This window comes from Balaenoptera borealis (genome assembly GCF_965194805.1).
Source record: "Balaenoptera borealis genome assembly, chromosome: 17".
Taxonomy (NCBI): Eukaryota; Metazoa; Chordata; class Mammalia; order Artiodactyla; family Balaenopteridae; genus Balaenoptera; species Balaenoptera borealis.
The window spans coordinates 76,525,733-76,597,821 of NC_138876.1; the positions used below are offsets into that span (position 1 = coordinate 76,525,733).

General features: G+C 35.9%; 1 long non-coding RNA gene across 1 annotated transcript; it reads left to right on the plus strand.

Moving 5' to 3' along the window:
* Nucleotides 1-8,064: 8,064 nt before the first annotated feature.
* Nucleotides 8,065-26,149, plus strand: LOC309615290. Its single transcript, XR_014236705.1, has 2 exons — nt 8,065-15,586; nt 15,903-26,149. It is a non-coding gene; the product is annotated as an uncharacterized lncRNA (long non-coding RNA).
* Nucleotides 26,150-72,089: the final 45,940 nt, after the last annotated feature.

Here is a 72,089-nt window from a genome sequence, read left to right on the forward strand (position 1 = left end):
GCCTCACAAGAGCATGGTGTACAGCTATGCTGCCAGTGGGTGCTCAATAAAGATTAATGGATGGCCATGCAAAAAAAAAAAAAAAAAAAAAAAAAAAGAATAAATAAATAAATAAATAAAATAATAGCAACCACTGATCAATCTCCTGAAAGTTTGCCTGGCACTCTAAGAGTTATCTTCTTATTCTTATCTTCTTATTCTTATATATTATTCTTATTCTTATATTCTATATTCATCATATAAAATCTATGATAATTACAACAACCTTATATGATGAGTACTATTGTGTCCACATTAGAGTTTAGGAAACTGAAGGTCAGAGATATTATGTGACTTGTCTGAGTTCCTACACTTACCTAGGTGTTGTACCAAGAATTTGAATATAAAAATTCATCTTCTTTCCTCTCATATTAATTACCGTCTGTCACACATAATTTGTATATAAGTCAATACAGGGGACTTAGTTTTGTGGAAATATGGTATCCACATTCTTGAAAGTACTTAAGTAATATCTGTGGTCTGTTTCTAGGGGCATTATCATAGCATTCTAAGAGAAAACTTTTGAAAGATTATTATTTTTAAATTAGTTACTGTATATATACTAAAGCTCTAAGATTAAAAAACAAAGACCAGCCTTTTAAAATTTGTTAATAATATAATAATCTGTATATTTAGTAAAAGGCAAATAAGATATAATAATATAAGAAAGTGATTATCATATATAAAAGCGTAAATTGAATCAAAGATTTTAAATTTTCATGATGATCTTTAGGGAATTATCATATTTTAAGAGAGTATGGAAGTTTGAAGTATATATTTGTATGCAAGACTAAATATCAGTCTAGAACATCATTTCATTCGTTGATGCAGGTAACAAATACTATATATTTTGTATAAAATCAATTTAATTGTATGATGAACATCATGAGAAAATTATACTTTGCAGAAACACTTTAAGACAATTATAGCTCAATTTTGCTTCTCTAGAATGACAAATGGCAGAACTGTCCCCCACACTCCCCTGCCAATAACATCCTTAAGTCAGAAAGGGCCAGAAGATTAGATTACAAATTCTAATATTTCTTGCTACAGTAATATTTTAATGTCATTACAAAAGAATAACATTCGGCCCTCTGGTAATTATTAAATTAAGCCCTAAATGTTTTATAGCATGTATGAACTCAGAATAGAATCTGCAGTACGAGGAAAATCTGGAAGGCTATCTCTTCTAACACTTCATCAGCACTACTCCCATTATCTGATAAAGAAATTGACCAACCTCGACTTGAACATGTCCAAGTGTATAGAACTCATTACCTATTATGGGATCCCATTTCCACAATGTTCAGTTGTAATTCTTACAGGGTACTTCTTTGAACTGAATTCTCTCAAAGTTGTATTCATTTGTCTTAGTCCTACCCTCTGAGGTTAAACTAACAAACAATAATCCTTTTACCATATGGAACTACTTTTATTTGAAGACAGCCATCAAATCTCTTTGCATCATCTTATCCCAGATTCTTCAACTATTTTGATCTGGAGACCCTCACCATCTTAGTGACTCTCCCCTGAGAAAATTCCACTTACTAAATGTCTCTGAATGATAGAAAGTAAAGCCATGTTATTGCTCATTATTTCAGGAGATCCTTAGGGTGAATAGATTTAACATCCATAATTCTGACTATTTTAGAGCAAATTTAAAGGCCCATGACATGAAGTAATCAGTAATTTTGCCAACTGAAAAATTTGAATTGCACAGGTTCTAAGACTGTTGTACAGATGCAAATCACTTAATGGATAAGAGTGAGTGAGAGAACCTAATCAGCCAACATTCATATATCTGTATAGCTTTTTGATTCTATAATCCTCAATGCGCTTATACAGGGTAACTTTTGTTACAGTGCATGTGTATGTGTGTATGTGTCAGTGAAAAGCGACCACAAAAATAAAGTCAACTGACAGTGTTGTATTGAAGGTAAAGTAACATTAAAAGGCCTAAGAATGTCATGATGATAGCCACAAGAAAAGATTTTGATAATTCATTCTTGAAATTAATCTGATATATGACATGATTGAGTCCACCATATATGTTCTACATAAATTCTTAAGACAATTAATTAAAATGTCAAAATGATTCTCCAACCAGTATAAATTTTCTCATCTAGTGATGAATAACAATTTATCAATAGGTAATTAACTTCTGGGCTGATGATATATCCAACAAATGCAAAACTCCATGCTGAAATGTGATTTGGGAGTCAAGAGAATTGAACATTTCTGCATATAATAAACTTATGGATTCAAGACAGGTCCTTCATAAATATCAAAGGTCTACAGAACTTCTTAGGACATCAGCTAGGATAACACTAGAGATTTTGTAGTCAAACACATGCTGTTAACTGAAAGTAAAGGATGTAGCATAACAATTTTGCATAAAAAGCCTCAGTGTTGGACTCTATAGTAGGTTGGATGATGGTCACCCAAAGATATCAGGTCAGAATGTATAAACTCTTAGAACTCAGTGATAAAAGATAAATAGAGCAATTAAAATGGGCAAAAGATAAAAATAGACACTTCTCCAAGGAAGAGGTACAAATGACTGATAAACACATGAATGATGCATGGCATCATTAGTCATCAGTTGACAAAGATGTGGAGAAATAGGAATCCTCATACTCTGACCCTGCTGGTGGAAATCTAAAATGGAGCAACTGATTTGGAAAACAGACTGACAGTTCCTCAAATGATTAAACATAGGATTACCACATGACCCAGTAACTTCACCCAAATGAAAACATATGTCCACACAAAAACTTGTACATGAATGTTTAATAGCAGCATTATCTATAATAGCCCAAAGGTATAAATAACCCAAATGTTCACTAACAGATGAGTGGATAAACAAAATGTGGCATTTTATACAACATAGCATGAAGCCATAGAAAAGAATGAAGTATTGATACATGCTACAACTGGGATCAGTCTTGGAAACATTATGCTTAGTGAAAGAAGCCAGTCACAAAAGTCCACATGTTATACGATCACATTCATATGAAAGTCCAAAATAGGAAAATTTTTAGAGAAAGAGTAGGTAAGTGTTTGCTCAGGGTTAGGGTGAGGGTAAGTAGGTAATAAGGGCTGTTACTAAATGATACAGTGTTTCTTTTTGAGGCCACAAAAATGTACTAAAACTGACTGTGGTGACGGTTGCACATATCTGTGATTGATTATGCTAAAAATCACTGAATCATACACTTTTAATGGATTAATTTTATGGTATAGGAATTACATCTCAAAAAGTCTGATTAAAAAATGAGATTAGAGAAGGTAGACAGCAAAGGAAGAAGAACTACAATCCTGCAGCCTGTGGAACAAAAACCACATTCACAGAAAGACAGACAAGATGAAAAGGCAGAGGGCTATGTACCAGATGAAGGAACAAGATAAAACCCCAGAAAAACAACTAAATGAAGTGGAGATAGGCAACCTTCCAGAAAAAGAATTCAGAATAATGATAGTGAAGATGATCCAGGACCTCGGAAAAAGAATGGAGGCAAAGATCAAGAAGATGCAAGGAATGTTTAACAAAGACCTGGAAGAATTAAAGAACAAATAGAGATGAACAATACAATAACTGAAATGAAAACTACACTAGAGGGAATCAATAGCAGAATAACTGAGGTAGAAGAACGGATAAGTGACTTGGAAGACAGAATGGTGGAATTCACTGCTGTGGAACAGAATGAAGAAAAAGAATGAAAAGAAATGAAGACAGCCTGAGACCACTGTGACAACATTAAATGCAACAACATTCGCATTATAGGGGTCCCAGAAGGAGAAGAGAGAAAGAAAGGACCAGATAAAATATTTGAAGAGATTATAGTCGAAAACTTCCCTAACTTGGGAAAGGAAATAGCCACCCAAGTCCAGGAAGCGCAGCAAGTCCCATAGAGGATAAACCCAAGGAGAAACATGCTGAGACACATAGTAATCAAATTGGCAAAAATTAAAGACAAAGAAAAATTATTGAAAGCAGCAAGGGAAAAATGACAAATAACATACAAGGGAACCCCCATAAGGTTAACAGCTGATTTCTCAGCAGAAACTCTACAAGCCAGAAGGGAGTGGCATGATATACTTAAAGTGATGAAAGGGAGGAACCTACAACCAAGATTACTTCTACCCAGCAAGGATCTCATTCAGATTTGATGGAGAAATCAAAAGCTTCACAGACAAGCAAAAGCTAAGAGAATTCAGCACCACCTAACCAGCTTTACAAAAAAATGCTAAAGGAACTTCTCTAAGTGGGAAACACAAGAGAAGAAAAGGACCTACAAAAACAAACCCAAAACAATTAGGAAAATGGTCATAGGAACATACATATCGATAATTACCTTAAACGTGAATGGATTAAATGCTCCAACCAAAAGACACAGGTTTGCTGAATGGATACAAAAACAAGACCCATATATATGCTGTCTACAAGAGACCCACTTCAGACCTAGGGACACATACAGACTGAAAATGAGGGGATGGAAAAGACATTCCATGCAAATGGAAATCAAAAGAAAGCTGAAGTAGCTATACTCATATCAGATAAAATAGACTTTAAAATAAAAAATGTTACAAGAGACAAGGAAGGACACTACATAATGATCAAGGAATCAATCCAAGAAGAAGATATAACAATTATAAATATATATGCACCAAACATAGGAGCACCTCAATACATAAGGCAACTGCTAACAGTTATAAAAGAGGAAATCGACAGTAACACAATAACAGTGGGGGACGTGAACACCTCACTTACACCAATGGACAGATCATCCAAAATGAAAATAAATAAGGAAACATAAGCTTTAAATGACACAATAGACCAGATAGATTTAATTGATTTTTATAGGACATTCCATCCAAAAACAGCAGATTACACTTTCTTCTCAAGTGTGCATGGAACTTTCTCCAGGATAGATCATATCTTGGGTCACAAATCAAGCCTCAGTAAATTTAAGAAAACTGAAATCATATCAAGCATCTTTTCTGACCACAACGTTATGAGATTAGAAATGAATTACAGGGAAAAAAACAAAAAAACCCACAAACACGTGGAGGCTAAACGATACATTACTAAATAACCAAGAGATCACTGAAGAAATCAAAGAGGAAATCAAAAAATACCTAGAGACAAATGGCAATGAAAACACAATGATCCAAAACCTATGGGATGCAGCAAAACCAGTTCTAAGTGGAAAGTTTATAGCTATACAAGCCTACCTCAAGAAACAAGAAAAATCTCAAATAAACAATCTAACCTTACATCTAAAGGAACTAGAGAAAGAAGAACAAACAAAGCCCAAAGTTAGCAGAAGGAAAGAAATCATAAAAATCAGAGCAGAAATAAATGAAATAGAAACAAAGACAACAATAGCAAAGATCAATAAAACTAAAAGCTGGTTCCTTGAGAAGATAAACAAAATTGATTAACCATTAGCCAGACTCATCAAGAAAAAGAGGGAGAGGACTCAAATCAATAAAATTAGAAATGAAAAAGGAGAAGTTCCAACAGACACCGCAGAAATACAAAGCATCCAAAGAGACTATTACAAGCAACTCTATGCCAATAAAATGGACAACCTGGAAGAAATGGACAAATTCTTAGAAAGGTATAAGCTTCCAAGACTGAACCAGGAAGAAATAGAAAATATGAACAGACCAATCACAAGGAATGAAATTGAAACTCTGATTTAAAATCTTCCAATAAACAAAAGTCCAGGACCAGATAGCTTAACAGGTGAATTCTATCAAACATTTAGAGAAGAGCTAACACCTGTCCTTCTCAAACTCTTCCAAAAAGTTGCAGAGGAAGGAACACTCCCAAACTCATTCTATGAGACCACCATCACCCTGATACCAAAACCAGACAAAGATACTACAAAAAAAGAAAATTATAGACCAATATCACTGATGAATATAGATGCAAAAATCCTCAACACAATACTAGCAAACAGAATCTAACAACACATTAAAAGGATCATACACCATGATCAAGTGGGATTTATCCCAGGGATACAAGGATTCTTCAATATATGAAAATCAATCAATGTGATACACCATATTAAAAAATTGAAGAATAAAAACCATATGATCATCTCAATAGATGCAGAAAAAGCTTTTGACAAAATTCAACACCCATTTATGATAAAAACTCTCCAGAAAGTGGACATAGAGGGAACCTACCTCAACATAATAAAGGCCATATATGACAAACCCACAGCAAACATCATTCTCAATGGTGAAAAACTGAAAGCATTTCCTCTAAGATCAGGAACAAGACAAGGATGTCCACTCTCACCACTATTATTCAACATAGTTTTGGAAGTCCTAGCCATGGCAATCAGAGAAGAAAAAGAAATAAAAGGAATACAAATTGGAAAAGAGGAAGTAAAACTGTCACTGTTTGCAGATGACATGATACTATACACAGAGAATCCTAAAAATGCCACCAGAAAACTACTAGAGCTAATCAACGAATTTGGTAAAGTTGCAGGCTACAAAATTTATGCACAGAAATCTCTTGCATTCCTATACACTAATGATGAAAAATCTGAAAGAGAAATTAAGGAAACACTCCCACTTACCACTGCAACAAAAAGAATAATATACCTAGGAATAAACCTACCTAGGGAGACAAAAGACCTGTATGCAGAAAACTATAAGACACTGATGAAAGAAATTAAAGATGATACCAACAGATGGAGAGATATACCATGTTCTTGGATTGGAAGAATCAACATTGTGAAAATGACTATACTACCCAAAGCAATCTACAGATTCAATGCAATCCCTATCAAATTACCAATGGCATTTTTTACAGAACTAGAACAAAAAATCTTAAAATTTGTATGGAGACAAAACAGACCCCAAATAGCCTAAGCAGTCTTGAGGGAAAAAAACGGAGCTGGAGGAATCAGACTCCCTGACTTCAGACTATACTACAAAGCTACAGTAATCAAGACAGTATGGTACTGGCACAAAAACAGAAACATAGATCAATGGAACAAGATAGAAAGCCCAGAGATAAACCCACGCACCTATGGTCAACTAATCTATGACAAAGGAGGCAAAGATATACAATGGAGAAAAGACAGCCTCTTCAATAAGTGGTGCTGGGAAAACTGGACAGCTACATGTAAAAGAATTAAATTAGAACATTCCCTAACACCATACACAAAAATAAACTCAAAATGGATTTGAGACCTAAATGTAAGACCGGACACTATAAAACTCTTAGAGGAAAACATAGGAAGAACACTCTTTGACATAAATCACAGCAAGATCTTTTTCGATCCTCCTCCTAGAGTAATGGAAATAAAAACAAAAATAAACAAATGGGACCTAATGAAACTTCAAAGCTTTTGCACAGCAAAGGAAACCATAAACAAGATGAAAAGACAACCCTCAGAATGGGAGAAAATATTTGCAAAGGAATCAATGGACAAAGGATTAATCTCCAAAATATATAAACAGCTTATGCAGCTCAATATTAAAGAAACAAACAACCCAATCGAAAAATGGGCAAAAGACCTAAATAGACATTTCTCCAAAGAAGACATACAGATGGCCAAGAAGCACATGAAAAGCTGCTCAACATCACTAATTATTAGATAAATGCATATCAAAACTACAATGAGGTATCACCTCACACCAGTTAGAATGGGCATCATCAGAAAATCTACAAACAACAAATGCTGGAGAGTGTGTGGAGAAAAGGGAACCCTCTTACACTGTTGGTGAGAATGTAAATTGATACAGCCAGTATGGAGAACAGTATGGAGGTTCCTTAAAAAACTAAAAATAGAGTTACCATATGATCCAGCAATCCCACTACTGGGCATATACCCAAAGAAACCATAATTCAAAAAGACAGATGCACCCTAATGTTCATTGCAGCACTATTTACAATAGCCAGGTCATGGACACAACCTAAACGCCCATCGACAGACGAATGGATAAAGAAGATGTGGTACATATATACAATGGAATACTACTCAGCCATAAAAAGGGACTAAATTGAGTCATTTGTTGAGACGTGGATGTAACTAGAGACTGTCATACAGAGTGAAGTAAGTCAGAAAGAGAAAAAAAAATACCGTATATTAACGCATATATGTGGAACCCAGAAAAATGGTACAGATGAACTGGTTTGCAGGGCAGAAGTTGAGACACAGATGTAGAGAACAAACGTATGGACACCAAGGGGGGAAAACCGTGGGGGTGGGGGGTGGGGATGGTGGTGTGCTGAATTGGGCAATTGGGATTGACATGTATACACTGATGTGTATAAAATTGATGAGTAATAAGAACTTGCTGTATAAAAAAATAAATAAAATTCAAAAGTTAAAAAATAAATTAAAAAAAAAAGAAATTAATCTCTTTATGGTGAAAGAGAAAAATACCCAAGATGCATTGCTAAATTTTTAAAAAGTTGTCAGAGTGGAAAAAAATCAGTAGTGCAGGATGGAGTGATATTCCAGATCCTACTAACAAAAATAAGGACATAATTAGGTAGAAGAGCTGAAGGATTACCTCTGGCTAGAGGGATGTCAATGTTTCCTCACAGTATTCAAATTCCTTTTATAGTTTCAGTCTGAAATTTTGTGCTTAAAATCTGAGAGATAGTTTTATTTATATCTCTGGTCACTACTGTACCATTTTTAACTCCTAGTAGTCCTAATTTTAATTTCAAAGAACATTTTCTTGTTCTGAGTTTTTCCTTTTTTCATAGAAGTCTGTTCTTATATTATGGCTGTAAAGTCTTTGACTCTTTGGGTCCATGGATGGCTATGTCAATTGCTTATTTTACCTTAGCATATTGACAGCAGTCAGGGGTACCTCAAATCAGAAGGCCCTTACTCTGACATGTTCAATTATTATAAAGTCACAATAGAATTCTAGCTATTTCTAGGCAGATAGGTTCATTTACATTAAAGGGTGATCCTTCAGTTTTCTTCTCATGGTGCAAACTTCAAGCTCACAATCAGGCTACATTTATGGGGCCTTGGTTGGACTGACACATCATGGATGTTGTCAAATGATGACACCGTTTTTTCGCCTCCCTGGGTAGTGCCCCTTGTGCATACCTACTGACTGTTTTTGGAGGGTCTTCATGGAGCCTCCAGTAAAATAGCCCTGGATATCACTTTTTAAACTAATTCTCTGTTCATTCTGGCTTGTGTTATTTCTGCTTTGTTTCATCTGTCACCATGCACACATCTGTTCTTTGTCTTCCAGAACTGTATTAATAACTTCAGTCCACTGTTGGCCTTCATTCCTATTTGCTATTGTGGGTTTATTCACATTTATACATCTCTATTTTCATTTCAGTGGTGTTTTATAAGAGCCAGGGATATGAGTGTTCTCAGGCCACCATCTTGAACCAAGAAATACCAGAACCAAGAAAAATGTTAAATGGTATTTTTATGAACAAAATCCTGAATAGTAAAGCCATACCCAGAAGAGAAGAAATGTAATTAAGTGGAAAATGCCACCTGGAAGAAGTAGATTTTTACTAAATTTGGCAAAATATTAAGAGCAGGGCTTAGTCAAAATTACAACCACCATCCCCACTACAAAACCAGATGAAGTCAGGGGAAGTTGTAAGGTATAAGGTGACACTAGAACACATAGGAAAGGAAGGTCTAGCTGGGAGAAGGGTTAAAAAAAAGACCCTAGTGACATGAGGCTATGAGTGCTACATTTTTTAAATAAAATACAAAACAATGAGGCTCTGTACATTCTTGTAAAGGAGGCTGACAGGAAGAATGCAAGGTTTAGGGAATATTATCAGACCAGTTGTCTCAGTAGCACGCTGGATCAAAGACAGACTAGAGCAAGCGTGTTGCTGTGGTCCAGGAGTGACGGTCTTAGGAATGAGCAGAGGACTGTGGCTGTGACGACAGAAAGGCAGGAAGTGAACAGGCCCCTTGCTGCTTGATTTAGCTCCATTTACTATATTTTACTTTTAAAAAGGAAACAACAAAACAACTACAAGAAAACCAAACAGGATCTGAAACAAAATGTCATCTGTGAAATCAGAGTTGTAGATAAAACAGGTGGAGATTACATTATTTTTCTACTTTTCTATATTTTAAAAAAATCAGGGGTTCCCTGGTGGTGCAGTGTTTAGGAGTCCACCTGCCAATGCAGGGGACACAGGTTCGAGCCCTGGTCCAGGAAGATCCCACATGCCGCGGAGCAACTAAGCCTGTGTGCCACAACTACTGAGCCTGCGCTCTAGAGCCCACGAGCCACAACTACTGAAGCCTGCGAGCTACAACTACTGAAGCCCGCGAGCCACAACTACTGAAGCCTGCATGCCTAGAGCCCATGCTCCGCAGCAAGAGAAGCCACCGCGATGAGAAGACCATGCACCACAACGAAGAGTAGCACCAGCTCGCTGCAACTAGAGAAAGCCTACACACAGCAACAAAGACCCAAGTCAGCCAAAAATAAAAATAAATAAAATTTTTAAAAATCATTAAAACAAAGTGAAAGAAATAAAGAATAAAGGGAAATCATAAGAATTGTAATTGGTAGGCGTTGTACCTACAAATTCACAGCATGGGCTTAGATCCCAGCTCTACAACTCACTTGCTCAGGTAAAACTGACGATTGACTTAAATTCTGAGTCACAGATACTAATCTTTAAAAGGAGGTTGCGGGCTTCCCTGGTGGCGCAGTGGTTGAGAATCTGCCTGCTAATGCAGGGGACACGGGTTCCAGCCCTGGTCTGGGAAGATCCCACATGCCACAACTAGGCCCGTGAGCCACAACTGCTGAGCCTGCGTGTCTGGAGCCTATGCTCCGCAACAAGAGAGGCCACGATAGTGAGAGGCCCACGCACCGCAATGAAGAGTGGCCCCCGCTCGCTGCAACTAGAGAAAGCCCTCGCACAGAAACGAAGACCAAACACAGCCAAAATAAATAAATTAATTAATTAAATTAAATTAAAAAAAAAAAAAAGGAGGTTGCTAGTAATAGTGCCAACCTAATAGAATTCTCAGGAAAATAAACTATGATGATGCATGGAAAACCAAGGTTGCTTATTGCCATTACACAGGTCTTGCAATTTTTATTTTTTAAGACATGGAATCTTCCAGAGAAATGAGGCCTATCTCAAACTATGCATACTATTACTGAAAAATCAACAGTGTTTTGCCACAGTAATTTGTATTAATAAAAAATAGAAGAAAAAATAGCTTAAGTAATTCTAATTTTAAAAATTACTCACTGAATCTTGCTTCTTATGCCAATTAAAAAATAATTTGTCTATGACTAAATTTCCTTATTAATTCAACAAATATGCTTTAATTACGGAATGCATTATAGTTTTACATTTTGAATATTTCCAAGTGATCTAAAATTATTGTTTCTAGATCTCCAATACATATAGCCACTAGCAGATGTCCACATAGCTAATTCTGCTCAGTGATATACTGACCTGAGAACTTCTTGTATAATACATATGAGTTTTGAGAACAAAATTTCCATCTGGAATTGAAAAACTCTGAGGCAAAACCAAGAATACCAGAGTTACTCAGATATAGGAGGTACTATCTGTGGTGATCCATTTTCACAATATTATTTAAATCAATTTTTGTTTCATGTCTAGAAGATACAATATCACCAGAATACATCTCAGTCTGCTCATTCTTTACTCATGTGAAAGACTGTTTGGAAGGATTGTCAGTGGAAATTGCTATGGGAAACAGTATGAAGGTTCCTCAACAAGTGAAAAATAGAACTACCACCTGATCCAGCAATTCCACTTCTGGGTATTTACCCAAAGGAAAAGAAAACACTAACTCAAAAAGATATATGCACCCCCATGTTCACTGTAGTATTATTTACAATAGCTGAGATATGAAAGCCACCCAAGTGTCCACCGAAGATGAGTGGATAAAGAAAATATGGTATATGTACAGTGGAATATTATTCAGCCATGGAAAAAGAATGAAATCTCGCCATTTGCAGAAACATGGATGGACCTCAGGGCATTATCCTGAGTGAAATAAGTCAGACAGAGAAAGACAGATACCCAATTACCACATGATCTCACTTATAGTAGAATCTAAAAAACAAAACCAAAAATAAATAACAACAGCAACAAAAAACAAGCTCATAGACACAGGGAAGAGATTGGTGGTTGAAAGAGGTGAGGGAATGGGGGTGAATGAAATATGTGAACAGAGTAGAAAACAAACAAACAAACATATAGTTAGGAGCAAAAAAATCAAAAATAAAAAAGTAATAATTGTCAGTAGTGGCCTGGTTTTCATATCCTTGTTTTAATGGCTAAGGAAAGCTCAGTGGTTGTTACTGTGTTTCATCATAAGTTGAAGGGAAGAAATGACAGGAAACAAGAGTAAATTTTCTCTTATACTTAGATAGTGTAGTATTCTCTCAAAGAGTTGCCAAACCAAACTCTTACATAGAATGTCAGTTTTCAAAACATTAAAATTTGTAAAATTCAGGGGTTTTTCCTTGGTTGATTCAAAATACTCATCAAGATTTTTCAGAGACTCACAATCATGATTATAATCATCAAGTATTATATCACTGTTAATTTACTGGCAAAAGAGAGTTCTAGAGTTTAAAATGTCATTTAACTGATATTTGCCATAGTTTTCTTTAAAACTTTAGAATCAAAGTAATAAAGCAATCAGGGCCAAGTCTCTTTTTATCCATAGGTTAACAAATTAAATCTTTTAAAAGAAAAAGAATTTTGCAAGGAAATTATAGGAAATACTCTAGCATATCTAGATTTCATTTTTTAAGTCCAGCAACTCATCATATACATGAATATCAGTGTAGGCTAGTTAATAGCAGTTCTTCTACAAAATACATATTTCAAGTGTAATTTCGGTATTTGTGTGAAAGTGTGATTGAGCATTCATTAATGGAACCTATTTGCAACATAGAGACTGCTTTGGAACAGGCTCTTGATTGGATCCTTTGTATCAGGGCTTCATCTGAGTTGCTAGATCTGGGTCAGTGTTATCTTCTGCTTATCACACTTTGTTGTAAAGTGTTCTGCAATTTATTTTGACTTGGTGCCTTTTTCCTATCTTATTTCCATTTTATGCTCTATTATGAAAATGGGTGATAAACATATAATGAATTTATGTAAGAATCAAGGGGCTAACCTCGTGTTGGTGGTGATGGATCACAACTTAACAAACACCTGGAAGTACTAACCAAATAATGGATTATCTCAGTGATATTTAGGTTTTACAGCCATGCACTTATAACTTTTTAAAAACCACTATTATCAAACATTCCCGGAGGAAAAATCATTTTCTTATTGTGAGTCTGCTGCTCTCTAGTTCAAATCAGTTCTTTTCATTAAAGTTGCTTTTGTGGCTCAAGTATTTAATAACTTGAGATTTCTCAAACGTGATTCTTGAGTTATACCAGAGCAAACTGTGTTCAGCAGTAAAATACAGCATGTGACTCAGCTCCACGGAGCATTCCTCCCCAAAACACTTTTTCACACAAACACCACACTTATACCAATCTGCATGCCCCTACAACAGCTTAAATGTTTCTGCTCTCCTAAAGGGAAAAATTAAAAAAAAAAAAAAAAAAAAAACAACTTTAGAGAAAAAGAGCTTAATATGAAATCTGTGTAAAGTTTATGATGGAGAGCTGCTCTGCGGCTCCTCAACATTCCTCATCCAAAAGCCAGTGGTATCACATCAGAATGAATGCTGACAGGGCTATAAAATGGTTTCCACCCATCATTAATTTCACCCTAGCCAAGTGCAAATAAGGGTTGGTTCTATGAAACATGCAGGAATCTTGAGTATCCTAATCTGCACTTGATAAATAGTAATTCATTTTTCATGATGAAATATTGAGACTTATTCCTACCCGTAATCTCTTTCTGATCGTTTTTTGTTTATGTAATTCTTTCACCAGTAAGTAGGAGAGAATATCAGTAATGCAAATAGTGCATTCTTTTTTTCTTTATCTTTTTCTGCGATTTCAACTTTGGGAAGTAGGTACGATTATTCCTATTTTATAGTTAAGCATGCCACAGCTTTTGGAGAGCTTAGATGTCTCCAAGAAGAAGAGTTTTATAGGGTCAACATTTCAGCTGGCTGCCACTCATGAAAATCCATGGGTTTTTCCTATAGCATAGGAATTGCTCAGATTTAATTTCTCATGCTGTAGTTATTTTTAGAATAAATTTTAAATGTCTAATATAATATCAGCATTTTGAGTATTAATCTTGACGAACATGGGGTGTTTTTAGTAGTCAGAGATGCTGCCTTTGGTGAGTATGGTGTGAGTGGTGTTGGAGCCTTATGAATGGAATGATGCTTCCTTGGCTACCTCCTAACTCCCTTTTCTTTGTTTCTTTTTTCCATTTCAACTTTCTCCACATACCCCTTAACATCTGGACCTGTGGAGCAATGAAATTTAATCACCGACAAGCATTTATATACTTACAAGTGTCCTCAGAAATCATAAAGTGATGATGTTTGAAAAGAACCATCTTCCCATTGATATGAAATTTTAAATAACCTATTAAAGTTAGACTTTTTTCTGCCACTATTTATTTCAGATAGGAAGCTCCCATACTCATGTTATTTCTCTCTTCAAAGTTCAAATGTATTAATAAAATGAATACACTAAATCCTTTAGTTTATCTTTGGATAGATGCTTGGAATTGTTTTTCTAATCTTTAGACACACTAGATCATGTGGAAAGGAAAGGGAAAAGAGATTAACTCTTACTGAGTCGGTGTAGCAGACACTGTGCCACTTACTTAACACACAATATTTTACTTAATCCTTAAAACTATCCTTCAGGAAAGATGTTAATATCCCCATTTTCATAGATGAAGAACCTCAAGTGTAGGTCGGCTAAGTTACTGGTCCAGATTAACAGTGATGAGATATGGTTGTGAACAGGGCTGTCGAAGCTTTCCACGACATAACCGTATTATTGGGCTATGGTGGGTAAGGGACTAAGGCTTTATTTTCTTTTTTTCCATTACACTATCTTTGAAGATACCTTTTCCTTTGAATATGATCATTTTCAATACCTGGTAACATATTACAGAGGATCTCTGTGATTTTTGACAAAATTTAAACTGATGATTCCAGAGTTGATACTCGGATAACAAAAGTTTTTTTTCCACTTAACATTAAATTCATTAATAACAATACCACAAAATTACTTCTGCCTGAAACCTCTTAAAACAGGAACTAATCAAAGCAAACACATTTAACAGCTAATGATGATTTTAATTTAGCTGTAAATGTCTCAAAGGCTAGTAATTAGAGAGCAGTTATATGCTTTCTGTTTTGCAAAATAAATTGTTGTTGCATGTTTTGCCACAATTTTCTCTATTTAATTTTGCTAAAATGGTGTTCTCTGTGCAAAATTTTAAAATAGATCTAATGGCTAATTTAGATAATCATATTACAATCAATTTTCTGTTTAAAATAATGTCTTATGAAGATGTTTCAAGCAATAAAGCTGGCCACAAATGTGCTATTAAACAGCAACAAAAAAGGCCAAGTAGGGCTTCCCTGGTGGCGCAGTGGTTGGGAGTCTGCCTGCCAGTGCAGGGGACACGGGTTCGAGCTCTGGTCTGGGAAGATCCCACATGCCGTGGAGCAACTGGGCCCGTGAGCCACGACTACTGAGCCTGCGCATCTGGAGCCTGTGCTCCGCAACAAGAGAGGCCGCGATAGTGAGAGGCCCGCGCACCGCGATGAAGAGTGGCCCCCGCTTGCCGCAACTAGAGAAGGCCCTCGCACAGAAGCGAAGACCCAACACAGCCATAAATAAATAAATAAATAAATTAATTAATTAAAAAAAAAAAAAAGGCCAAGTAAATAAACTCTTTATAGCTCTTGATTACATGGTCCTACTCACTTTAGATTTAATGAAGAGTTACTTGTTTAGCAATAGGGATATGAGTCATATATCCTGACAATATTATGGCTCTAAACAATAAAGGTTAACCTAAAATTGCATATTTTCCCCATGATCATCAGTATTTTCTCTTTACCAGTTAGATCAGTAGCTCCAAATTTGCAAAACTAAATTAGAGATCAATGATGTTAAGTTACCCTCTTGTATGTCTACATGGCTGATCTAGAGGTTTCAACAGAAGGGGGACTGGCAAGGAGTTTGCCCTACTGGATGCAAAAAATGCCAAATACAGAATTGCAAATAGTGCTAACAACCATTCATGAAGACAAAATTCATTTTAGGAGGGAGACCATCAAAAGGGTGGGGTATAGGTGCTATAATTTTATACCCCAGAATGAGAAAAATAAAAGCATCCATAAGTGGGATTGAGAGTAAATTGATAGCTGAAAGAGGAAAGGGCTAAATTGGGGGTATTGAATTATAGTAGCTGTTATTTCTTCCACACACCCCAATAAAAATTGTTGTTTCATTTTGGTTTTTGGGTTTTGGGTTTTTTGCTTAATATATAAATATTAGACAATTATTTTTAAAGAATCAAATAGTGTATATTATATAAAGAAAAAAAATAAAGGCTACTTGGGATCTCCTACCCTGGGGTAAAGATAACCAACATTAGCTTTTTAATGACTATCCATTTGCGCTTTGCATTATAAATATATACACAAATAAATAGATTTTTATATATCTAAGAGGGCCACCTCCATTGTATTCTAGGGGGATGGTATTGTGCAGTGTGCAGATACCATAAATGGAGTCATAATACACATGCTGTTACTGTTATTTTAGATTTTGGGGGGAAGAAATAAGGCCTTCCCTTATATCAGAACCACAATTTCCATCTCCTGCAAAGGACATTAGAACATGAAATTTAATTATATCTAATAATATAGATATTTAATCATATCTAATTTGGGGTCTAATGTTTTGGAAAAGTTAGATATCACATACATTTTCTTGACCTTTGTGTTCATTTTGTTTTGCTCATTATCTTGTTATCCTGTCATATGTGTTTTATTTACTCTTCATACTATATGTTATACTTTACAAAAAATGAGAATGCAAAACATTCATGATACCAATTAAAAGGAGGAATAAAGCTGAAGTGATATAAGAACTTACGGAGCAAAATATAAAATGTTATTGAAGGACATTAAAGAGAACCCACATCGGTGAAGAGCCCACCAGGTCAATGGATTGCAACACTCAATATTGAAAAGATTTACTTGTCCCACACATAATCTTTAAATTTGAAGTAATTCTAACCAAAATCACAAGAGGGTTTTTCCAGGTTGTAAAGTTTATCTGGAAAAATAAAATTTCAAGTATAGCCAAAATCATTCTGAAAAAGACCAAATATATTTTGGTCCTGAAAATGTTTCTTCCATAAAGACCTACTTTTGTTACTTTTCAAACGAAGTCAGAAATTACTTAAAGTCCTTTACCGCTCATAGGATGTAAGAATACCTTCATTTTCTTTCTTCAAAAGACCTCTAAAGCAGGAAAATATAAAACTTCTTTCAGCACCCCATTTCAACTGTTATTGACTTTCATTTTTGGAAGTTATTTTTGAGGTCTAAACTAAATCTCTTATCCTTAAGCTCGTTTCTTATTTTGTCACCATTCCTTGTGCCATGAGGCTTCAAATTCTTAAAGACTCTTATTAAGTCTTCATCATTTTTTTCTCTCCATGGGGGGAAAAAATAGTGGCTCCACAAATGTTCCCTTATTTTCATCCTTCTGCTGTTTTCCAAAATTTTCTTCCTTTCGGTTATATTTCTCTCAAACCTGATTGGGGCAGGAAGGCTGCAAGGGCGGGGAGCTGGGAGACAGGTGTAGAGGGCAGGGGATATACGGCAGTTATAGCGGAAACATTTGTTTTGAGGCGTGTTTCCTCACTTTTACTGATCCTGCTGTTTAAACAGCCGTATAGCAAAGAGTGTTATAATAAACAATACTCTTGTTTTACGAGTTTGCTAAGCTCAAGCTAATAGCCTCTTTATGTAATGCAATGTATGACTAGCATTATATGATTTCCAGTATATTTTCACATATATTATTTTATTTCATTCTCTCAACTCTTCTTTGAATGATGACTAGTATTATCATTCTCACTGAGGACGACACTCAGAGTGTTACGTGATTAGCCCAAGGTCACTAGAGCAGAACAAGCACCAGAAGCCAAGTCTTCTGAGGGGTTAGCAGATAATATTTCTTCTTCACATATTCAAGTATTCATTTGATCTATCAAAATTCCAGCATCACAAAATAATTTGGACAACCTCCTGGCATTTAGGTGATACATTAAACGTTTAGGTTATCAGCTGATTTTTCCTGCAAAAGAGTATTTTCCCTGCCATCGCCATTTGTAGTAAATAAAATAGCGCACCCCCCCAAGATATCCACATCCTAATTCCCCCAAACCTGTGAATATATTACAAGGGGAAATTAAGGTGGCAGATGGAATGACAGTTGCTAAACAGCCAACCTTAAAATAAGATTACCCTGGATCATCCAGTGAGTCCAAGGTAATCCCAAGAGTCCTTTCAACGTGCAAGAGGGGACAGAAGAGTCAGAGTTTTGTGATCTGTGAAGACTAAACCAGGCATTGCTTGCCTTGAAGATGGAAGGGGCCATGAGGCCAGGAAAGCATGAGGCCTTAAAACGCTGAAAAAGGCAAGACAATGGATGCCCAAAGAGAGGTTGGTTCCCTGACACCAAATACATGGTGTCTTTTCCAACACCAGTTCTCCAGTTTTCCAACACTAACTAGGGGTCCAGCATTTCAATTCAATTCTGGCACCAACTCCCAGGGTTAGCACAGACCCCAAAGACAGAGGGCTCGGTCCCACAGGCTGCCCCACTTCAGACTCCAGCTGCGATGGAGTGTCCAGGCTGCCCACGTTCCTGCCTGGATGACTAAATTCAGGGGTTCATGACCCCTCCTCAGGTGCAATAATTTGCTAGATCAACTCACAAAACTCAGGAAAACGCTACTTACTATTATCACTTTATTATAAAGGATACAACTCAAGAAGAGCCAAACGAAAGAGATCCTTAGGGCGTGGGATGGGGAGGGGGTCCTTCAGAGCTTCCAAGTCCTCTCCAGACAGGCCACTCTCCCAGAACCTAGATGTGCTCACCAACCCGGAAACACTCCAAACCCCATTGCTTTGGGGTTCTAAATAGAGGTTTCATTGGGCAAGGGTGCTTGATTAAATCACTGGCCATGAGCAACTAAATTCGATCTCCATCTTCTCAGATTGGGGTGTGGTGGGACTAAAATCCCAACTGTAATCCTTGCTTGGTCTTTCCTGTGACCAACTTCCATCCCAAAGCTATTTTGGAGATCCTCAGGTGTCATCTCATTAGCATATGAAAGACACTCTTAACACTCAGGAGGTTTCAAGGGTTTTAAGGGCTCTGTGCCAGGAACCAGGAGCAAAGCCTAAATATTTTTTATTATACCACCCTCCCCTAAAGCCTCCAAAAAGAAACACAGCCCTGCCACCAACACACCTTGATTTTAGCCCATCGAGACCCATTTTGGACTTCTGAGCTCCAGACCAATCTGTGTTATTTTAAGCCACTAGATTTGTGGCAATTTGTTAGAGCAGCAACAGGAGACGAATACATTATTTTGTAAACACTTACAACAGACTATCACACTCATGTAGGGAGGCAGAATTTCAAATATTAAAAACATAGGAACAGCTTTGATTTTTGTTTGTTTTATTTTTTAGTTATTGTATTTATAAAAGATTTTATTTTTCACAGTATTTTTTTTTTGTCTTGTATAGCTGTTTATATCAATGCAATGCAAAGTGACAGGATACCGACATTTGAAGGAAAGTACACTTTTTTCAGATCAGATATCAGTTGTCAACCTGGATAGAGTGGATTGTTCCTCAGAGTTTACAGCCCAGTTCACAAAAATTTTACATGCTTACAATTCAGTTCAGGTGTGAAAAATCTGTTGAAATATGTTGCATATGGAGCACACAATGAGAATTCTTGTGGACATAGCCTGAAGAGATTGGGTTTAAATGTGAATGGATACATGTAAATATGAAATAAAAATGAGAGACTGGAAAAATACTCATTGCAGTAAATGAAGCCGGTAAGTAATTTACGTCACTAAGTATTCTCAAACACACAAAATGAATATGTATTTTGTATTGTTTATTCACAATTCAGAATTCAGTGTGCTCTCTTTAGATGGGGCTGAATATATATAATAGCCAGAAATCAAGAAACTCAATGTTAATTCATTAAACACTATTTTCTGTTGATTGAATTAGAAAACTTTGACTTAACTGTGGGAACCTATAAACTGCACATAGAGGGAAAAAAGAATCCTCTCCATATTATTATACATAGAGACTGATCATCATTCTGTTAAAATGCATTTTGAAAGTACTTGTATCTCTTTCAGCCTGAAAATACAAAGTTTTCAATTATTGTTTTGATGAAAGGGGCATAGATGCTTCTAAGGTAAATGGAGACATAAAGAACTTAGGTTCATACAACAAATTGATAATCTGGGATTTTTAAAAAATGACATAAAAAAATAGAGTTTTTAATCTCATCTAAAGAATCATGGACTTTAAAAAATGAATAAAACAGTTAGGCTTAAATTATATCACTTTCCAAAGCAAAACATGACATTGAACTATTCTTTTCTTGTTAGGCATAATTTATTATTTTTGTTGATATTGCTATTACTATTTATATATATATGTTAAAAATAATAATTCCTAAATTATTAAAAATATAGAATTACTCACATTTTAAAAAAGACTTTAGGATTTACGTGTTTTTGTCTAGATTACTTGATCTTCATAGTTATTATTTAAGATAAGAGAAATCAGTTTTTCTTTGTAATTATTTTAAAATTAGAAAATAAATGCTTGAGCTCTGATTTACTCCTTTTTATTTTAAATCCAGAGGCTTAGCTCAGGGCCTGGTATATTTAGAGTCCCCCCAAAATGGTTTTTAAACTATTTTCACCTTATAATTTCTGTGTTTTTTTCATAATAAATCAAAATAATGTCAACGATTATCTAATTAACAGTTCAAATTATGTTGAAACCTAACTCAAAGCTAGGCAATGCTAGGCAATTCTAGGCAATGCTAGTCACGAACAATTTCACACCTCCTCTGGTAAAAGCTTACAGGGCCTCTGTATGTGGTTGGCATTTTATGTCCCCACACACATATCCCCGTGTCAGGGTGAAGAGGAGATGTTATTCAGCCCAGCTTGGCTTGGCAAGCAACATTGGCCAGGAAGAGGAGCTGCCTTCTTATAATTCTTCCTCCCAGAAGGGGTGCCTTTTTGCAATTCATAAATGGCATAAAGGCATCATATGTGCCCTGGCTTTGGACAACAAGAATCTCCTGTTGAGTTCTTTATCTTACTCATCTGAAACCATAGTTACTAGAATTATCTATTGACTATACTAAAAACATATGCTAGTAACTATATAGTTTTATATCTATATAACTAAAATTATATAGTTATGATATAGTTTTATATCTGCATAACTAAAATTATTTTCTCCCAGACATGAATAAATGTTTTCTGAAAATTTCCAATAGGATTGGCTCAAAAAGTTTCTCTCTAAATAATCTGGCACAAAGATCACATTTTTCCACAACAATGTTATAGGGAAATGGGGCCAACAGGGACTAAAATGGACAAACAACCCATCAAATGGTATGCCCCTCTCTCTGAGTGTCATAAAGTTATAAATAAGCCATAACCTGACATTTGTAAGGTCAAATTTACAGAAGCTAGTAGAACCACACCAGCTTCATGGATGGAAAGCTGGAGTTCATTAATGCAAAAGAGGCCTAAGTGATGAACAATCAGACTCTGACTGAGCAGGTCAGCCAGAACTTCTCCTCGGTGAAGGGCTGGAGACACCAGACATGTTCCATTCATTTTTTGTGTGTTGAAAGCAGCAAGATGTTTGGGAAATCAAGATATCCAAACTATGAAAATATTATTAATCTTGGAATTAATCTTGGCTTTTCTCAGTGCCTGCTTGTGGAAGGAGAGAGAGCTCTCTCTCTCACTTCCTCTTCTTATAAGGGTACTAATCCCATCATGAGGGTCCCACCCTCATAACCTCATCTAAACCTGATCACCTCTCAAAGGCCCCACTTCCAAATACTGTCATGGTGGGGATTAGGACTTCAACATATGAATTTTTGGAGGACACAAACCTTGGGTTCATAACACGAAAAAGCCACACTGGCAATCCACTGGTCATCTCCAACCCAAATGACTGACCAGTCCACATCACAGGTGGTATGATGGGTAAACAATAGAATGAAAAAAAAACCCTGGGCATGGAGGAGAGAGAATAAGGGTTCTCCCCAGGAGTGGAGTGAGGGACATAGTCCTACAGGAGCACTGAATATAAAACCACCTGACTCTGACAGGGGAAATCAGAGACTTCCCAAAGGAGCAGGCTTTTAAGATAAGACTTGCTGTAAATTTAACAAATAAGCATAAATGGTTTCCAAGAAGATTAGAGAAGGAAAACATTGCCAGCATAAGGAAGAATGGGCACAAAACTACACAAGTGGAAAAAAATATGGAGGGTCCAAGAATATGCCATGGGTGGACAAGGCTCTGTTTGCAGGGTGAGATCCCAAGAGATGAACCAACTGTGAGGCAGGGGTCAGAGCATGAATGAGTTTGTAAAGTGAGTCAAGAATCTGGACTTAATCTTACAAGTAGTTTTCAAAAACTGTACCAAGAATTCCTGGAGTTCCATAGAGGTTTTTGAGGTCCCCCAAACACTTTATTCATTCAAGTAGCACTTAAATTGCATTTTTAAACACTTTTTAAAATCTGTAACCAAAAATTACATTAAAAAATATTATCTGCCACAATTTAACCCCCCAAGGACCATCAGTATAATAACTACAACCAACTTACCTCATTATAGGGTATAGATTTGACTCTTTCTGTGCAATTATTATAACTTCTGATGAAAAAAATCATTGATTAGGAAGTTTGCAAGTGCTGTACTGATCATCTTTAAAATATTCTATCCTAAGCATATCTACTCAGTTAATATTAGGAAATGCTAAGATGTGTTAAAGCTACTTTTAGAACTTATATGTCTTTATTTTGTACACATTTTATATTTACAAATGCTACATTTTTTATGTTTTGTGAAGTAAAATGGTTACCCGTAAAACTAGATATGCATTTCTGCCTAAAACTAGGAAATATAAAATAATTGAAGAGCTATCTGGTATGTTGGCTCATTTCAAGAAGAAATGACAAATCAACTTTGCTGTCACCTGATCGTTTAACTGGTGTTGATCATGGTGACAATACAAAATGAAATCAATTTACTCTAGTTTTACACAAAATCACTCACAGGCAAAAATACTATGATCCTATTTATTTGTTCTTGAGGTTTATCTTTAGTTGTAATTAAATATCCTAAACTCCACCATGTTTTATGCAGTGAATTTTCCAAAAGAGTTTCCATGATTCATGCTAAGTATTAATATCATTCTGTATACAACAGAGTGTGAATGAAAATAAAGCCTTAAACTTCTGTCTGCAAGAACTGAATATTATTTTAAAAGACATGATTTAGGTTTAAATTTGTTGATATTCAAATACTTGAGTGTGTCGCGTGTTGGAAAACCTACATTATCAGGAAGGAGCTTATTAAACTTTCTGTTGTTTACACTGCAAAAATGTCATATGAGTCAGCTACTGGAAAATGCAATCTGCTAATTCAGTCAAGACAAAAGTATCCATTGTTTTTGCTTTATGTGATATCTTCACATAGGCTTATTATTTTGTGGCATGCTTGATACATACTCAATTGTAGAGGAAACTATAATATGGGACTGTACTTGGAATTCCTCAGACCTATTGAAGATTAATGGTATTTTCATTGCTTAGATATCTCAATTTCCAAAGAACAAAATGACATATAGTGATATTTTAGTATAAAGAAAATATATTTTACATATGTAGTTGCAACTGAATAATATGACAGACAGCTGTTAACCTCCAAAGTTTATAAACGACCAAACTAGCTGGAATTCATGAATTACTAAGTGTCTCAGTCTGCTCAGGCTGCTATAACAAAATATCACAGACTCGGGGGATTCAAAAACAGACAATTATTTCTCACAGTTCTGGATGCTGGAAAATAGTGCCAGCAGATTCACTTCCTAGATGGCAGATGGCCACCATGTAGCTGTGTGCTCACGTGGCCTTTCCTCAGTGAGTGCATGTGGAGGGAGACAGAGAGATCCCTTCCTCTTCTTAGAAGGGCACTAATCCTATATGAATTTCCTGCCTTTATAACCCAATCAAAACCTGATTATGTTACCAAACTCAAAAGCCAGTAATTGAGAGGCAAGTGTCAGTAGAAAGGAAAGATGCTTTAGAAAAGTCTACAGTCTGGGGAGAAGGTGGACTCATGTCCCAAGACCAACTCTGAAGATTCTGCTCAGCCATAATAGTTTTTATAGGGAAAAAAGGAACAAATCTCAGTGGATCGTCAAGGCAGGAGGTTGAATTCTGCATCATTCTCTGCTATGTGCAGACTGGCTGACTCTCTCTTCATATGTTATCTTACCTACATGATCTGCCTACAGGATTGCTAAGGGGGCTGTTGAGGGTAGAGAGCTAGTCATTCTTTAACTACTTAATTCTTCATTCTTACTTCTCTTAATCTAGGAAGAGAATCAACAGGTTAGGCAAGGCATGGTGTGCATTCAGGAGAGTTAGGTTAAACTGCCTAGTGATCTCATTCCTGTAGCTAGGTTCTTTTAATTAGAGGGAAACAGAAATGGGCAAATAGGAAAGGGGCAAAAGGACTGCTTTCAATCACCTCCCAAAGGCCCCACCTCCAAATACCATCACACTGGGGATTAAGGCTTCAACATATAAATCTGGGGGGGACACAAACATTCAGTCTATAACACCATAACACCATAAAACTTAGCACCCCTCTTGTTATCGCCAATCCAACTCACTGCCCAGTCCATATCACAGGTGATATGATGGGAAAACAGGATGAAAAAAACCGTTGTTTCCTAAATGTTCTCAAGTGGTCATTTTATTTTAATAGGTAATGATAATAATTAAGAAGCTGTTATCTTTCAAAACAGCCTTGGTCAATGTCACATAAGCTGTCCATTTTGTTAAAGCATGGTCTTTAATTTACATATCCTTCTATTATTTGTGATAATTGCAGTGATTTATAGGCTTTTATCACTGTTATTGGTTGACTTGAGTTAGTGTTGATATATTAATATTTCAAAGGAAACAAAAGCTAATCATCCTTGATTTTCTAAAACCAAAATACTCTTCCATTAGATAAAGCAGATTATTACCTGTAAGCCTAAATACTGAAACATCCTAACAATAAAATTGTTCTAAAATGATTTTTAAAAACAACCTTCTTTTTTTAAAAAAATTGCAATGATAACTATGGAAAAATGATTTTCTGGGGGTATGGGTTAAAATTATGAAACTGCTGCATAAGTATATTGGGACTGAACAAATAAATAAATGGGTGGTGGATGGTAGGAATCAGATTTCTCACTGTTGGAGAGGCATTTGTATAAAAGCCAAGGGAATGTGCTAGAATGAACCATGTAGTAATGCATTAGAATCAGTGGCATCAATATGAACTCATGTTGAGTTTATTACAGATGTAGATAGATGGGAAGAGAAATAATGAGAGATATTTTTGTATATACCATTCATAGTTCTGTTCACTGAGGGCCTTGAAGCAATCACACTCCTACAGTAACATGCACACCCAGTGCCCAGATCTTGTTTTCTAACCCTATCCTTCAATTAAACAAATCAGGGGGTCTTCCCTGGTGGCGCAGTGGTTGAGAATCTGCCTGCCAATGCAGGGGACACGGGTTCGAGCCCTGGTCTGGGAAGATCACACATGCCGCGGAGTGACTAGGCCCGTGAGCCACAATTGCTGAGCCTGCGTGTCTGGAGCCTGTGCTCCGCAACAAGAGAGGCCACGATAGTGAGAGCCCCGCGCACCGCGATGAAGAGTGGCCCCCGCTTGCCACAACTGGAGAAAGCCCTCGCACAGAAACGAAGACCCAACACAGCCAAGAATAAATATAAATAAATAAATAAATAAATAAATAAAATTAAAAAAAAAAAGAAAAAAAAAACAAACAAATCAGGGCTCTTTGGAGAAATGACTGATGACTGATTCTAGAGCTGGGGCAGCAAATATGCAAGATGATCCTGGAGCATCTTGACATGCCAGAAGGAAAGTAAGTGCTCAAAAAAAAAAAAAAGAAAGAAAGCCGTAAAGAATAGGGCATGTCAAGGGAACACAGGGCCAACCTGAAAATGCTCTCAATGGCCAAATATGAATAGAAGAGGGTCACCAAGTACCGGTAGAAATTATGGCAAAAAGACAGATGCAGCCTAAAGCATAAGCCAGCAGAGTGCTGACCTCCAAAGACAAAGAGAAAATCGTGTAAGTTTCTTGAGAGATGAGAAAAGAACTAACAAAGGAAAATAACAGACTGCTCTCAGATTTCTCATCTGCAACAGTGAAAATCGGAAGACAGAGTCTGAGGAAATTGTCCTTGGAATTTTGTGCCTAGCCCAGCATTTATAAATATGTAAGGAAGAAGCAAATCCACCCTCAGATATTTCAGATTCCAGAAGCACACCACTCATCACAATTGACAATTGTTCTGTTTATTTATTTATTTTTTTTTGGAGGGGCATGGGGGGCAAAGGGAGGGAATCAAAATAGTCCACCTAAATGAAAAATCTCAAAGGGTAATAATAACATATATGAAACAGGAGTGGGTAAAGGATTCTGTGGAACTTACGTCAAAATAAATTTTGATAATGTGTTTACAAACTATAAAATCTTTGTCTGCTAAAAATAAAATTTTAAATTATCTGAGAGATTCAGTTGCTGACTTCCACCAAAATGCAGAAGAAACATGAGCAGTTGAAAAACAAACAAAATTTACCACTATTCCTTTCAAGTTTCCAAATTAGTTAAATTACTTAAACCACAAGATTATAAACTGCTATGTACAAAGACCTATTAGCATTCATAACTGCTTATCTTTGTGAATCAGTCATTTTTCTATTCTGTACAACCAAAAGTCCAAAATAACTTCTTTCTAGGCTGAGACTGATACCAGACTTCACTATCTCTCATTCCTTGTTGTCAATTTAATATTATTATATATATAAAATATATAAAAATTGTTAGCATTCTTTAAAACAGTCTCACTCTTCTCATGTACTTGCCTCATAATAAGTTCATATTACAAAGTTGAATGTATAGTTTATACTCCTAAAATAGTGCTTTTCTACTTATTTTATATGTAAGTATTTTTTTCAGGGATTTTCCTATTTAAAATATTTGAAAACTCTGGCTGTAGACAAATTATTTTGAGTAGGAAAGTCACATTAACAGAACTGTGGTTTAGAAAAAATAATTCTGTGGCAGGGTGGTGAATGGCTTGAAGAGAAGGAAAATACAAGACATGAAATATTATAAGACATGCAGTATCCTAGCAAGTATTTTGATTCTCAGAGTTACATTTTGTTAAGCATTTACTGTGTACCTGGGATTGTGCCAGGTCCTTCACGCACTTTATTCATCTTCTCTTTTTTCTCACAACCAGCCAGGCAGGTGTTATCACCTTCATTTTAGTGTCCTGGAGTGGGCAAGTGACATGTTCAATCCAGGCTCTTTGCCTGGTACAGCATAGAATTGTTCTCCAGCTATTTTAGAGTGCTGTGTATGACTTAAAAAAAAAAAAAAGATTGTAATTCTTTCAGATATGTTATTTACTGCATTTGACGCCTCCATAATACTTAATATAAGAAACTAGTGAGAAATTAATATATATTTGTGGATAGATAAATGAATAAACAATGATAATCAAATCTTGCAAAATTTCCGTGGCATTTTGGTTATTTAGAACAATAAATATTAACTGATTAACGTACTTACTTTCGTAATATATATATATTTTTTCTTTTTGCTGTTGCTGTTTGAAATGAGTCCAATTGTGTTGCAAAATCCACAATCAAGATTTCAGTAGACTTGTCCTCCATATATTCATATAGTAATACTTTCTTCTTAGTAAACTGAAACTTCAAAAACAAGTTTTGGATTGAAAATTTATCTTTGTTTGAAGATAGTAAAAGTGAAAAAAAAAACCCCACACATTTGAATGCAGGAAGCCTTTAAGCAATCCTTCTCTTCTATGCTCTCCCATCCCCCATTCTTCCTGTGAAGCGTCAGAATAAACGTCCCTCTTTTGAACTAAATCACCCACTGCGCGTAGCTGGCGTCATAAGCACAGACGTATATACCTCATAACCCGAGCTCTCACACCTTATCAACATTCTCATCTAAAAGGCGAGGGTGTTGGAACCCAGGCTTTTTGTACGTGGTCCTATCAGTTAGGGGTAAAGAGAAAAAAAAGTGCATCTTGGGGAGGCTGGGGGATGGGCTGGTACAGGTTTGTTTGGGGTTCATTTCGCTTAAGCCTATTAAGGTCTAATTCATTCTATGCTCTACCTGATGGTGAGCAAAGCAGCTGAACTCTGTATTTCTTTGTAAGGCTGACATTTCCTTCGCACAATTTAAAATTAAACCTTTTATTAGTCCAGGGAGGCTGAGGTGGAAAACAATAGCAGCTCAGGGAGGGTAATTATTTCTGTTCCACTGTGTAGGATGTTTGAGCTTTTGATTAGTTGCACTCTACAGTACTTAACAGCTAACCAATCTTGCCATGATTAACAATACATGAGAAGTTTTTTTTATCCTAACAGTGTGCCACACACCCCTGAAACGTTAGCTTTATATGTTTCTTGGTGATTTCAATCTTGTTTTAAAAATACCTCTCATTTTCTGGGGTGTTTGAAAACGACCATACTATCAACAGCATGGAGTAGGAAGCAGCAGGCATGGTAAGAGGGGAATCACTATAAAATGGATGCAAAAAACTGTGGGTTGTACACCATTAAGCGTTCTCAGTGTGTTTCTAATGAGCTTATGATGGCCTTACCGAATTGCTGTTTCTACTCCAGCCCAGTAAATTACAGTATGCCCAAATTAAATCACAGGGACTCAGTAGAAGCCAGAATTCATCAGGGTTCACATTTGTGAGAATTAAAAAAATCATACTTAATCATATTTAAGTATGTCCACTGTCTCCAGAGTTTTAGGCTCACTTTCTTCCCCCAGATATTTGGGTGCTAGAGGGATACGTAGTTGGTTCACGCTCAAGGCGCATTTTTATTCCATTTCCTACTTTATGCAAGTACAATTCTTACTTCACTTCTGATCATTCCAAACTGCTTGCAGGGTAAATGCTGAGGTTGAATTCCAAGTCAATAATCTCTATGAAGCAGTAAGATTATAGTTATCACGTTTGTAGACGTTAGTTACTAAATATGTGTAGCTTTCTCTTGGACCTTAAAGTGTTCTAAAAGCTGGGATTTGGTAAATTAATATTATTAGATAGCAATAACTTACGTGATTTGGGCTAAAACTGTTCTTTAAAAGCCTTGAGGAAAAACTACGTGTGTCATCTGCTGTGTGAATGAATGGCCCTGTTGTATAGATAAAAGAAGCCACGTCACCTAGATAGGCTTTCAAGAGTAAAAAAAATAAAATGCTACTAAGGTTTGACCTGGGAGAAATAAAATTTAAGGAAACTGAGAAAATCACTACTTTTAAAAATTATTTCTCACAACTATTATGTCAGGAGATTAATACAGCATCTGTTGTCTAAGGGTTAAAGAAACATTACAAACATTAACAAATTTGGTTTCACAGTCTTTCTTTTCTAAGCTTCATTGCTACACAAGCACTTGGTTTTGGCTATACAGGAAGAAAAAAAAAAAAAAATGCCCCAAAGAGTGTTTAAGTGGAATTGACTCCTAGTTTCCATTTTCTAAAACCAGATGGCATAATCCCTGCCCATTAATGTATTAATTGGTTATCATGTTACTGGAGGAGGGTCAAATTAGGCTATTTAATTTATTGGGGGAAATAAAATTGCTCTCTCCTTCCCACAGAATCCAGCCTTCATCCCGCCCAGCCTCTCCCCATCTGGCTCAAACCACTCTCTGCTTTTCACAGAGAGCAGCTTAACAACAGGACTTTATACAGTTATAAATAAATAATCCAGGTTCTCGTTCCTAAAATGGAACGCAATGCAGAGCCGGTGGAGAAGTTGGCATGCTGTATCCTGCATGTGTGAAGCCTCATCTTTGATTAGCACAGACAGGAGATCGGAAAGCCATGAAGCACTTTTGAAACCTTGATAGGAAGTGACTCTCTCTGGATGCAGATTTATTGATACTGACAACATTGTTTTTTTCTCAATTTTTAAAAAAGTGAAAGTACCTTGTACATGGAAAAATACAGAAACCAAATGAATAATGAAAAAACAACAGCTCAGTAGAACTGAGTGTCCCAGCTCCTGAAAGAACCAGTGTGTGGGGAGAAAAGGAGAGAGAAAGAGAAAAAAAAGGAAGGGGGGGCAGCTTAGGGAGGAAGAATGGAAAGGTTAAATACAAAACGCTTTCAGTGGAGGGAGTTTTTAAAAAATAAATATCTTATATAATTTTCAAGTGTTTGCAAAAACCCGGTCCTTGGGTTCATCTATTTCTTTAAATGGAAAGCCTATGATATTCAGCAACATTAGCCTGAAACCTGCAATCTTTGGGGAAATATCATCTCACAATGACTCTACATACCTATACTGGCCAAGGAAAGAGAGTGATGTAAAAGTGAATCCCCTCCCCCCAAAAGAAAGAAAGTAAAAAAAAGAGAAAAAACGGCCCTAAAACATAGCAATATTTGCAAATGTCGAAGTTTCTTGATTTTTGTTGTTGTTAAGAAAAAAGGAGAGCATTTATCAAACCCTCCCAAATTTATTTGTGGTTAAGTCAAAAATAGAGTCAATGAACGGCAGAATTACAGGAAAATCCCAGTTCTGTTATTCAGTCGTCCTGGACATCATCAAACCCTCTCTTTCCTGACACCACAGGGAGAGCTGGAAATCACCCTCCCCTTTAGAAGTGACAACGTTTAGTCCAGGTTCAGGAGGCTGTCCTGTGTCTTCCAGAGCTGTAGCCCCAGAGGAGGACATTCACCTCTGCGGCTGAAAGGGCTCTTCTGGGCCCTGTTCGCCAGCTCCAGGCTTCTGGAACAGGCTTTCTATGCCAAAGACAAGATTTTCCTTCATCCTTTATGACTCTTCTGTCACAGTAAACACACTCAGAACAAGCAGACCTTCTACTACATCCTTTCACTGGGATAAAAACCCCAAGTTAACTTTTTCCTGGTCAGGGCAGTGCACAAGAGTTGGTCCTTGAAGGAGCCCAGGGCTGGCTTAGAACCACCCTGTTTACCACAACAAAGAAAGCCACAGTCTGGGTGGAGGGGAGGGTCAAGGGCCACTCAGGTGCTATGGAAAGGATGGTACCTCTGGTGGGGGTCTTTGATCCAAGTATGGCCATGGCCATCTGCATAGTACAATCCTTAAGGACAAAGAAACAGGTGGAAAAGATGGATATGAAAAATATGAGAGACACAGGCTATTTCCTCCTTCCTTCCCTCAACATATGTGAAATCTCCTTTGGAATTTCATGGGTGGAGATTGAGTTCCCTGCACATGGTGGGTGCTCTGTAACTATAGGTCATTGCTTCCATGACCTGCCACGGGATGTGGGGTTGTAACGGGAGGGGATATACCGTTTTTAAACCCTTCAGGTGATCAAAAATATTATTATTCATCAAGATGTTGAAAAAATATTGGAATGACAAGAGAATAACAGTGTAGAAGACAAGCAGTATCTTTTAAAAAGTGAAAATTAATGCAATGAAAAGAGCTTAGCAGTTGCCACCAAAGAAATACATTAAGAAGTGATATGAGATTTTAGAAGCTATAATATTTGTTAAATGAATCTTTCTTTGACATAATCATGATATAACCTCTATTATAGAATTCAGGGGAGTTATTTGGTGTGAAGGAGCACCTATGTGAGGTAGAGACTGTTGGTCCAGGAAACTGTTATCCAGACATGAAAGAATCAACAAGCCGGTGGACACCCCGCAAGAGAGGACCATGGCAGCCTGCCCTCATCACTCACCGCATCTTGATTGGACCCTGAGCTCACTGCCAAGGTTAACATTATTCTCGTTAGACCCTGAGCCAAGAGTCAAAGAGCCAGCCATGCCTTCACTCTTGGGTTCTACAATATTTGATTCTATCTAAACCCCTTAAGACAAAGAGAAAACATTCGCTGGGGACACAACTTAGAGGATGCAGGGAGATGTGGGCACAGATGGATGGATAACATAATGATGACAGGGGCTAAGACTAGATTTTTTTAACGGGACACCAAAAGATCCCATGTGCGTGTCCACCTCATCCTTTAACTTCCCACAACCTACGTACAATATAATGGGATCAGACCTGGCTTTGAGGGATCTGAAGGAAATGACTTTGTTTCTCTGAGTTCAGTTCTCTCATCTATAAAACCTGGGAAAATACCTGCCTCGTATGGATATTTGAAGGATTGAATAAAATAAAGGTATGCAAATATGCTATTGCTTGGCCTAAGTTTAGTGGGGTGGCCGGTAAATACCATTTACTCATCTTTCTCACCCTGAAGTAGAACCCTTATTTAGGAAAAGAAGAAGAAAACTTCCTATCTCTTCAGAATGAGGCTCTGGCACTTCTCAGAAAATGAATTTGGTAAGTGTGATTTTTTAAAAACAACTTACTGGATACCGATATCAATTTATAACAGATAAGAAAGGCGCAGTATCACTTGGGGCAGTTTAATACTCAGTTTCAAAGACAACATGAGTTTGGAACTTTAAAGAAGAGAAACTGTTGGTACCTAATTTAATCTGGTTCTCAAGTGCTTACATTTTAATTTGGACTGTTTAAACACCACTTATGAGACTATAGGGACTTTAAACCACATCACAAATCACAGAATGAAGCACTTTATTTTTCAGGCAACTTTATTAAAGTGAGGCGGTTAAATGACAAGTAAGTGGAGTAATCATGAAAACCTTTTTCGTGATTAAGATGGATGATGGTACACCTGCTTAAACAGTACGGTGAGATGGGCAGGTTATCCTTCTTAGAAAGATTTCATCTCTGGAATGTTCCTCCCTCTTCAGATAAGGCTCTGGTTTCTGATTCAGATAAAGCATGTTTTGTTTTAGGTGTGTTTTGGTGGTTGAAAACAAAAGTTTAGACATATCACAAGAAATGTCTAAGATAACTGCTCACTCAGATAACTTCTTAAAGAAGGAAACAAGCAAATATGCAAAGGTCAATTTTCTGTCTGTTTAGAAGTATCTCAGACAGAGGACCAAGTTCAATTAATTTCAATTGAGTGATTATTTGTGATGCCATTTATGTAAAAACAGAGATACAAAAGTTCTAAATTCTGTACACACACATATATACATAAATTATAAGAAGTAAAGATTATGAAAGGCATATATCAAACCCTGGTACTTTTGGAAAGCACTGGAATTTTGGTGTTGGGAAAAAGAGAAGGACTACAGGGAAATAATGGCTGGACTCAACTGCGATGAGATAGGTTTTCTATCTGAAAGCTGGGAATCAGTAAAATCGCTTTTGTTGAATTCTAGATGTGAAACAAACAAGCTAAAAAATTCAAATATTCTGGCAGGGGAGTTAAGAAGATTTCATTTTAGAAATCAAAATTATACATGAAACTGGAAAAATCAGATTCAGTTTTGCATTGTGTGCCTACTATTTTGTTAGAATGAGATTGCTTATATTATTGTAAAATATGAATAGTCTGATAAGCTAATAATTTTTGGTGGAAAACAGTATTGGTAGAGTAGAATTTGCAAAATACTAATGGGTTTGTAACAAAGTTTGCTTTTCGAATCTGTAGTAAACTAAGAACAATATAGGCAATGCAGTTTTCTTTGTTTTTCATAAATTTATTTTTTAAAGGATATTCTTTATTCTCAGAATATTTTCATCCTATATGTGTTACAAAAGCTTTCTTTTATAAAATGGATGGTGCTAGAAGATAGTAATCTATTTTTTTCCCTAATATCCTTGCTAGGTAAAATAGAAATTGAGCAAACTTTTATTAGTGCCTTTATTAGCTGTTTATGAACTTAGAATTGGTCTTGGTGGATTGATAGTTTATCATTATGAAATGTTTCTCTTCATCTCAGCAATGATTCTAGCCTAAACATCCACTTTTTATGCTTAGTATAGCTATATTAGTTCACTTATAGTGTTAACCTACTATGTCTTTTCCCATTCTTTGTCTTTCAACTTTTCTGTTTTCTTGTCTTTAAGGTGTGTCTCTAGTAACAGTATACATTTAAATTTGTTTCTGTATAACCTCTATGACAGTTTCTATCTTTTAATTAGAGTATTTATTTATTTTTTTAATTTATTTTTTAACATCTTTATTGGAGTATAATTGCTTTACAATGTGTGTTAGTTTCTGCTTTATATCAAAGTGAATCAGCTATACATATACATATATCCCCATATCTCCTCCCTCTTGCTTCTCCCTCCCACCCTCCCTATCCCACCCCTCTAGGTGGTCACAAAGCACCAAGCTGATCTCCCTGCGCTATGCAGCTGCTTCCCAATAGCTATCTATTTTACATTTGGTAGTGTATATATGTCCATGCCACTCTCTCTCTCTTCGTCCCAGCTTACCCTTCCCACTCCCCTTTACATTTGATATATTTACTGAAGTATTTGTGCTAAAATCTACATCATCCTACTTGGTTTCTAGTTTTCCATCTCTTCTCCATTCTCTTTTCCCCTCTTCTGTGCCTTCTTTTAGAAAAACATCAGGAACTTTTTGTTCAGTTTTTTCCTGTATTAACTGTTGGTTTTACGTTCTTTTATTTTTTACTTTAGTCATTACCATAGAGAACAGAACATTTATTCTTGACTTATTAAAGATTACTATAAATTAGTACTTGTATAACCTCCCAGATAATGAAAGATCTTTGAATATTTTAAATTCTTTTACCTTCTCACAGTTTTTCTGCTATCGTTTTCACATAATTTATTTCACCTGTAAACTATGGTTTGGCTTCCCCTCAAGACAGATCCTGGGACAACAATTAGAGTTCAGAGAGTTTATTTGGAAAGTGATCCCGGAAAGAAAGTGATCAAGTGGAAAGGGAGAGAAGTCATAAAGTATCTTAATGACCAGGTCACAGTTTGGAGGCTTAAATGTGTGAGGGGCTGTACTGGGTTGACTGGTGGCCCCCCAAAAGATATGTCCATGTCCTTACCCCAGGAATTGGTGCATGTGACCTTATTTGGAAAAATACTCTTTGCAGATGTAATTAATATAAAAATGTGGAGATGAGGAAATCCTTCTAGAATAGGGCAGACCCTAAATCCAATGACAAGTCCTTTAAGAAAGAGAAGAGAAGACACACAATGCGGAGGAGAACGCTCTGTGAATACGGAGGTAGAGGCTGGAACTATGCAGCCACAAGCCAAGGAACACCTGAAGAGACCAGAAGCTGGAAGAAGCGGAGTAGGGTTCTCCTCTGGAGTATTCAGAGGAAGCGTGGCCATGCTGGCACCTTGATTTAGAATGTCTAGTTTCCAGAACTGTCAGAGATTAAATTTCTGTTATTTTAAGCCACCAAGTTCATAGTAATTTGTTACAGTAGCCCTAGGAAACTAACACTTATACTGAGAAATGGAGTCCCGCTGTAACAAAAACCTAAAAATGTGGAAGCGTCTGTAAAATTGGGCAAAGGGCATAGCATGGAAGAAGCTTAAGCAGTATGATAGAAAAAGCCTAGATTGCCTTGAAAAGAATGCTGGCAGAACTAGGCATGAGCATTAAGGCATTTCTGGTAAAAGCTCAGAAGGAAATGAGGAGCATCTTTCAGGAAACTAAAGGGAAGGTAATCCGTGTTATATAGCAGTAGAAAACTTGGCTGAATTATATCGTTGGAAACAATATAATTGGAAAGTAGTCTGGAAAGTAGAACTTATCAGTGATGAAACTGGGTATTTAGCAGAACAGATTTCCAAGCCTAGTGTTGAGGGTGTGGTCTGGTTTCTTCTTGCAGCTTATAGTAGAATGTGAGAGGAAAGAGAGAAATTGCCAAGCAAAATGGACCCAGCACTTGATGATTTGGGAGGTTCTTGGTCTATTCAGACTGCAAAGGATGCTAAAATTAAGTAATTCATGGTTGAGAAAGTGTGCCCTAGAAAGAAGGTCAAGGGTGTGACTGGACTGTATTGTATACTGTTGTTCTTCTACTCATAAAACAGCTATTTGTTTGTTTGTGTTTATCCAGTTTTTATTTAGGTATTTTTGGTAGGATCATTGGTCTGAAACAAGTGACGCTCTTAGAGCCAGAAGCCAGATTATGGTTTTAAGGTAGAAATACCAATATATTGTATGGTTGCAGTAAATAATACAGCAGTAAGTGTGGGCATACTTTTTATTGAGAGTGTCAGAGGTTTTATTTCCCTGTAATTATTAATACTCTAGGTGTATATGCCAGACTTTTTATGAAGGTAGAAATAATACAGGAGTAAAAGGTCTGAAGACTCAACAGCTTATTATTATATAATCCACTTTTTTTTTTGTCTCCAAAAAACTCCACTAAAGCACTACAGACGATTATCTCTTTTAATTAATTAATTATCTCAATTAAAGCTAAAGTTTTTCAACAAATATTAATTTCTTGTTACTGTGTGCTCAGAACTACTCTAAGCTCTAGGAGCTGATGGATGGGGAATATGGCAGGGAGGAAAAAAAAAAAGATATATACTGAATAATCCCTACTACCAGTGAGTTTATAATCAAGTTGGTCAGAAATGACTATTGAGTAAAAGAAATCAGTGAAAAAATACATGTGAATTACATCACACTGATTATCCGTGCAAAAGAATAATAATATAAAAATGAATCACAGGGCAAGAGACACTATCTAACGAGGTGTTCGAGCTATTATTGTGATAAAGTTATTTGGTTATTTTGCAACCAAAATTTCTACTAAGATTTGTTAGTCTCATATATTTTATGATATCCTCAGGGGAAAAGTGCTCATTTATTCAACACACAGAGGATATTCTAGCTGAATAAGCCCTAGGAAGAAATTCTCTTTTTATGAGGTTACAATTCTGAAGCAAAGAACAGATTAGGAGCACTTACTAATACATTTATTTGTATTTTGATGTAAATATGAAATAAAATGAGTTAGTTCATGACCATTTTCACACACAAAAAAAACTGGTCAGTTTCTTGTTGTTTTGTTGTTTTGGCCAAGGATATTAAATAACTCAATCATTCTAAGTCATTTTTAAGATCACACACTTCCATTTTCATATTTATTTATGATTTTACTCTGAAGCAAACCAGCAATAATAATACATCAATGAAATGTTTTACTTTTAAATAACAGTAAGATTTAAATATAGATTTAAATGATATGTAAATTAGAGATTTAAATATAGATGCTTTATAAAAAAGAACAGGTATTTTCATGATAGAGCCATTATTTTACATATAAGATCTCAGTTTATTCTGGAATATAACTAGGTAGAAAAGTATTGTAAACATTATTTATAAATGTCTGCATTGATACAGCATTATGCTAAGTGTTATAGCAAAAAAAGTAAGGGGGGAAATCTCTCTGTATGGGAATATATATATATCTATGTGTGTAAGCATGCACATATTACAGAAAATATCACAATGCTTTAAGAACCATAATAAAATATATGGAGCGCTGCTTCAAAGTCTAGTTAATGCAGGTAACAACCTGTTATAAGATATAATGGGAGGAAAAAAAACTTTGATAGTAGCAAAAAAAATAAAATAAAGCACTGAAGGTAAGCTTAGCAAGTAATGGGCACCATCTATAAGAAGAAACTTTTTAAATGCTGAAAGATGCAAAAGAAGATTTCCATTTAAACAAATGCAAAGTTCTGCTATATTCTTGAATAGAAGAAACAACAACATAATGAGGTCAGTCCCCCAATGTTAATCTTATCAATTGGTTGGAAAAATATACATAATAATTCTAGAAAAATGACTAGGACTGCCTTTGTAAATTATTAAACCACATTATAAACCTAACTATCTAAAAACAGAATGGTATATGCTTATAACTAGATAGACCAGAATAGAAAATCCATCTAAATCCATAAGGCATTTGTTTTTCATTTGATAAAGAGAACATTTCAACTTAAGTAAGAAAATATGGATTACTAACTAAATTGGTAATTGGGGCATTAGGTTAGCCATTTGGAAAAAATAAACAAATTTGGATTTCTACCTCATACCATAAATTCCACATAGATTCAAAAATTATAAATGAAAAATTAATCATAAAGAATTAGTGGAAAAAAAACCAAGCACGTAGAGTTCTTTTATAATCTCAGAATCATGAAGCCTTTTAAGTATGGCACAAAATCCCAGAAGTCTAATAATAATATATTGATAAATTCAACTATATAATATTTCAACAATATAATATTTCTGCTTGAAGAAACAAACAAAATCAAAAGACAACTGACAAATGGGAAAAATTTGCAACTCACAACACAAAGTTAATTTTCCTAATGTGTAAAACATTAATTTCCCTGTGTGTAAAACATTTCTTCTAATTAACTAGAAAATATTTTAAAACAGTATAAAATTTGCAAAGTACATGAAAAAGCAAATCGCAGAAAATGAAATACAAATATTTGACTTCTAAACGTGTGAAAAGACACTTGATCTAAGTTATAATAAAAGAAATATAAAATTAAAATTGGAAGAAGACATAGTTTTCACTTATATGTATTGGCAAATGTTAAACAATTTGGTAACGGAGGCACTTTCATATTTCGTGCTAAAAGTATAAATTAGTACAACTATAATATATGGAAGGCAATTTAGCACTAGTTAGAAAAAAGTTTTAAAATCAGTGTTACCTTTGCCCTATTTATATTCCACTATTGGGAATATATCCTACACATGTAAAATGATCTATACTTAATATTATTCACTGAGTTACCTTTTGATATTCCAAACACTTTGAAAGAGACCTGTTTTTATCATTAAGGAAATGGTAAAGATTATTATGTCACATTTAAATAATAAAAGCATGTTAAAAAGAATTAGAACTATATATATCTTAAGAGATCAAAGATGTTTAAGATATATTTTTATGGGGAAAAAATAAATAAGAAGTATGTTTTTGACAAACTACTAGTTATGAGGTGAATTTTGTCTCCCCAAATTCATATATTAAAATTTTAAACCCAGTGCCTCAGCATGTGACTGTAGTTAGAGACAGGGCCTTTAAAGAGGTAATTAAAGTAAAATGAAGTCATATGGAGGGGCCCCAATCAAATATGACTGGTTCCTTATAAGAAGAAACTAGGACACAGACAATATATGCACAATGAGGGGTGACCATGCAAGGACACAGTAAGAAATGCAACCATCTGCAAGCCAAGGAGAGGGACCAAAGAAGAAACCAGAAGAAACCAGACCTCTCAACACCCTGGTCTTAGACTTTTACTTTCCACCCAGTCTGCGGTATTTTGTTATGGCAGCCCAAGCAGATGAATACACTCCTATTTGTTTAAAAGTAATATATATATGTACATATGTATCTGCTTGTAGATGTATAGAAAATCTCTTGAAGGATACTTAAAGTGGTTGCATTGCTTTCTCTGGGAAAAATAATTGTGTTGTCAATGAAAAGGTGAGAGAGAGACTTCTGGAAAGAGGAGTGTCCTTGAAACTAGAAGAGTTTCAGTAGCAGCCTGGCCCATTTATTAACATGGTACCTGGAGGAAAATCATTTAGTCCTATAGCACCTCAGCTAGACATCTGTAAAATAGGGTACCAGATGGCCACTAAATGACTTTCTAGTATCTGCAAATGAACATATGATTAATGTTAGATTATTTGAGAAGTTTTTAATCTGCTCTGGAAAAAAGTGACAACTAAGGAAATGTAAGTATATGAACATTCAGTATGTAACCAAAGGATTAGCATTGCGTCCTAAAGACTAACGTTCAGAAGAAGCTGAAAATAACAACATGTTTTCGTTCCATCCTGACCAAGAAAAGAACTAAGAAGTAACCTTATTGATTATGGACAGATGGTGTAAAGTTAGCAAAACAAGAAGAGAGAAAAGAAATAGGAACCTCCTATTTTATTTCTGTCCTCCCTGTCAAAGAGAATAATCTTCAGATTGGAAAGAGTGAAAAATATCTCGGGTAGGGGGAATTGAAACTCAAAGATTAGTGAACAGATTGTAAGAGAGTGCCCAGCTACTCAAAATGAATCCAATTTTCTGGACCCAGATGAATTGTTCAAAGGTACTGGAAGAACTTGTCCCAGAAAGCCCACTGCTACCATCAGTAGTCATTAAGGAAACAGTAGAGAAGAGTAAGTGTTATCCTGGTTTCAAAAAGCTTCACAAGGTATCTTCAGTAAACTATAGATGAGTCATCTTTTTCCTTCCATTAATCACTAGAAACCAGGTTGGGTACCCCCAAGGAAAAAGTCGTGGTGGACCAGCCGCAGAGTTGGTGGGTTACTTTTCTTTGTTCTTGGAGATTACATTCCTCGAATCTCTCTTATGGCCCCCGGGATGTTGTCAGGTATTCACTTACACACATGTTTCCCTAGACTATGAGCTCCTCGGGGATGAATGATGCTCTATTTTAGAGTTTGAGCTTTTCACATTCTATTCGTTTTTTGAAAGTTTAGGAGTAATATCAGCTGTAGACAAAGTACATGTGGGTTTCATGAAAGCATTTGACAAAATTCCTGTTAATGGATGTGTGGTCACAATGGAAAAAAGCTCTACAATTAGGATTGTGTAGCTTGTTATATTGCATGACCCAGGGGGCATTGGTGAATGGAAATTAACTAGAGGGAGCTCTCTGTTTACTCACTATAAACTCTTACCTTCAGCCCAGCTTTGTTTGAAATCATAGAAGTCATGGATATACTCAGAAAACTTACGAATCATAATATTTATTGAGCACTGTGCCAGGTTTATTAGGGATGAAATAGTGGGGCGGGGGGGAGGTTCAGTCCCTGCCATTGGAGCATTTGCAGCCATACAGAAGCAACAGATAAATACATTTAATAAATTAGAGGAAATGTCAGTGGAAGCTCTAAACTTTCCCCATAGAATGAATTTAGTATTGGCAATCTGGTTGAAGGTATGCCTCCGAGGCTTGTGTTGAAGCTGCATTTGCACAGCAAGGACTGATTTTATTTAGCTATATATTTGGGGATGTTTGGAGTGAGAGATATCATGGAAGATTATGGGAATGTACATTGATGGTGAAGCTTCTAGACAGTGCTGTGACAGAGAAAGTACAGAGAGCTGTGGGGTTACGTAGGAGAGTAGCTAACCTATTCTCTGTCCATCAGGCATCTGATCTCATTTAGTGGAAGTGATGTCCTACCAGAGTCATGAAGATAAGTAAGAGGAATGTGGGGAAAAAACAAGTGTTGCAGGGAGAAGGAACGGTACCTGTCAAATTCCAGAGGCAGGACCATGAGATCTTAGAATATCTAGAAATGTGCTGTGACTAGAACATCGACTGAGAATGAGGGAGTCTTACATGATTCCTGCAGAGGGCAGTCATAAAAGCCTGTTTGCAAAGGTACAGTCTCTTTATTCTTTGAATAATGGAAGCAAACGCAAGTTTTTAATGCTAAACTATAACATAATCTGTTTCATTTTTTGAAAAGACTCCTTGGGGTGGAGAACAGATTGGAGGGGCTATGTCTGGAGGTAGGGAGCCCACTTAGAAAGTTGTTACAGGAGCAGAAGATATTGGTGGCTTTCCTATTGGGTAGGGAGGAGTGGAAGGACCGTGAAATGTTAGCTTGGTAGCACGGCTAGAACTCTGGGGTTTATTACATGTGTTGCATGGGTTAAAGGAAAAGGAAAAGACTCATATATAATTTTGATGTTTCCAGCATGGGCCCCTATATGGATGGTGATAATATTCATTGAACTAGAACCCAGGAGGAAAAGCAGATTTGGAGTTTGGAGGGTACAGGAGGATTTCAGTGTGGTGAGTGATAAGCAGGGGAGAGATGACAATGAAGGTAAGAATATGGGAATCAACAGTGTATAGATCAATCATTGTTTATTATTATTATTAATTTTGTCATCCTTGCCTTTAAGAACCTGGTGAATGCTATGGGGAAAATGAACTTATGCGCAACAATGTTTATGAAATCCCTGAAGCCCCTCTTTGGATTCTAGATCAAGAACCCTCATTAAGGGAATACACAGAACCACGTAGAGAGTATGCGCATATTGAAAATGGAAGAAGGCTTGTCATGGGACCCTGAGGAGTAATGGGAATGAGCAGAGAATAATGAACTTACAAGATGACTAAGGAAGAGAAGTCAGAGGGTTAAGAGGAAAACAGGAAAGTATGTCATGGAAACCAAGTAAAACTATTTCAAGTATGAAGGACATGTTAACTGTAAAATACATCCAATGAACAAATGTGGGCATACAAATGCTAGAAGGATACAACAAATCTAATAAGAAGAAATTTAATATTATTAAATGGGAAATCCTAGGTCCAAATAGTCAACTGGAAAATCATTAAAAAGGAAAAAAATTTATTTAACTGAAATATGTGAATGTCTTTAGGATCACTATGTATCAATCAAGCGATCTTGTCTACAATCATGTCCATAGAATAGAAAGAATAAGTAATAGTTTCATTCTTAGGCCTGAGTAGCTTTGAATAATTTAAGATTTGCCTGTGTAAAGCAGTTAGATTAGAAATATTGGCATCTTGGAAAATATAAATTGAACCAAAGAGTGCAGTTTATAAGGAGGATGGCTCTGATTCAGCAATTCAGGCAAGAATTCCTAGCAATTACTTTTGTCTAGAAAGGACTGCTCCCTAAACTCGCTGTATTCCTCAATGTGGAAGGAGTTCAAACAGAAGTTAGGTGATTGAGGGTCTGCACTATGAAAGAGACTAATCAAACAGCAATAAGAGATTGGGGCTGGATGACCTTTAAGTTTTATTCTAATGTTACTATTCTTTGATTTGAAGATTTCTACAGGAAATCTAAAATATAAGCTTTAGTAAATCTAGAGAAAACTATGTTTTCTCCTGGTCACTTCGTTATTATATACACTAAATTATTATATTTTTATTGTAATATTTTCATATTGTCTATGTTTAGTCTTTCCTATACTGTAGTCATTTTACAATCCCAGCAAACTTTAAATAAGAAGTTATATTATGAGCATTCAAGTGTTGAAAAAAATGATTTTTTTAAAGTTTAACCACTTGGATGCTCTAAAATAAATGAAAGCTGCCAAAGCAAATGTTAATGATACAAAAAGGCAAATCATGAATATGTCAGATCATTACTAAAACATAAAGTAACAGAAAGATGTTTATTAAAGTAATATTAAAAAAACCTTTTACTTCCAGAATTATATGATACAAGTGACTTTCATCAAACTTTCAATACTTTGATCTGATCATGGCTTTGAAAATCTTAAGGAAAATGGGGACACAACTATTTTAACTAATAAAGAAAAAGGAAAGTTTCTATGAGAGCTTAGACAAATAACTCATTGAAAATAATAATAAAACAAAGAACTTTTTCCTGTACTTCAGACAATTTTATAACACCATTGAGAAAGGTAGCTTGAAAATGAAGAGGAACAACTTTCTAATCAAAAGAGAGAATTTGTACAAAGCAATCTGTATTTTATGTGCGATGTTATTCATACCTGGTTGTAGGAAACCCCTTCCAGTCTTGTCTCTTTTTCCCAGTGGCTAGAGAAAAGAAGGCTGTACCTGTATTGGAACCTGTCTCAGCATTGCTACCCACAAGATTTTATTCCAGCCAGGTTTTAGTGCCTTGTGACTTTGCCAAGAAATAAGGGAAAAAAGATCCCTCAGATGACTGTTTCAATGCAGTGAAGAGAAGGCAAGGCTGTGTATTTTCTACGGCCCTGTGTAATTCAGATCCAGGATTACTCACTCCTCTTAAGTGAGGATAAGCTTAAAAAATTAGTCCATTTTCCTCTACTTCAGGCCTTAGTGTCCACATCAGCCAAACCAAGCAAAGAGTTCGCCTTGAAAGAAATCCTACAGCAGACAGCAAAGCCGGACCACAAAAGACCCGTTTGTGAAGAGATTATCACCAAGGCAGCTTGCGGTTAGATACCTTATGATTTGGACAAAATAGATTTATAGGAGTCATAGTTTTTCTAAACACATTTCTTACTTTGACCATATGAAAATTGGTATCCCATCTCCTATTAAAAATGTGTGTATGGAATATCTTCAAATAAACTCATTGATATGTAAGCAAGTGACTAAATATAAATACCATTAACCATAATATCATTATCACCAAAAAACATTACTGATGTTTTGTAAATAAAAAGCATTGTGCTACACCAAGCACACAGACTGTGATCTCTAATAACACCGCCACTAAAAGGAACCGGGGCTCCACAGATCAATGGGTGATCCCAGGACTGGGACACAGAATCTTTTGATGTCAGAAATTAAAGAAGTGCTTAAAAAAATGATGCGTGCATATGAGAAAGACATAGGAACCAGATGGAAGGGGCTCCCACTGACCAAATCCAGCACAATTTGAGAACCAAAATAACTAAGAACACTAAAGAATTTTAAACCATTGGAGAAAACAGAAATCTATCAGTTCATACCAATAATTAATAGGTATATTATTGATGGATAGATGATAGATTGATGAATGGATGGATAGATAGATAGGCAGACAGACAAATAGATGATAGGAGGAAAAGTCAAATGATAAATGTGGAGGGAATGGTAGAGTTGGAAAATCAAGATTTTGCATCCCTCATAGTAAAGATTGGATCAACCAAGAATTATAAACAGATAGTCAATCTAGGAGAAACTTACAAAGGAGCATATTTAAAAGAAAATATAGTTTATTCAAAAATGTTGATATCAAAAAAAGACAAAGAAAGACAGTAATATGTTCAAGATTAACGAGAACTAAAGAGACAGGATAACTAAATGCAATAACTGATACTAAAGGGGATTCTGTAAGGAGGGAAAAACATACCATTCAGCGCGTTATTGGATCAACTGGTGAAACTGGAATACAAACAATAGATTATAAAGTGTTCTATCAAATTGATAACTCTACTGTGATTATGTAACAGAATATCTCTGTTCCTAGAAAACATGCATTGAAGCGTGTAAGGGTAAAGAGCCCTGATGTATGCAACTAATTTTCAAATGATTCAGAAAATAAAGCACACATGCACATACAGTATAAGCCAATGGAGTAAATTGTTAAGAATATTTTGAGTAAAAGTTGAATTTGAATTAAAAGCCTATGGGAGTTTTTATAAAAAACTGTTGATATTTTTGCGTTTTATACTACCCTTACTTTTGAAAATTTTCTGCAAGTTTAAAATTATTTCCAAATAAAAAAGTTTTTTTAGAAGTTCATACTAGATCTTCAAGGCTAAAGATATATAATTTACAACTGTGCCATCCTGGAGTCCAAATTCTAATTGGGATGGGCAATTCAACACGTGTACATGAAAAACTAAGACTAAGGATCATAGCTGGCAAAATAATCTCAATAAAATACTTTTCTTCTTGTCTTTTTGAGTGCAGACTGCTTTTGATGTCCCAAGGCTTCAAAATAAAATAGATATAATCTAGATGGTAGTGTAAAATAGTGTCTATTAAGTGGTTTTAGAGTTAATTTGATTGATCCTGATGTTAAAAGTTTTTTTAAAAAATCAAAACCAGAGAAATGCCTCACCTCAAAGATAGTCCCAGGTGTTCAGAATGTGGTGTTTTGTTTTTGACATTTTACCTGAGAGAATAAATGTGGAAAATTCAAGAACCATTCATTACCAAATCCAAATGTGAAGGATGGGGGATGCGAGACAGCAGAAATGAGCCCATGTACTAGGTTAAGTTGCAAGGACCAACTTTTCACACTTACTCGGTGGCCATGCTATACTTCTGAAGAATTACACATAATTCGGTGGTGGTCCACATGTGCAAGACAACCAGAGTGAATAGGCAATAGTGAACTCATGGGTTATAAGAGGAGTGTGATGAAAACACACATACAGACACACACAGACACAGAATTGTGTATCATCAGCTACAGTAAAGAGGAGCAACTTGAAAACAGCAGGTAGTCCTAAAAGCTGAGGTCTCAGACTTGGAATACTCAGAGCGAATAAGAACTAACATTACAAGGAAATCTGCAGATTACTGTCACCTTGCTGACAGTTGGAAGAGGCCTAGGTCAGGAATCAGAGCATGGCACTGGGGCACACACCTGGATGACAGAGCTGGAGGTGATGGAGGCAGCCATGCATCCCTCAGGGTTCTTCCCACCTCCTGTCATGTCCTGAAGCTGCCTGTCTCCTCCACCTCAGACACTTGGTGGTTCTCGTCACTGGGTGCCATGCTGTGTCCGTTCCCCAGCTGGCCCGAGAATGGACATTTACTTGGCCTCCGCATTCATTCTCCCTTCCACACGACACTTCATTTCCCTTCTGAACACTTACTTTTCCATCATGGTGTGGAGCCTGACGGGAATGGTCAGTCCATTCCAGGAGGGAAGCTGCACCGAGACCTGCGATCTCTTTCTGGAACGTTTTTTCCTCTCGCCACACCATGGAATCGGCTGCAAATTGTGCCTTAATTTAGGTAAACTAGATGCTCTTTCTGCAGACTTTGAACCTTAAGGAAATTATGCAAGGCTGTAAGAAAATAAATAAAGCTAAAGCAGGTTGAATTTAAGCATCCAGTGGGCTCTGCCTATGCCAGTCCGTTTCTTTTTTTTTTAATTGAAGTATAGTTGATTTACAATATTGTGCCAATCTCTGCTGTGCAGCAAAGTGACTCAGTTATACACATATAGACATTCTTTTCTTAAATATTCTTTTCCATTATGGTTCATCACAGGATATTGAATATAGTTCCTTGTGCTCTACAGTAGGACCTTGTTGTTTATCCATTCTATGTATAATAATTTGCATCTGCTAATCCCAAACTCCCAATCCTTCCCTCCCCCATCCCCCTCCCCCTTGGCAACCACAAGTCTGTTCTCTATGTCTGTGAGTCTGTTTCTGTTTTGTAGATAGGTTCATTTGCGCAGTCCCTTTCTTGAGAACCTTCCCGTCCCCTCTGCTCCTGGCCATTCAGAGCTGCCTTGACCCCCTACGGCCACATGCTCTACACTCCTGCTTCCCATCACAGTCTTGCAGTAACTGTCTTCTGGTTCAAGTTAGTGAGATTTGGTTTTTGTTATTTACAATGAAAGAAAACTAGGCTGCAAAGTCAATCACACCACACATACACACACACACACACACACACATAAACACATATACACATGTGACAGATTTGAATGGCTGCTAAACGTAACCTTCCCAAAAGGCTTTTTTTTTTTTTCCTTAAAGAGCTCCAATTGGCAGAACTGATGAAATGTGTGGAAAAGACTTTCTGATCAGTATTTGTTCTTCTCTTACTCTGGGTCATGCTAGCTTCCTCTCTGGACGATTAAAATGAATGAATGAATGAATGAATGAATGAATAGTAGGAGAGGCAACACTTTACCCATCTTAGGTTTTCAGCAGGGACTCTAATAAAAAGACAGATTAACAAGAGGAAAACAGTTTAATAACAGATGCAGCTGACATCACGTGGAAGAAACCGAATAAAAAAGAGTAACCCGCCAAAAAAGAGTAACTCAAAAAAGAGTAGCTTAAAATTCCAGCTTATATAGCACCTTCAAGGAAGAAGAATACATTTGGAGAGAAATGATAGAACAAAGAAAAGCAGTTTTAAGCTTTCAAGGGTTGCAAACTATGGGAAGGTAAGTACATGGGTGGGTGGTGGGGGACTAGGGAGAGAGGTTTGTTTGCAGATTCCTCAGCGCCGTCTCTGGCCGGACAACAGCCTGTCCCCAGAAAAAGGATGGATGGATAGGAGTAAGTATTTTATCATTGCCATTATCTCCAAAGGCATTTTAATGCCTATTTCATGCAATAACTTAATTTTGGGGGTAACAAAAATAGAGTAGGAAATATTGACTCACTTTGTAGTAAGTGGTAGGGATTTTAAGCTATCAATATTGTTCTTTACCTTAAGAACTTGCAAATTAATCACAATAATCATATCTATTAGTAATTTCTACTACTCCCCATATATGATTTACATTAGGGCTTGACATAAATTATCACATTTATTCCTTACAACTCTCCTTCAAGGTAGGGATTTTTATCTGCAATTTAAAGCCAATGAATGGAGGCTCATAAAGAATAACTAACATGCCAAAAGATTCCATAGCTAGTAAACTATGCAACAAGCCATATCCGTGCTTATCACCACATCAAAGAACTTCTTCCAGCTCATAATTTCACTTTTTAACATAAAAAGTCCCACTGCAATAGAAGAGACTAATAGAAATGCAGAATAACTTATACAAAGTTTGAAGCAGTAGTTTAACCTGAAACTCAGAGCATCAATTTCTGGTCAGTGAGAAGACTTTGTGGAGGAAAGATTAGAGTTCAGCTTTGAAAGAAATATAGTTTGGTGAGGAACTGGGCCAAAAAAGTTGGATTGCAGATGCACGTCTGTGATACAGTGAGTAGACCCAACTGCCTGTTGCTCATGCAATAGTAAGACTGAGACCACGAAAGGAGATGAGCAAAATCTTCTTGACCCTGATGGACAAGCCCAAGAGTTCACACATTATTCTCTGAGCAATATATTCACCAACTGTTCTGTAATGAGCAACGTCTAAACCTCAGTGGCTTACAAAAGCAAACATTGACTCTCATGCTCACGCGGCTACTGGTAGGCTGTGTTTCTGCTAACCTTGACTGGGGCTGGTTGGGTCACACCGGACTCCAGGCTTCCAGCTCAGGTTCAGGTGTGCCTTACCTGTCATCATTCTGGGGCTCAGCCTGGAGGCACAGTGGTTACCAGGGGCATGATTTCCTCTTGATGGATCATAGGCTCTCAAGATCTCAAGGGGAGACACATGATGCCTCTTAGGTTTTGGTGCAAAGCTGGCTGGCACATTCTCATTCTGCCATATTCCACTGCTAAAGCCAGTCACACAGCCAGGGCTGCAGCAGGAGGTACTGCAGAGTTTCAGGGCAAAGAGGGAGGGAGTGATGAATAGGGAACAACCACCCAGGCTTCCACAGGCAATACACAGTATTGAAGAGTTTTGATACGATCATAGATTTAAAAAGTAATCAAAGAATACGATAGAGGTGGGGTTGGAAGGAGAGACTAGAATCCAAAAGATCAGACAGGAAAATATTGTAAAAATTGTGAAGGAGGTGATGAGATCCTTGGCTAATGCCACCGCAGTGGGAAAAGAATGAAATTAAAAGAGAAAACTACAGTGCAGTACCAAGGAAGAATTGACAGGACTGGGTGACAGCCTAGATAAGAGGAAAGAAAAAGTGAACTCAAGATGACTCCAAGGATCTGTAGACAGAAAGCTTAAAAGAGGGAAATAAAGTGCAGAACACAGAAGACAGACAACGAATTTGGTTTCTTGTTTTGTAACTCGTTCTGGTGCCATTTTTAAATGATCCCTCCAAAATCATAGGACTAAAGTAGGAAACAGGGAAGGTTTCCCTACTTCCCTCCCAGCAAAAACCCCAGGCTGTCCTGAAATGCTTTGCATTTGACACATGGCAATAATTCATTGTGTTTATATCAACTTTACCTCCAAATATTTTACACATGACATGAATAGGAAACGGTAAATATTCCTATGTGTACCTGGACCCTTTGTACATACACTTCCTCATTACAGCACTTATCACACTGTCTTCTAGTGGCCAATTTATCAGTTGCCTCTTACCTACTCCATTTCTTTATTCACTTTGTATCCCCAGTGCCTCGGAGGAGGCTGGGATTTTAGAATTTAATCTTCCAGCTTTACCATAGAGGAAAGCAAGGGAGAAGGGGATTGTAATGGGTGCTGAGTGAACCGAACTGAGTATTTGCTACATTCGGTAGTAACCAATTATTATAAGAATGTAAAGGTCTCGATTTATTTTAATTAACTTATTTTCAATCCTTTGACTGACAAATATAGCAAAAATGGCTGGGCTTGCAAAAAATTCCAGAAATCGAAAATCAAAATATTTAATACTGAAAACGGAAAAAAAAATGTCAGCTCCAGAGATAGCACTGTAAATAATGAAACCAATTTTCAAAGACAGTGAAAGAAACATGCCTGCATGGCTACCAATCACCAGGAGGAGGGAAGAGAGATGGTGAGGAAGACGGGAAAGCACCAAGAAAGCTAGGTTTATTTTTAGTGTATCTTTTCTACAGAAGGAAATGAGGACATTTTTTTTAACAAGGGCCATTTTGTCAGATTGGATTGTGTCTTTTCTAAAGTTATAGAATCTCTTGAGAAAAAATAGTGTTGGAAGTCACCAAGAAAGTACAATACTCCGTGAAGATTTCCGAAATAAAATATGAAAAAGTAAAGATACATATATTAAAGTTTCTTTGAAGAATTCTCCGAGGAGAAACAATTTAAGTTACCATTACAGATAACATTAGTGCTTATGTATGCTGATCCAAGAATATCATCTTAAAGTGTTATCTTAAAAATTGAGCACAGGCATACAAATGTATACATTTAAAAAATATATCAGAATACTTTTAGAATATGTTTAGATACTATCTTATATTATCCAAACATTTTCTTTAGTTTGCATGCTTAAGCTAATCAAAAGTAAAACTATTTATTGTAATTAACATTCTTTAAAATTAGTAATTAATTTTTAATATTTTCCAAAGTATTTTTGCTAATGAATATTTCATGATTTTTCCTTAATCTGTACTGTATTTTTAACTGATAGAGGGGAGAAAATAGTTTGACATGTGCATCAGAAACAGAAAATAAGTAAGGCTCCTTCCTTATTTCTAGTATTTTCATCACCCTAAGGCTATGCACTAAGTTATCTCCATTGAAAATGCATATAAAATGCCTTCATAAGAAGATATTTAATTACTATTAAATAGATACCTTTATACTATTTTAACTGAGTGAGTAGTAAACATGGCTACTTTTACAATGGACTAACTATTAACAGATGGAATCTCCTGCTGAGTTAAAGGTCTGTTGGACGCATAGAAATGAGCAGTTGAAGGGTCTCCTGAAAGAGTCTGAGGAGACAATTTTGCCTCTAAAACACTGAAATCTGAAGGCATCCCATTTTTTAAAAACCTTGATCCATTTTTAATAGCACCTGCCTTTCCGCCGTACGAACATAACAAAGTTTCCATCACTGTTTGAAGATTGGAAAGTCCCAGTGGGACTTGGAACTTTTTCCCAGACTCTAGTTAACTCGTTGGCTGCTACCTGGTGACCAGGTGGTTTCTCCAGATTTTAGCAGCTTGGATGAGCATCCAAGGACGGCAGAGCTCAGGATAAAAACCACGAGCAATTCTGGTCCCCCAGCCATATCCACCTGACTCAAGATATTTCTTCAGTAACTAATAAAATCCTATTTATTAATTTTTTCTTCCATGTTGTATAAATACAGTTCATTTATTCAAACATAAAAAATAACTCAAGCCTCATCAAACATAGAGCAAATATATATAACACTAATGGTACGATACTCATGCTCTTTTATTTGATTTGTAAAGTTTAGGCCTGATTGGTTTAAACCAATCTATCAGGGTTTTCTGGGAAAAGTCCCAGAATTCATATAATCTTAATAATGCTTTTCTCCATGATTGATTAAGAATTATAAAGTCCTAAGTGACCAGGGTATGTTTCTTTCTTGGCTTTTAAAGCAACCCATCACTCATTTTAAAACTAGCTTGAATGGATTATTCCTTTTGAAGAAAAATCTACCTAATTGAACAAAACCTTTTTTTGAAAAGAATGACAGAAACGTAAAGGCTAAGTGTCAGACCAACCCTAATGCAAATATTCTCTCTACCTACTACCTGTGTGATCTTCAAAAGGGAAAATTTATCTGCTTGAAATTTTTTTTTTAATTTGTAAAGTCAAGATAATAACGCCATTTAAAACTTTGTTACTGAATTTAATGACATACCTAAAATATCTACCATACTGTAGGTTCTAAATAATACTGTTTTCTCTTTTTTTTTTTTCTGTTCTTATGAAACACTATCATTCCAAATAACTAGGCTGCCCGTCTGCCCATGTGCTATCACTTTCTCATACGATCCCAGTAGAAATCCTCAGTCTAAGACTGAGTGAATAAATAGCAAACTTGCTGTTTAATTGGACCACATTTATTTTTATGTCTAGGAAATTTATTTTAAAAGAAATTGTATTATATTTCTATAAAAACATGCATAATTTAAATAATTCACCATCTTGACAATAAAAATATTTTCTCTCTCAAGCTAATGCAAAACAGTGGTTCAGGTAGATCATCTTCCCTCAAGTCTTCCTAGAGTGAAACAGTAGATAAACATTTATGATATGGGAAAATTTCTTAAACCCCATATTTCAGTTTCCTTATCTGTAAAATGAAGAAGGTAAAATGATAAGGTAAAAGTAGTACCTTATCTCATAAATTGTACGAGGATTAATTGAGATAATGAACATAAAGTGCTGGCACATTTGAAGTTGATTTTTTTCTTACTGTTGGCATCATAATCATCATCATCATCATCATCTGATTGGTTAGAATCCAGACTCTTTTTGATTTAGAAAAAGTTATCAACCCTGTGCATCTCCAATTTTTTATCTCCAACATAGGAGGAATAATTGAACCCCAGACCTATACAGCACTTAACAGTACACAGCACGGAGTAAGCACTCGAAAATATTAGGTATATTATTGTAAACATTCCATACACATGGACTAATATCTACGTTTAAGTTTTCATGAACTGTTTTACATTGAAAAAAGTTTTACATTGACTTGGGTTTGTCTTGTTGTTAAATTTCTTCATGTTCTCTCAAACTCTTCCTCATCAGGTCTTCCTTTTAAAAGAGACTCCTCTTTTACTATTTTTCTGTCTCATTTGGAGGTTTTCCTATTCACCCGTGTTTGACTCTTCTCTCCCAACCTCCAATCTCCACATTCTTGAATGGTAACTATTCTACCCTGCTACAATCCTCCCACCCCAAACTCAGCCCCAGACATACACACTGAACCCTACAACATTTCTCTCTGACACTTTTCCCAAAGTGGTGTTGTTTTCATTGTGAAGTATTTGCAAGCAGTAATGAACAGTCATTAACTCTATTCCTAGGAATTTCCTAGGTTATCCTATTTATTTCTTCTTTCGTGGGCTTTAGTAGTTTATGTCTTTCAAAGAATTTGTCCATTTCTTCTGTTATAGAATTCACTGCTATAAAGTTTTTCATATTATGCCATTGTTTTCCTTTTAATATCTCTAAAAACTGTAGGTGTGGTCCCTTTCTCATTCCTGATGTTTATAAACTAAACAAAAGAGAGTGTCTCCTCTCTTTTGATTCCTTGATCAGTCTAGCTAGAAGTTTATCAATTTTATAGATATTCTCAACCAAAATCTGATGTCTTTGGTGCTCTCTGCTGTTTTTCTGTTTTCTATTCCATTGGCAGTGGATCTGATCTTTACTATGTCTTTATTCTACTTATTGTGATTAGTTTGCTTTTCTTTTTCTAGTTGTTTAAAGTGAAAGAACGATTAAATGAATGTTTTGAGAATTTCACTTCTCTAATACAGTGATTTGATGTGATACATTTTCCCAAATATGTTGCTTTAAGTTCATCCTGTGTTTTTATTTTGATTCCATTTAAAATAATTTTCATGTATATTTTGTTTTTCTCCTTTAATGCATGTATTATGTGGAAATGTGTTACCTTGTGTCCACACATTTGGGAAATTTCCAGAGATATTCGTGCCATAATTGTGGATTTATCTATATATTTCTCCTTACATGTCCATTTGTTCTCTCTTCTATATTTTTAATCTCTGTTATTCAGTACATATATGACAGCTTTTTCTTTACAATACAATCTTCTTTAACCTTGGTAACATTCTTTGCTCTGAAATCCGCTTTGTCTCATATTAATATAGTCACTCCATTATTCTTTTGATTAATTTTAGCATGCTATATCATTGCAATGCTAATACTTTTAACCTATTTGTGTCTCTATTATTAAGGTGTGTTACTTGTAGGGATCATAACATTGAGTCTTACTTTTTAAACTCTGATCTGACAACTCTGTCTTTTAATGGGAATATTTAGACTATTTGTAATTAGTGTGATTACTGGTATGGTTAATTTATTGTTTTACTTTACTTCACAGAAACATCTAGAATAATGTTAAACGAAATATCTAGGTACTGTGGCCTAACCAGACTGACATGTAAAATTAACTATCACAAATTCTATTCTAACTTCTTTGTTGACTTACTAGCCATAACTCTTTGTTTTGTTATTTTAGTGATTGCTTTAATAATCATAATGAGCATCTTTAACTTTTTGGCAGTCTACCTTCAAGTGATATTACATCATTTCATTTATAGTACTACAGATTTACAATAGCATGTTTCTATTACTCTCCTCCTGATCTTTGTGCTATTATGGTCATATATTTTACTTTTACATATGTTATTGTGCCCATACATTATTATTATTTCTGTTTAAATATCAATTACCTTTTAAAGATTTTTAAATAATAAGAAAATAATATTACAGAGTTACCATTTTTGATGCTCTTCATTCCTTTGTGTAGATTCTTATTTCCATCTGATATGATTTTCTTTCTGTCAGAGGCCTTTCTTCAACATTCCTGTAATACCAGTCTTCCAGTGATGAATTCTTTCAGCTTTTGTACATCTGGAATAGTTATTATTTCTCCTTCATTTCTGAAAGGTGTTTTTTGCTGGGTTTAGAATTCCTTGTTGACAGGTTTTTTTTTTCCCTTTTAGTACTTTAAAGTCTTTTCTCCAGTGTATTCTAACTTGCATTGTTTCCAACAAGAAATTTGCTCTCATTCTTATCTTTGTCTTTCTGTATGGAATGTGCCTTTTTTCCTGCCTGCTTGTAAGATTTTCTCTTTCTCATTACAGTTGACCCTTGAACAACACGGGTTTGAACTGCATGGATCCACTTATATGCAATTTTTTTCAATAAATACGTACTACAGTACTACTCAATTTGTGGTTGGTTGAATCCACTGATAGAGAACTGTGGATACAAAGGGCTGACTATAAAGTTATATGTGGATTTTCAGCTGCATGGAGGGTCAGTGCCCCTAACCCCATGTTGTTCAAGGACTGTATTTTTCTTCTGATGTATCTTGGTATAATTTTCTTCATATTTCTTGTGCTTAGCGTTTTCTTCGATCAGTGGATTTATAATTTTCATCAAATTTGGAGTTTTGTCCATAGTTTCTTCAAATTTTTTTTTGGTCCCCGTCCTGTGGGGGCTCCAGTTACAAATATTGTACATTAGGGTGTTTGAAAGCATCCCACAGATCACTGATGCTCTGTTTGTTTTTCTCAATTCTCTTTTCTCTCTGTTCTTCATTTTGGAATATCCTATTCTGTCTTAAATTTTATTAATTTTTTAAAAATTAATTAATTAATTTATTTTTATTTTTGGCTGCGTTGGGTCTTCATTGCTGTGCACGGGCTTTCTCTAGTTGTGGCGAGCAGGGGCTACTCTTGGTTGCTGTGCGTGGGCTCAGTAGTTTTGGCCTGCAGGCTCTAGAGTGCAGGCTCAGTAGTTGTGGCACACGGGCTTAGTTGCTCTGCAGCATGTGAGATATTCCCCAGGCTAGGGCTTGAACCCGTGTCCCTTGCATTGGCAGGCAGATTCTTAACCACTGTGCCACCAGGGAAGCCCTTTATTAATTTTTTATTCTGCAATACTTAATAGACCCTTAATTCTAACCAGTGTATTTCCATCTCACACATTGTAGTTTTCTCTTCTGAAAGTTTAATTTGTAGCTTTATAAAAATCTTCCATGTTTCTAATTAACTTTTGAACATATAGAATGCAGTTAGTGTTGTCACCTGACAATTTTAACACCTGTGTCAGTCCTGAATCATTTCTGGTTGATTGACTTTTCTCTTTGTTGTGGGTTGTATTTTCCCACTTTGCTTCATGCCTGGTAATCTTTGAATGAATGACAAAACTTGTAAATTTTATCTTTTGGATGCTGGATATTTTGGTATCCCTATAGGTATTCTTGGGCTTTGTTTTGGGGACACTGTTAAGTTATCTGGAAACCATTTGATCCTATCAGGTCTTAATATTAAGATTTGTTAAGTGAGACCAAAACAGTCTCAGTTTGGGATTAATATTCCCTACCACTGAGGTAAGTCCTCCTGTGTGTCCTACTCAATGCCCTGTGAATCAGATTTCTTCACTTTGCCTGGAAAATCATGTCTCCATTTTTTTAAACTTATTCACTTGCTTTTCTTTATATTTTACGTCATAGTTTTGAAAACTGAATTCGTAACAAATCCAAACCTACTTGTATAGGGCCAGACTATCAACATGAACGGATGAAGGTCCCTAGGAGATCATCAGCTCATTAGAGTTTCTGGATTACAGTAAGAGAATGGACAAGAACCCCTTTCAGAAAAGTCAGGTCAGAGCAGAACAATTTTATGCAGTAAAATAGTCCTATGTCAATGTTTTACTCATCATTTTGATTGTCTGAAGCTAATTCACTAGTAGATTCCTTAGAAAAGATTCACGAGAAAAATATTCCCCAGTGTCCTGGATACAAAATTCATAGGTCATATTTCCTGTTCTTATTTATCATAAGGTATTGCTGTCCAAAAAAAATCAATAACAATCTGATTTCCTAAGTCACTTTGTGTGTTTTTCCTGGATGCCCAGGAAAACTAGCATATGTTTTGGCATTATTCATTGTATTACTTACCTTTTCCTTAGCAGCTTTAAACAACAAATATTTATTATCTGACAGTTTCTATGAGTCAGAAATCAAAATCCAGCTCGATGGAGTGCGTCTGACACAGAAGCTTTTACAAGGCTGCAGTCAAGGTGTTGCTGGAGCTAGTCATCTCAGTGCTTGACTAGGGAGATTCCACTTCCCAGCCAGTTGGCCCCAGAAGACCCAATTCCTAGGTCATTCACATGGCTACTGGCAAGTCTCACTGGCTATTGGCTGAAGACATTAGTTATTTGCAGAAAAAGGTCTCTGCATAAGACTATGAATAACATGGCAAGTTGCTTCCCACACAGAATGGGGCAGGGGAGAAGGGAAGAAAGAGAGAACAAGACAGAAGTCACATTTTTTATAATGGAATCTTGGGAGCTATATTCTATCAATTGAAGTGACTCACTAGATCCAGCCAACACTCAAGAGGGAAGAGGGGAACACACAGGGACATGAATGACAGGAGATGGAAACAATTGGGAGCCCTTTTAGAGGCTGCCTACCACAGCCATTGTGTTGGTTTTTCTAGAAAATATGGCAGGCTCTTTCAATAAATAGTTTCAAGCCATCTTTTACTTTGGAAAATTTCTTAAATTACAGTTTGTAGAATGTTAAGATTTTTGTTGTTATTGTTGTTCAATTGCTTGCTTTTCTTTTTTGGTTTCCTGTGATGGAAATGTATACTCTCATGTGAAGAAAATGGAAAATCATGAACAGAGATTGAGAAATAACTGCTCAGTGGTGAATAAGTAAAATTCATTCCCACATTTGTTCTTGCAACTTCAAAAGGAGAGATTTAGTTATTACATGTGTAGGATAAGATTGGTTTTATGTACTAGACTACACACAATATATGGGGATAGTTGCTTTAAAAGCAGACAGCTAGCATGTATGGATGCTCAATTTCCAAGCAAGTCTTGTGCAAAATACCTTACTTTTTCTTTTGGCCGCGCCGTGCAGCTTGTGGGATCTTAGTTCCCCCACCAGGGATTGAACCCGTGCCCTCAGCAGTGAAAGCATGAAGTCCTAACCACTGGATGGCCAGGGAATTCCCAAAATACCTTACTTTTTAAATGGCAATGAAATAATCTGAGCTGAAGGCAGTCATATTATATTCTTTAGTCATAAATTGGCACTGGATGATAAACAATGAGATACTTGTGATAACTAATAATGGCAAAAAAGAAGTTAAACGTCTACTTTCCCCATGAGTTCCAAACTTATATTAAACCTATGAGCAGAGTGAATGTTCAGTTTTCCAAGCTCAGAAAAATTTAGTGGGAATATTCAGACATTTAAATAAAATAGCTTGAAATGGATATGAATATTCTTTTCCTATGTATTTTATCACCAGGCCACTTTAAAGCTAGAAGGCAAAAATTCAGTTTCTACCTTTTCTGTATGGCAAGGTAGATTCATATCCAAAGGCCACTGTACGACACTAAAGAACAACTGTAATAAAGTTATAGAACCTTGATTACCTTACATCCAGAGAATATAGCTTCTAGTACTCCCAACTTTGTGTTCGTCGTAGAAATTAATGAGTTAGAAAGTCAAGTTGATTTTAGAATCTTCTGCCTAAGGAATGGTTATCCTAAGCACTAGATCCCAAGGCACAAATAATCTACTTAAAATTTTTTTAATTTTCTTAGCACAGTCATAACTTTCTTGGTCAGGCATGAAGCCCTATTAGAGATCAAATACAATGGTACTAAATTAAATTATGTTACTTTATTTTTAAATGACCATATTATAGAGCCTACGTATGTATTTTTTTCCTTATCCTTCTATTTGTTTAACTACATATAAGGAGAATGCATATCCTTAGCCTATTAATGTGAAGCTTAAGGGGAACAAAGAGATACAGGGTGTGTGTATTTTACCTTCAATTTAGTCATTGTGGATAGGAAGTGGTGGATGCAAGTGTGCTCCATACAGAATATATATTGATTTCTGAGTCGTCTTGTGGCTGCACCTCCCCATTTTCACTTATTTTTTTTCTCCCTTTTTCTCTGCTAGAGGGTACTCAAAGTCCTTCTCCTTCGTGGCTAGACAAAAAGTAACACCAATGTGAAATCAGAACCTCCCTCCCCCTGCAACTCTATCAATGGCCTTCTAATTTAAAAAAAAAAATTTACTTGGATTTGACATTTTAAGTTTTCCGATTCTCCTTTGACACAAATTTAAGCCTCAGTTCATTGACATGGTTAGAAAACAAGTGTTTGATTTATATTAGTTTCTGGAAAATGTTTAATCATTAGGTTTTCAGCTTTAGAGCTCTGATAATTATAATAATTACACCCGGTATTTTTGGTGGACATTAAAAAATATTTCTTGCAGTTAAGCAATATTAAACAAGTCATTTGTGCTATTTGGTATTTGGCAACTAGTGTATTTATAGACAGTTGCAAACTCACACTATTTTTGGGCGTATAGAACTTAATTTCTCTCTGCCAGCAAATCCTATCTGACTTTATATTCATGGTTTTATACAGTGCTTTCTATTTTTTTTTAACTGGAGTCTGTCCACATATAACAAAACTATACTCTATAAATTCACAAATTTCTTCCTGGATCTATTGTAAGGCTCTAATAAAAATAGAACTCTTCGGACTTCCCTGGTGGCGCAGTGGTTAAGAATCCACCTGCCAATGCAGGGGACATGGGTTCGAGCCCCGGTCCAGGAAGATCCCACATGCCTTGGAGCAACTAAGCCCGGGCACCACAACTACTGAGCCTGCGCTCTAGAGCCCGCGAGCCACAACTACTGAAGCCCGTGCACCTAGAGCCCGTGCTCTGCAACAAGAGAAGCCACTGCATTGAGAAGCCCGCTCGCGGCAACGAAGAGTAGCCCCCGGTCACCGCAACTAGAGAAAGCCCGCGTGCAGCCAAAAATAAATAAATAAATTTATAAAAAGAAAAAAAAAAATAGAACTCTTAATTGCAACCTAAGTAATTTCAGGTTGTTTTCTATCTTTTGTTCAAAAATGGCAATGTTGATTTCTCGGGTTATTGGATAAAGATGAGATCACAATCAGTGTACAGCATAAATGCAGACTTCTGTATTCATCATGCCCCAGAAGACACTCTGTAATGGAGATTTTATATATATAGTTTCCCTCCTATGATCATCATAAAACTGAATCTGTACTTAGGATGTTATTCTTTCCTGATGGTTTTATAAGCAATAGTTAAAGACACATTTGGCGCCTGATAACTGGAAGGAAAAGCTGGCAAGCTCTTCTAAACTTAGTTTGCTGCTGTACCTCTGTGGTGCATATGTAACATAAGAATGTCGTAGTTTATGTATACTTCATGCACAAGGGTATTTTATGTTCTAAATCTAGTGATTTATGACAAATTCATCTTCGATATTTATAACAGACTCTGTGCTGCATGCTTGGCTAGTTACCCAATGAATTTTCCCCCTAGTGCTTTATGAACTGTTGTAATTGTTAAAGTTACACTAAAATAATTCTAGTTTCAGTTAAATGGTAAAGGAAATCTATGTTTAATAACCACTAAATATTTTAACGAAAAACTACCAAAAATCTGTCACTTTGCTAATAGAGTTGGTAAAATATTTTTTATGAAATCTGGCAAGTTGTATATCCAAACTTTTAAAATTTAGAGAGCAAAAGTAGAAGAAAATGCTCAAGATGATGTCTGGACCTGGGGAAAGTTGTCAGAGCTACACTGGAAGTGAGACACTCTGTCTGCAACAACAAACAACAACAACAAAATCAAACTGAACATTTGTTCATCTCTAAATGGGGTAATAATACTTTCTAAAGCAATACTGAAGAGTAAATGGGAAGATGAACTTCCTTGCCCTTGTTATCCTCTTGGACCCTTTATCTCAAGTACCTTGAATACTCAGAGCTTCTTGATCTACCTGTCTTGTGCTCATTTGCCCAAGAGCAGTCAAGTCCAGAGAAGAAATGTGCCTGCCATTCCAGCTCATTGACTGTGACTTGTCACTTCCCTTTATTGCCAGCTCATTCCTCAGCTGCTGGACACTGTACCTTAGCCTCCCATCCATCAGTTGGATTCTTTGGACAAACTGGATCACTTCTCATATATCCTTTAAATCTACTCTGCACTTTGGGAGCTATATCGCAGCATGTTATTCCAGATAGAGACTTCCTTGGATGCCCACAGTTACTTTGACTTTATTTCCAACTGTGGGTCCTTTTTTGCAGAAGTTGCTTCAGCTTCTACACAGTCCAGCATTCCTGGTCTAAGCTCCATCCCCTCTTGTGAAGCGGTGTCTCCTCTTGCTCCCCGCCGGACTTGCACTGCCCAGCAAAGAACTATTGACAGTGTGTCTGGAGCTAGTGTTGATGGTGACAGAACACACACAAGACAAGGGTGGAAATCCACCAAGACAGATTGTTTAGCTCTTACATTAATGAAAACAAATCATTCATTTTGGCAGAATGCCATCTTTTAAACTGAGAGAACATGCTTTCTTCGACAAAGTATTTGATTTCAGTATTTTTTTTTCATATAGATAATATGGCTTTTAAGACCGTCTTTGGGAAACACATAGATAACTTCACTTTACCTTGAATCAGTTGTGTTCCACTAAATAATCACGTGCTGAATTTGCAACCAAAGAGAAGTTCTGAGAAATTCAAGTACAAGCTAAGTGTTAAGGAAAACTGATGCATGTACTTTGAAGCAAAGTCAACACGATTTCAATGTTATTTAAAATGAGTTGAGGGTGTTTGTTTTTTTTCTTCCCCTACATTAGCTGAAATTCTTCTGGACACATTAGCAATGTTTGTTATGATCTTCATAATAATAAGTTACAAAAAGAAATTTAACATCATAACTTATTTTGTGTTAGTAAGTTTCCAACTGATTACAAAGAATTAATCCACCAAAAATCAAAAAGTGCCATTAATAGCAATTATTCTTCTAAATGTTTGTCCCACCTAATAAACTCATTCTCCATAATTATTGTACTTTCAAATAAATGTATTATGGTTTTTTTAAGTTAATCTTTAGGAAGTTAAGAAGCGCAATTTAAAATAAGACTTAACAATTTCCATATACCACAGTAGGGAATTTTAATCCTAACATGTATGCTTTTTAAAAATACCAGTTATGTCATTAAAATCTTCTAGCAAGAACCTACTGGCATGAATCACACTTCATCAGAATTATTTTCTTGCAGTAATAGTATCCATAAGGAAACGATTATTTCTCTATCTACCACCATATTGTTTATCTCCCAACTGTTAGTATCTACTTGGAATCCAGGGCTTTTTACTTAAATCGTTTCACATAATGTTCTAGAATTTATTTTTGTGGAATCCTTGAGCAACTTAAGGTCATGTTCAGACTTCCTAGCCAAGTGTAACTATTTTTAAAAGAACATGACTAATTAGTATCGGTTTAAATAAGTTTAAAACAAAACACAAAACAAAACAAATTTCACAACCTGAGGTATAGAAAAATACAGTTTGTCTCCTTAAATGGCAAGTAGAAGACGGTTAGGAACTCTGGAAAGTGTCCAGTGCCTCAGGTAAAAAACAAATAAAACCTAAAGGAAGTTACTTTCATCTGAATGCAAGGATGTTGACAAAGTAAATCTTTCAGTCTTCTAGAACACAGCCAAATTGGAAGCTAATTTATTGCTGGCTGATGTCAGAAGAAATCTAACTTGTCCACTACAGAAGCCACACAAAGAACATTATTCATAAGTATACTACCTTGATAAGAAGCCATCCTCTGAGCATAATTAGGAAATACAATGGCCAGAACCAGAGCTGGAGTTGTAATAATAAAAGACAGTGAATCCTCTTTATAACTTTCATAACATAAAAGTAAAATATATCACAGGAGGTCAGATTATTCCAAACTGATGTCACCTCAAAGTTAAAAACAGCAACTTACTTTTGTCAACAGAAAAACGTGACAATATATTTTAGATGTCAAATATAACTTATGGAGACCCTAAATGGAATCCCATTCTTGATTCACTAATTCAATCAGTAATTACTACACAAGACATCACCAGATAATTTTTTTCCAGAATATTGTCAGACATTTGTTGTTTGGGTTTGGTAAAGATCTTTAAGTAAAAATAACATTCACCATGTTCCAAATTTTGCTCTGGCTTTCAGAATAGCTGAAGTGATAAATCCTATGTTTTAGAAAGTACTCATTTCTCATAACAGGAATCCAATATCTGTACTCATTATGCCAACAGATTAATTAAGAGTATTTCTTTTTGTGCTGAAATCCAGGATGGTTTTCCTAAATGTTTTCATGGTCAGATCTCTATCTATTTCATTCTACTGTGGTTCACAGGTCCCCAAACACAGCAACTATATTCAAAATTTTAATAGACTGATTTTTTAATTGACCTTCCACATGAATCTTTTCCATTCTAAGTCTAATTCTGATCCTCAGATCTTCCTACACATTCAGAAGTTATTGATTTTTTACCTACCTTTTATGTTATGACAATACCTATCATGCTGACTTTCGCTGATTTGTATCAACTATTTTGTTCATTGAAAATCCATTTGTAATTTTAACATTTCACCTGATGAATTATTTTTACAGACCAATTAAAAAGATACAACCTGAAACAAGGAAAATATTTCTTAAAGTAACCTTACAATTCAGACAACTGAGTTGAAATCCTAGGTCTTTAACCTTCTTGGAGTGTAATCTTAGGCCAATTAATGGCGTGAGGACATAATTTGTTCTTAGGATTCCTGTGAACTCTAGATTAAACTAAAGTTTTTAAAAGTAGTGCTTTCCTATTTAGGGGAATTGACCACTCCATCTAACTCCCAGACCTGGACCCACTCATGATGTTATATCTGCCTTCATATAGTGTTTCTTTGTACTCTGTTTTTCCGAGAAATAAATAGAATGACATGGACTAATAGCTAGATTTCCAGCATTGAAAAGATGTTTACTGCAAAGCTGCTCTCTTGAACATGAATTACACTTGGACAGCCCACAATATCTGCTGCATATTGAACGTGAAATGGGGCGTACCTCATGCAGCAAGACTAAAAGAAATCCTTTCGAATTTTCACTTGATGTACCACAAATCTAGCCCATCCAGAGGTAGCTAGGGAATCACTCAGCAGAGCAACCTGGCATGTAGCCATGAAGCATGGAAGGACTCTTTGATCCGAGGATTTTCTTGGGACTATGAGCCTGAGAGTTGAAGTTGTTCATTGGATAACAGTTATTGATGGTCACCAAAGGATCATCAGTATTTATTCACATGAAAAAGCCCATACTGTGCTGCTCCTTTTACTCACATCCATAGATCACAGTCAGAGCAATCTTCAGAAAATAAAGTATATCGTGAAACAGTCAAACCATAAATTATTAGGTTAAAAATTGAAGTGTCAAAATACACATGATTTACTCATTTCATAATCACTGAGAGAATTACCTGGGTTATTATGTTCTGTTATAGATGATCTCATTTACCTGGGAAATTTCCAACTTAGGAAGTCCTGACAAGGGTTAATATTTGGGAGTCAATTTAGACAGATGGGAATTAAGGAATTATGCAAAAATAATCCTGTGAATGGCACAATCCCAGCTAGTGTATGAGAGGGTCAGGCTAGTTTCCATTCACAGGAAGAGGACTAAGAGCCCTCCCAATTATTATTAATAGTAAACAAATTCCTCCTAAAGTTAATGGCTTTAAAAAGCCATTTTGTTATGCTCGTGGATATTATGGGTAAGGAATTCACACAGAGCACAGTGAGGACGGCTCCATGATGTGAAGAGCCTCACCTTGGAAGCCCAATTGCTAGCGGTACCTTGATGACTGGACGTGAGAATATTCTCACATGTCGTACAGTTGATGCTGGTTGCAACTAGGACCTTAGCTGAGGTGGTAAACTGAAATACTTTTATGTGGCTATTTGGCCTGGATTCTCTCACAGCAGGGTGACTTCAAGGTATTCAGACCCCTTATCTGGAGCCCAGGATCCCAAAAATGAGTGTCCCAGAGAACAACGAAGAAGCTGTTTCATTCTTTCTGACAGCTTCAAAAATCAGGCAGCGTAACTTCCACTGAATTCTGTCATCACAGTGAGTCACAAGTATGCTCAGATTTAAGGGTAAGAGATATAAACATCACCTCTTTATGCTAAGAGTGTCAAAAAGTGTGTGCCCATTTATTGAAACCACCACAGATCCAAACAAGTTCCCAAGGCTGGACACTACCAGAGACTTCAGGGCAGATCTCAGCCACCATCAGCAAAAGCAAAGCAGAAAATGAAAAAAAAAAAAAAAAACAACTGCTCTGTGAAAGACAATATGAAGAGGACAAGACAAGCCTTAGACTGGGAGAAAATATTTGCAAAAGATATATCTATAGAGAACTGTTATCCAAAATAGACACAGAAAAACAAATAATTCAATTAAAAAGTGGGCCAAAGGTCTGAACAGACACCTCACCAAAGAAGATATACAGATGGCAAATAATGAAAACCTGCTTTACATCATATGTCATCAGAGAAATGTAAATTAAAACAACAATGAGATATTACTGCACCACTATTAGAATGACCAAATTCAGAACACTGACAACACCAAACGTTGACAAGGATGTGGAGCAACGGGAACTCTCGTTCATTGCTGGTGGGAATGCAAAATGGTACAGCCACTGTACCAAACAAGGCTGTTTGGTGGTTTATTACATAACTAAACATACTCTCACTGTATGCTCCTGTAATCATGCTCCTTGGCATTCACTCAAAGGAGCTGAGAAATTCTGTCCACACCAAAACCTGCATATAGATATTTATAGTAACTTTCATAATTGCCATATATATAAGTCGGTTATGTTTCTATATACAGGCAAGGAACAATCAGAAATTGAAATACAAAGAAAAATACCATTTACAATAGCAACAAATATGGATTACCTAGAAGAATCCATGGGAGGATTAAGGAGAAAAGAAACCAAGGAAAGTGTTTTTCAAGTAGGAGGAAATGGTCGGCAGTATCAAATTCTGCTGGTGAGTCAAGCACAGTGAGAATTCACTGTGTCCCCTGAATTTGGATTAATGTGAACTTTGATGCCTTTAGTAAGTTCTGTTTTGTTGGAATCATGTAAGTGGAGGTCAGACTGGAATGGAATAAGGAATGAGAAATAAACATTTTTCAGGAAGTTAGCTGTGAGGGGCAATAAGAGTAGCTGGAGAAGGATATGGGAGTCGTGTGTGTGTGTGTGTGTGTGTGTGTGTGTGTGTGTGTGTGTGTGCGCGTGCGTGTGTTTTAAGATGGTAGCATATTAAAATGTTGAATAAATATTCTGTTAGAGGGAGAGAGAAAAGAGGGAAGTAAATAGGTAGAGTATCAATTCCTCCAAAGTGAGTTAAAGAAAAGCCAAAGCATAGTTTGATGGATGTCCCACATAGAACATATAGGAGGATTTCTATTTGCAAGAGGATAGTTCTCTCCCTGAACAGTTCCTGGCACATTGTCATATTTCAACAAATATTTGTGGATAAATGGATGAAAATGCAGAAAAATATTTTAACCACATACTCCAATTACCCATTCATCAAAATGTTATGTAAAATTTCTTATTCCGCTTGACTTCTTATATCAAATTTTGATCTCCTTTCCAATGTGCAATTATACTATAAATAATTTTTCATTCAAACATATATCTCATTAATAAACTACCTCAAAAATTTTGAGGATGATGTCAGGTCTATATTTTGCATTTATTAGTAATCTTGATTACTTACTTGCTGGAAGGATAGAACATAGGATTTGGATCCAAAATAGCATGTTTTTTAAAAGACAGCAGATTTACATTTATAGTATGAAGCTTTCGATGTCACTTCCCATTAATTTGGATATTTGGCCCTATTCCAGTGTTGATGAAGAAGGTGAAACAAGAATGATAAATTGCAGGGTTCGCTTGGGTTTTTTTGGCTGTCGTCAAAACTATAAAGTTGCTTGGACTTCCATTTGCAATAATTATTTAAATCATTTCAACAACCTAGCCATTGTGCTCACAGCTTTAGGGAAATGACTAAGTCAAGGTTCACCTCAAAGAATCAACAAATAAGGGATTAAACCTAGGCACAAAAATAATTTGCTAAGTGCTTTCACCAGAGTTACAAAGTACTCCGAAAGGAGAGAAACCAGGGAGGCTAGGTTATATGGAGATGTTTTTAAGTTGTGCCTTAAAAATGACTTAACACTTAGTCCCTGCTTGTCCAGTATTTTAGATTAGAATATTTGGCCTTAGATATGAAAAATTTGTATTTGCAAGAAAACAGTTATCTTCTTAAATAGAAAAAGTATTGATTTTATTTTAAACATAAAGTAACCTTGAATACCTGGGCAAATCACTTCACTTCTCAGATCTTCTCAAACTCAGCATCTAAAAGAAAAGTGCACAATATTTGACACACAGTCGATAACAATGCTGAACACCTTCAGTGACATTATCCTTGTTATTCATATTATCATAACCATGACAAAGAAATTTACAAAATTGAACAGAAATGTCAGGTATTAAGTTGGATAGTGCAGTCATAAAAGGGAGCTAATGAAAATATGGTCTTGAAGTGTTTGCCTACATTTGTAATTTCCAAGGGCTGGGTATTTCTCTCCAGTGTCCAAACACAAGGACTTTTAACTTTAAAGAAAATTCAGTTTATGGGAAAGAGTAGTTCAAACTCTGTGAAGTCATCAGCTGGTAACTTGGATTCACTTTGCACAATGATTTTGATACCTGTCATTTGTTTGTTTTGTCAGTTTTCAATTGATGTTGCTGTGAAAGACTTTTAGATATGAACTGGAGAATGTTAGTTTGACTATGATACGATTCATTCATTGCACGTAAGTCTTATTTTCAAAAGCCCACAGTGATTTTTTTTTTCTCCTCCTTAGACCCTATTCAGGTAGAGGCAACTGCTACTAGCCACAAATATAGGAGCCCCAGTGGTAATAAAAAGGCCTTTATGATGAGCTCTGCACACTAGGCTGGGCAAATATTGAGATTCCTTCTTACCATGAAAACTTTGAGAATACTGCCCTAAGCAAACAGGGTACAGTCCTCTTTAAACTTTTATTCTTGACACAGGAACTTCTAAACTAGGCTAATTTAGATTTTTTAGTTTATAAATCTTGTCTGACTTTTCTAATTAAACACAAGCTCAGTGTGTGCCATTAGAGGCTTTTATCTTTTTTCTTTTAAAATTTACATAATTATTACCAAAATAAGTTGAGAAACTGTGCTCTTCTCCATGCCTTACCTTGACTTAAAAATGAATACACTCTGTAATTCTTAGGAAAATAAAGAGTTTGCACTTGGAACCTGAAATCTAAGGAAGGAATGTAGAAAAAATATTAACTTATCCACCTGTGAAAAAAATACTTGCAATGAAAAACACCTGAATTTGTTAGAGGGTTGTTGTTTATAGTAAAAACTACTTCAGATCTGAAATGATAATTGTTCTTCATAAATCGCAATAGAAAAAGCTAGTGGTATCAACTTTCTTGAAGACTTCAAACACTTTTTCATGAAAGCTCGTTCTCAGCCTTGATCCAAGCCAGAAGAAAATAAAGTATTTGTATGTGAGATGAGAAATGAGCATTATGAATATGTTTAATTAATTATCAAATATATTTGAATAGTCAAATTATTTTTGTATAATAGATTTCTTCTCCTAAGTGAATTAGACTCATAAACTGTACAAAACCTCAAATATTTAATAATTAAAAATCATGTTGTTGATGTTTCCCACCCACCCCCCCAAAAAACAGATGAGTAGACAGTTTTATCTTCAACATTAAACTGATACCTAGTTCTTTCCCTTCCCAAAGATAAACAGAGACACCATGCTGTTGTCTATCAAAGACCATTGGGATGGATGACCACTTACAGAAAAGGATGTCAAAATCTTGAGAGAATCATGCTGTCTTCTGTGTCATAAAGACAAGTAAGCAAGTTTTAAAAAATCTTCCTTAAAAGCATAAGAATTAAAAAATATATTTAATATATATATATCTCTCCATAAGCAAGAAGCCTTACTATAGAATTAAAAATCTGTTTAAATGGCTCATAGCAGGCTCATTCTCCCTTGACTGACTGGAGTAAGGAGAAGTGGCAAGTTCTCGGGCCAGTAAGCTGGTTGCCTGAAGTAGTCTTCCAGAGAGGAATTGGGAATAAATAAGTTCCATACCTTTCCTTAATATCAGTTTTGCCTATGTCTGGAAAATGTGACTCTATAATACATGATCTATAAACAAGACAACAAATCATGTATTTTAGACATAAGTGAAATTTAGGGATCATGAACTCTAATGTTCCTATTTTACAAATGAGGAAACTAAGATGCCAAACTAGTTAGTAGCTTATAGTGGTTACACCAGCAGGTAATAGAAGAGATCAGAGTTCAAACACTTAATGTTCTTTTTTCCCATGACTTATTCTTTTTGCTAATCTATAAGGATTGATAGTTCAGAAGAGCATCTGATAAGTAGGATTCCTTCACCCCAGTCATATTAGAACTTCTCACAACTCCTCACTAAAATTTCCAAGAAAGAATAGAATCTACAATGTGGAAGATCAGGCTTTCATGAGATATAATGCCAGAATCTAGGAAGAACTGACATTAGTTAAAAATATGTGGAACTAAACTAAGAAATAAAAAACTTCAGTTGCCCTTTATGGTATACTTCAGATAATTATGAAAAAAATGGAAATGATATTTCATGCATTCTCATATCTTTGTTTTCCTAATAATGGATCCTAGTTAATTAGAAAACAAGTAGCCAACCCTTTTAGTTCTCAAGTATAGAATGTAAAACAAGGATAGTACTTCTTCCCAAACCCTTTTCCTGCCTTTTCCACATCTTAGCACCCCATTTTCCTACATCTTTAAAGAGACTGCCAATAAAATAAAATAAAATATAAAATAGAGGACAAAGGTCATGGTCACTGTATTCTGTTAGAAGTTCTCTCTACAAGTAAAAATCACTTTAGAAAATGAAAGAGCCTTGGTAGTGGTATCTGGTGGATATTAGAGTTTTTCCTGTTCCAAATGAAATGGGCTTAGAAAGAAATGTTTACCCATTAGAACTGACTTGCACTAAGTGAATTTACCCAAAACTGGGAATTAGGCCATGAACTGTGTTTGTCAGTCTGACATTTAGCTGTTGTATCTACAATCAAATAAGTGGACAGAGGGTGAATCAACTGTAATCAGATTACAAATCTTAACCCTTTCAGATTTTGCCTCTTTTGAGCATAAGCAAAGAAAAAGCAATGTAATATCTATAAATAACTTCTGTAAAACAAGAGACAGGAAACAGGATCCAGAAGTACACAGTCCAAAAAGAAATGTCAAAAAAATTTTTTTGATCCTTTATAGAAGCAAAAGCTACACACTGTAGAAATATAAGCACAGGGCAGGATAGGAATAAAGACGCAGATGTAGAGAATGGACTTGAGGATATGGGGAGGGGGAAGGGTAACCTGGGACGAAGTGAGAGAGTGGCATTGACATATATACACTACCAAATGTAAAATAGATAGCTAGTGGGAAGCAGCCGCATAGCACAGGGAGATCAGCTTGGTGCTTTGTGACCACTTAGAGTGGTGGGATAGGGAGGGTGGGAAGGAGATGCAAGAGGGAGGAGATATGGGGATATATGTATATGTATAGCTGATTCACTTTGTTATAAAGCAGAAACTAACACACCATTGTAAAGCAATTATACTCCAATAAAGATGTTAAAAAAAAAAAAGAAATATAAGCACAAAGTAATAGAAAAATGACAGGATAGATTGCAAAAGGATATGGAATATATAAAGACAGATGGGACAGAAACCAACAAAATTGACTTCCACACTGGAAAATATAAACATCATAATTGATGGTGCAGATAATTGAATGTGTATTATAGGGAACAAATTTTACTTCATTCAGATTTTAAAGAAAAATGGGGTTATGTTTGGCAATCATGGTATTATGCTATGAATAACATCTCAATAAATACACAAAAAGAAAACTTGTGCTAGTCAATATTTTCAAAAACAATATTATAAAATGAAAAATTAATAACAAAGTTAAGCATAAGACAAATCTAACCATATGGAAAATAAATCCAATCACCGGGAGGTGGGGGTGGGGGACAAAATGCATGAGTCTTAACTTTCGAGAAAAAAAATCAAAATTGTAATTACAGAATACCTAGAAACTAATTATAATTGGAACTACATGTCACTTAGGTAATTCAGCAAAAGTTTTATTTAGAGGGAAATTCATAGCCTTGAATGAATTTCATTACTAAATAGCTTGAGATGTCAGACAAAGAACAATTAAATTAACATGGGAAAAATTCAAGGAATAAATCATAAAAATACATTCTATTGAAATGTCTAATAGTCCTTCATTCTAATATCTGTCTAAACATTTCACAAAGATAATGCTTTTTTAAATAGCTGGAAACATTGTAATATTAGAAATGGCAATATCCCAGAAACTAGTCTCCAAATTGTCAAAAAATTCCTTGCCTTCCAGCTGAGAATTAACCACCATAGATGGCCTATTTGAGGCTCTAATCTCTCATCAACAAGAGTTATATCTATCATGTTGACTTCTTACCTTTTGTTGCCATTTGTGACGTTCATAGAGTCCCCAGTTCACTCTTCATTGTCATGAAGTTTCCTAAAAATCTACAAGCTTTTGTCTGCTGGTGGGATCACATTACTTGGCTAAAATAATTTCTTTTAGCTAACCAAAAAGGTAATGAGCTCTTCCAATAAAATATACAATGCTTACTTTTTAAAGCTCTAGACCGGCAGTAGATTTGCGCTGTCACAGGTCAGGGGATACTCCAAGGCATTATATAAATGTTCAATCCTTTCTTTTCAGATGCTTCAATTTTCCTAAGATAACTGGTGTTAAATGGTATTGGCCCATAATCTGTGCCTCAATTCAGTCATGATGGTTTTTAAAGGCATCCTTTAAAAAAAAAAGAAAGAAAGAAAAAGAAAAGGTCAATTGTGGATTAATTTTCATCCACCAAAGGACA